The 68223-nt window shown below is 39.3% G+C and overlaps 8 protein-coding genes and 3 long non-coding RNA genes across 14 annotated transcripts; 7 read left to right on the forward strand and 4 right to left on the reverse strand.

Moving 5' to 3' along the window:
- The first annotated feature begins 9479 nt into the window (after positions 1–9479).
- Positions 9480–13900, forward strand: LOC124324007. The gene is made up of 2 exons (XM_046784359.1): positions 9480–9996; positions 10047–13900. The coding sequence occupies exons 1-2, from the start codon at positions 9480–9482 to the stop codon at positions 13898–13900; spliced, it is 4371 nt and encodes a 1456-aa protein (XP_046640315.1).
- Positions 13901–16364: 2464 nt separating this feature from the next.
- On the reverse strand, positions 16365–16923 carry LOC124338632. The gene is made up of 2 exons (XR_006917914.1): positions 16832–16923; positions 16365–16767 (listed from the first exon to the last, which is right to left on the reverse strand). It is a non-coding gene; the product is annotated as an uncharacterized LOC124338632 (long non-coding RNA).
- Positions 16924–17433: 510 nt separating this feature from the next.
- On the forward strand, positions 17434–20799 carry LOC124322982 (bifunctional 3'-phosphoadenosine 5'-phosphosulfate synthase 2-like). The gene is made up of 10 exons (XM_046784310.1): positions 17434–17698; positions 17798–17909; positions 17987–18222; positions 18280–18418; positions 18481–18599; positions 18666–18863; positions 18922–19353; positions 19428–19634; positions 19700–19976; positions 20086–20799. The coding sequence occupies exons 1-10, from the start codon at positions 17666–17668 to the stop codon at positions 20181–20183; spliced, it is 1851 nt and encodes a 616-aa protein (XP_046640266.1). The 5' UTR covers positions 17434–17665; the 3' UTR covers positions 20184–20799.
- Positions 20800–21529: 730 nt separating this feature from the next.
- On the forward strand, positions 21530–24089 carry LOC124320979 (coiled-coil domain-containing protein 6-like). The gene is made up of 8 exons (XM_046783894.1): positions 21530–21988; positions 22046–22195; positions 22265–22497; positions 22581–22756; positions 22878–23013; positions 23100–23239; positions 23311–23471; positions 23539–24089. The coding sequence occupies exons 1-8, from the start codon at positions 21749–21751 to the stop codon at positions 23719–23721; spliced, it is 1419 nt and encodes a 472-aa protein (XP_046639850.1). The 5' UTR covers positions 21530–21748; the 3' UTR covers positions 23722–24089.
- Positions 24090–25629: 1540 nt separating this feature from the next.
- Positions 25630–27387, reverse strand: LOC124320980 (ras-related protein Rab-14). Its single transcript, XM_046783895.1, has 7 exons — positions 27235–27387; positions 26970–27113; positions 26810–26897; positions 26688–26749; positions 26531–26625; positions 26225–26412; positions 25630–26133 (listed from the first exon to the last, which is right to left on the reverse strand). Exons 2-7 carry the CDS (start codon positions 27073–27075, stop codon positions 26025–26027), a joined length of 648 nt encoding a protein of 215 aa, XP_046639851.1. The 5' UTR covers positions 27076–27113; positions 27235–27387; the 3' UTR covers positions 25630–26024.
- Positions 27388–27467: 80 nt separating this feature from the next.
- LOC124320782 (zinc finger HIT domain-containing protein 2-like) lies at positions 27468–28775 on the forward strand. Its single transcript, XM_046783672.1, has 3 exons — positions 27468–27661; positions 27725–28229; positions 28300–28775. The coding sequence occupies exons 1-3, from the start codon at positions 27585–27587 to the stop codon at positions 28738–28740; spliced, it is 1023 nt and encodes a 340-aa protein (XP_046639628.1). The 5' UTR covers positions 27468–27584; the 3' UTR covers positions 28741–28775.
- Positions 28776–29445: 670 nt separating this feature from the next.
- LOC124320852 lies at positions 29446–30156 on the forward strand. The gene is made up of 2 exons (XR_006914050.1): positions 29446–29884; positions 29949–30156. It is a non-coding gene; the product is annotated as an uncharacterized LOC124320852 (long non-coding RNA).
- On the reverse strand, positions 30139–31249 carry LOC124320851 (protein archease-like). Of its 2 annotated transcripts, none has more exons than XM_046783755.1 (6): positions 31080–31249; positions 30873–30986; positions 30766–30790; positions 30652–30709; positions 30425–30571; positions 30139–30362 (listed from the first exon to the last, which is right to left on the reverse strand). In XM_046783755.1, exons 2-6 carry the CDS (start codon positions 30922–30924, stop codon positions 30183–30185), a joined length of 462 nt encoding a protein of 153 aa, XP_046639711.1. In that variant the 5' UTR covers positions 30925–30986; positions 31080–31249; the 3' UTR covers positions 30139–30182. The 2 variants fall into 2 exon arrangements, with proteins under 2 accessions (XP_046639711.1, XP_046639710.1); XM_046783754.1 differs by having other exon boundaries at positions 31055–31245.
- A 434-nt stretch (positions 31250–31683) lies between these two features.
- LOC124320849 (PRL-1 phosphatase-like) lies at positions 31684–35769 on the forward strand. Of its 2 annotated transcripts, XM_046783752.1 has the most exons (7): positions 31684–31870; positions 31940–32050; positions 33092–33247; positions 33358–34016; positions 34526–34692; positions 34796–34927; positions 34991–35769. In XM_046783752.1, the coding sequence occupies exons 4-7, from the start codon at positions 33774–33776 to the stop codon at positions 35103–35105; spliced, it is 657 nt and encodes a 218-aa protein (XP_046639708.1). In that variant the 5' UTR covers positions 31684–31870; positions 31940–32050; positions 33092–33247; positions 33358–33773; the 3' UTR covers positions 35106–35769. The 2 variants fall into 2 exon arrangements, with proteins under 2 accessions (XP_046639708.1, XP_046639709.1); XM_046783753.1 differs by lacking the exons at positions 31684–31870; positions 31940–32050 and adding an exon at positions 32918–32997 and having other exon boundaries at positions 33092–34016.
- Positions 35770–36491: 722 nt separating this feature from the next.
- LOC124320856 (protein mesh-like) lies at positions 36492–44209 on the reverse strand. 2 transcript variants are annotated; one of them, XM_046783761.1, is made up of 21 exons: positions 43906–44207; positions 42740–43005; positions 42460–42650; positions 42203–42377; positions 41977–42114; positions 41730–41898; positions 41402–41662; positions 40979–41315; positions 40616–40897; positions 40393–40525; positions 40175–40322; positions 39912–40100; positions 39686–39823; positions 39466–39602; positions 39256–39388; positions 39043–39178; positions 38859–38963; positions 38721–38770; positions 38465–38647; positions 36885–37032; positions 36492–36783 (listed from the first exon to the last, which is right to left on the reverse strand). In XM_046783761.1, exons 1-21 carry the CDS (start codon positions 44033–44035, stop codon positions 36690–36692), a joined length of 3543 nt encoding a protein of 1180 aa, XP_046639717.1. In that variant the 5' UTR covers positions 44036–44207; the 3' UTR covers positions 36492–36689. The 2 variants fall into 2 exon arrangements, with proteins under 2 accessions (XP_046639717.1, XP_046639716.1); XM_046783760.1 differs by lacking the exons at positions 36492–36783; positions 36885–37032 and adding an exon at positions 37462–38233 and having other exon boundaries at positions 43906–44209.
- A 3643-nt stretch (positions 44210–47852) lies between these two features.
- Positions 47853–52379, forward strand: LOC124329397. The gene is made up of 3 exons (XR_006916776.1): positions 47853–47899; positions 49161–49269; positions 52110–52379. It is a non-coding gene; the product is annotated as an uncharacterized LOC124329397 (long non-coding RNA).
- The last annotated feature ends 15844 nt before the right edge of the window (positions 52380–68223 follow it).

The raw sequence follows: 68223 nt of genomic DNA on the forward strand, positions 1-68223 counted from the left end.
TTCCATAAATGTGTAGCGGCAGATCGATTTCATTTTTTTTTCTTTTTTTCGAATTCTGTTCTCACTTTCCAGGGTGTCTAACGGCTGCCCCTTCTGTCTTTTTTATTTACCAACGCGCTTAATAATTTATAATCCCGCTTGTTTCCTTCCTCTGTCCGTCCACCCCGAATCATTCTTCCTCTTGAGAGAGAGAGAAGAGAAAAACTGTGTGGCTAACGCAATGGGTTACAGCAACAATAACAACAGATTTTTTTTTCTTTCTATAGCCAATTAAATGGCTTAAACCCTTTATTTTCGTTTCATTTCATTGCTCCCCCTCTTCATCTTCTGGCCGTCGTGTGTCGTGCGAAAATGCCGGCAAAGAACATACCACCCATATGTAAACAACCAAAACTAGGTAAATACTAAACTTAGTAAACTAAGTAACCTACCTACGTCGTTTAAATTAAACCTTATCTGGTGAACTGGAGACCAATTGCCGGCCTGGAAAAGTATGGGTTCATGGAAGCTTCCCAGCTAGCCACGTATTCCCCAATTCATTACCTGGTCGTGACCTGGCATTGAATTCGCTCCCGGCTATTTTGGGCACTTTATGGTATTTATTTGGTAGTAATGATATGAGGCTATTGTGGCCAATTAGCTCCCAATGGTTGCTAAATGGTACTAGATTAAAAACATTAGCCCATTGTGACCAATTGGCTCCCAAAGGTTGCTAATTTTTAAAAACAAATATACAACCATGAAACGATGAAATTTATGAAACGCTTAGTTTTTGCCATCACATTTAATCATTTTTGTTTTTCATACGGAGGGGGAACACAGAATAATTTGCATCGGTATTATCGTACGCATCATCAAGGGTGAACAAATAACGCACTTTCATTGTAATATGAGTGACCGACAATAAAGACAGAACCGTACTTATCTTCAATAATATTTTCAATCGAAATTACAGAAGCTTGGACATCCTATTTTTGGTCATTCTTAAAGAAAAGATATTGATAGCCCAATGTGATAATGTACAGTTTAATAGCAACAATACGAAACACACCTGTGATGCAAGAGTCTTGTGTGCGAAATCATACAATTTTTTACCAAGTGTGGCCGAGCAAATTCATACAATCCTGCCACATGCAGGTCTCAATCAAAAGAATTAAGAAAGGGGGGATATCTCTAGGTGAGAAAGCAATATCAAATAAGCAAAACGACAGAATCATACGAATTGTAATCTTCACTCACCAACACCAACGCTTTCAATGTGCTCAATATCATCATCCAACAACTATACAAATTGAACAAAATGTACAGTTAGCAGCAATACGAAACACAAAGCTAAACACGATTAATACCTGTGATGCAAGAGAATTGTGTTAAAGCGAAATCATACAATCTTTCACCAAGTGTGGCGAGCAAAATCTTACAATCCTGCCACATGCAGGTCTCAATCAAAAGAATCAAGAAAGGGTGGATATCTAGGTGAAAAAAAAATATCAAATTAGCAAAACGACAGAATCATACAAATTATAATCCTCACCAACGCTTTCTATGTGCTCAACATGCACTACAGATGAAGCCCACAGTGCACAGTCTTGGGAAGTCATCCAACAACTGTATAATTGAACAAAATAAATTTATCAGCACACGAATCCATAATCAAAAGGTAAACCGAATAATTACCAAGGCTTTTTCTCCTTAAAACACAAATCAATCATATATAATACTAATAACTCTGATTCCTTTCCATTGTCTCAACGAAACGACTGATTGAGACGAGAGGCGTAGATATTTTATTGGTTTCGTTCCATTCATAACTGTGTAATGATATTCTATTCCAATGAATAGAATAGCATGACTACTTCACCACATGAAGCACCGAATCTTCAAAACTATGTCATCACAATCCAGTAAAATTAAATTTAGGTAGTGTGATACTATTGATGTCATTATTGAATTCGACGCTTTGCAATTCTTCTTGTTCTTGTCTTAATCACAACAGCATTCTCGGTATTTTCATCTTCGGGTTCAATGTCTTCTGACTCTTTTTCAGTTTCTTCTTTCTTTTTCTTTGCATTCTTGTTAGACGTGCGACATGAAGACGGCGCCACAAACGAACTATCTGAATCAGAGTTGCCAGCATTCTTTTTCTTCTTGGCAGCAGTCTTTGAAGTTTTCTTCGGGTGCGATGTAGTCTGTAAACGCTTTCGTACTTTAACAATCTTTTCCAATTGTCTTTGACGGTCTTCTAATATAAGACGAGTATCAGTTAAGATACGAGTACGACCAAGTCTGTTCTTTTGTTTTTGACTACGGTGAACTTGTGTGGTTGTCTGGCTGACTGCGGGAAATGGTCTTATTTCAGCGACGCTAATTACTGGAGTAGGACATCATTTTGATCAACTTAAACTTCATGGTCCGTTTCATTATTCATTAAAGGAGCCTGTGCATCTACATGGCTATAGCGGAAATAATAGTGGCTTCAACTGGAGTAGATTCAACGTTGTCCGAAGTGTTAATGAATTCTGCAACATAAATAAAAATTACTTTAAAATGTTTTTACAAATTCATACTACTAAATAGGCCATTACCTGGTCTGTCAGTGACACTAGCTGGAGCGTAACGTGTTTCAGGAATGACACTTCTATTAGGATGTACCCCTGTATTCTCGATTCTGCAAAGACTAGCAATTTCTTTGATAGATATTCGGCTACCGGGATGTGATTGGATCCAATAATTATGAGAATGCTTTAGCCCTGCCTTGAATGGGCCGAATACGGTAACGTCTAGAGGTTGAAGTGCGTGGGAGCAGTGTGGCGGGAAAGTGAGGAGGACTATTCCGTTGTCTTTAGCAAATTTCACCACCTTGTAGTCTATATGACTTTGATGATTGTCCATTTTTTTTTCTTTTTTTTTTATAAAGGTGTATATTCGCCAAGGCGAATGTTACCTGTATATTGACAGGAATAAAATATGAGCAGGTACAACAATAAAACAACAAAGAGATAAGGAAGAACAAACAATCAAAGAGAGAAGAAGGATAAAACAGAGCTAAGATAAAATGTATGCAAATTACTATCCAAAATAAATATACTGGTTGCCAGAGCGCATTGAAGCGTAATCAGATTCACATAATTACACGAGTAGATTAGAATGGAGATAAGCATGTCGAAAAGAAGGAAGACTAATTCCGAATCCAGCAGAAAAGCATACTGGGGCTGAGTGGACTCACCCGACCGTTCTAACCAGACTGACCCACTGGGTGGTCCGATTATTCGCGAGGCTGACTTTAGAGAGCTGGTTTTTGGGTTTTTCAGGCTGGTTTAGGGCCAGACAAGCGAAACCTCGGACGTCCGTATCGGCCACGGTCCGGTTAAGGCGCCCGCTATAGCCTGTGGGCGTCACCCCGGCAGAGACCGCAGAGGCACAACGCGAACAGACACAACCAATTAGATGGATCGAGCGATGCATAAGTAAAGCCAGATCGACGGAAAAAGGCTTGTTAAGGTTAGGTAGAAGATAATGGTCAAGACTGATGTTTGAAACGTTTGGTGATCGACAAAAGGTGTGATAGAGCAAGCCACAAAGGTTTGTGTTCTGAGAACGAATGAAGCGGGACTGGCCACAGCAGCTTTAGATTGGATGCGCATGCAATAAGGTTCTCTCTGTGAGCTACATAACTGGAACAGACAAAAATGACATGGTTGGCATCTTCTTCGTCACCGGACAAGCAGGAGCAGAGTGGCGACGATTTCCTTTTAATTTTGAACAGGAATTTGTTAGGATGCTTTGACCTGAGAGAAAACTACATCAGAAAAAATAGATTGTCCATAATCAGCAGAATAGGGTTTACTTTGGTTAATCTTACAATCCCGTGAAAAAAAAAAACCGTGGAAGCGTAGAAATTGTCACCCGTCATCCAGCCTGATTCGTGAACAAGTCCTAAGCAACCATCGGCACCGTCTTTTGTCAACTGTGTGTTAGGCTTCTTTCGGGGGAAAACAAATACGGGTGGAGTGGTACCACCAGCGGCATTTACAAATGCCAACATAGTTACATTAGATCCTCTTTCAGCAGAAGTTTTCTGAGAAACCCAACAAATATAATTGAAATTTAATGAAGTTTCTCGCAAAAAATGATAGTGTTAAATTAAGGCGGTGCCGAATTGTCACAATACAGTGCAGAGTGGTTTTTTTACAAGTCAGTGCCGAATCGTCCGGACGCCGTTTTCCTCTGTCGTTCCCTTTTTTGGGCAAGATTTTGTTTAAATGATTACTCTTAATCCCCCTGTGTGATTTTGATAAGCCATACCTTATTAAAACGAGCATTTTTATCTTGAATTTATGGATTTTTATTATATTTTTATACCAAGTGGTTATGATGTTGCAGGGGGGCCTGCTGTGTTTTTCTGTCGTTCGCTTTTTGGGGAAAGATTTGGTTTAAATGATTGCTCTTATTCCCCCTGTTTGATTTTGATAAGCCATTGCTTATTAAAACGAGCATTTTTATCGTGAATTTGTATATTTTTTTTTATTTTTTTTAAGATACAAGGTTTGGATTTTTTCCCTCGACACTTTTTTTAAATTGCTGAATTCTTTTCTCATTGCAAATCTGTTTTCACACCAAAACAGATAAAATGGCGGAGCACAAGCTGATGTTGGTGGATCTGTTAATGGATGAGGAGACCGATATGGTCATTGTATCCGAGACATGGGCAGTGGACGACGATGAAATTTGTTATCCGCCACATGAAGTAAAGGGAGCTAAGCTTCAAAAGTGCTGCCACTTTCACATGCAGCAAGATTCAAAAACTTTGTGACGATATCCGTTCAGGCTCATCCGTATGTGCGGTAATATACCACTATCTTTTTTCAAGTGTTTCAAGTTTCTCTCTTCCGATGAGTTTTCGATTCGATGTAACTTATTTTGTTTTTTTATCACAGAAAATTGGGCTGTGGCCAAAAGCTACGAGGATCGGCTCGGAAAGAACCAAGATTCAGAGCTGAATACGGATGCTAGAAGACATCTTGATCAAAGAAAGAGAAAGCTAGGAACTAGAGCAGTACAGTTCGCCGCCAGCCTGCGGTATACCACTGAAGAAGCCAGCAAATAACTAACTGCAGTGCAGATCGAGCAAGACATGGTCCAACAAGCCCGATGACCCGCCTTCCCTTACTATTGAACCTTGGAGAAGATTGCTGTTACCGCATCGTCAAACAAACTAGTCCCTGAAAGTCAGGTTGATATGTTTGAAATTGGATCCGACGGTAATACTGGACATTCTACGTTTTGTGTACTCAAACAGCTAATTGATTTTTTCCCGTCCAAATTCTGGTACCAAAAGCCCTGTGCTTAATTCATCAATCATACTACGAAAAAGAGATGGGCCTTGAGGACGGCAAACAAGACAACAACAACCAGATTGGCTCCGACGAAGAGCAAATCGACGACGAAGAATCACAATCTATTTCTAAGACGTCTCGTGCACAACCATATTTTCTGTTGGAAACGAAAGACCTCCCCAACGGCCGACAACGAGATCCAGCCGAACAACCAGGATTCCGGCCCATTTACGGGAATATGATCTTCGGGGCCCCCGATAAGTGGCCCCTTGTCACCCGCCAGATTATGCTATTTCTTTGTGCCCTTTCCCCCTGGTGTCAATGTAATATTCTGGAGGGGGTCGGGCCTGTCTGTCTTAATTCATCTATCTAACAAGTCAGTCGTAATACAATCGGCGTTCACAATCTCTAACTTGTGCCATCATCTTCATTCTTTTACATCTAAATTCGGCAAGGTAAAGCTTGACACACGATTCCTTCCGAACATGGTCCTTCGAACCTTCTTTTTGAACCGGTATATTTTGTGATTCTGATTGAAACGAGAACGCCTCTCGGCAAAGCGTTCGGGTCTCTTTGGTAACAAAAGACCCACTGACTATATCAACTTAAACTGTTCTTATCTATCAAAACTTCCAAACAATTTAGTTAAGTGTATGTGTGTGTGTGCTTTTCGACAATTCGTCTAGTCGTCATCGCCATTTTTTGGGGAAACCGCGTGGCGGACTGAGGCGTCAGAAAATCTGAGCGCCTCACACACACACACACACTCGACTGTAAAAGCATCTCACTCTTTCTTTTTGATTTTTCTTAGATCGTAAAAGCAATTGAACATTTTTTTCTTTATCTCTCTCTCTCCCTGATATCAACTAAATATTAAATTCAAAAAGTAGATAATCAATTCGTCCAAACTCTTCTTGCATTAAACTTTTTTTTTCTCTCTCTCTGCTTATTCCCGCATCTCATTTTCCACAATTTAATCTTTTCTTTTCTTTCGCAACGCTCCACTCTAGTGGAGCTCCAAGTCGGGCTCCTTTATCTAGAAAAATTCGGCCCGAGCGAAAGAAAAAGAGGCATTTGGCCCGCCAACGTGGAGAAGTCGCTCCATGGACGGGCCCAATCCGAGAGCCACTCTACAAAAACACCAGAGAAGGTCGGCGTGAAGAATATCGCAACCGGCCGATCGTCCCGTGCGCCGTCCCATCTAACGACCCGGTCATCCCGGCTCCATCACCGGAACAGGAGGCAATCAACTTCCGCCGGGTCTTGGATCGAATTACCGCAGCTGACCCTCCTCCAATCCGATATTTCCCATCGCCGGCTGTTATAGCAGAGTATCACCGGCTAAAAGACACTCCTTGCCAGGACTACAGGATCACCAGGGGGCTGTTACACGGCCCCAGACAACGTCAACCAATCGTACCAGTCCAGGCAGTCCCGAAGGAAGAAAGAGCCGTAGCCGCCGAAGAAGAAGAAGTAGCCGTTGGCGGAGAAGTGAGGGGAGGACCACGAGGAGGAGGAGGAGGCTCTGCAGTTGCTCTACGAGAGCCTATCAATCGAAGAGCCGACACAAGCTCCCATCCCGCCACCACCTAAACCAACAGAGCCAACTCGGCAAGGCCGATCAAGAGAAAGGGTAGTATTGATGTACTCGCCAGAGAGCCTCAGAGAGAGCTTCAGAGAGAGCCCCAGAGAACGATCCACTTCCAGGATCGCTTGGATTCGAAGACTTGCGGAACAACAAAAAGAAAATTAATTTCCCATCATTGTTCCACTCACATCACTGTATTCTAGGAATGTCGTCTTAAACGATAAATACAGGATGTGTCTCTCTTCCATTAATTTATTCTAACATTTTCAATCAATAAAAAAAAAGCCTTTTTACATACAATCGGGAGACAAGCAACAGCTGACCTCCATAACCAAATTTTTTTTTCTTTCAGCACAAGCAACATCCAGCTTACAGAAGGTAAACGAGGGTCGAGCTGAAACTTAGCCGACCCACCGCTCGTCACGCCATCTACTGAGAGAAAGGGGAGACGAAAACTTTCACTCTCCAACAACACCGGCAGAGGCGCTGCAGTCAAACTTGAAGCAGCCATTCTCCAACAACACCGCAAGAGGCGCTGCAGTCAAACTTGTAGCAGCCACTCAAGTAAACAAACACCGCAAAAGACGCTGCAGTCAAACTTTAAGCAGACACTCAAGTAAACAAACACCGCAAGAGACGCTGCAGTCAAACTTGAAGCAGACACCTCAAGCAAAAACAACAACAAAGCAGGCTTGCCAATTCATAATTAAACAAAAACAAACTAATAATAAACTTTCTTTCTTCCAAAAACATTCAAGATGACTACTCCAACGAATGAAGCGTCTAGGAGAGCCATGAAAGGACATGTCACGCGCTGGATTAATAACATCCAGCAGTACGACAACGTGCAGATGAACCTATCAATCCACAAGTACTGGGAGCTGAGTCCAACTTACGGAACATGTACAGCAAATACAAGCGACTCTCGGAGGGGGTCGCCAGAGACATAGAGCAAGCCGGAGCGACCCAAGCACAATTCGAAGCGGAAGTCGACAGCCAAATCCAAGTTGAAGAAGATGTCGGTGACGCACTCATGATAGTAAAACGAAAAAGAGAAGAATTTTTAAGAAATCCAAGCAGCTGAAGAAAGAAAGCGGCAAGAAGAGACGCTATTGCTCATGTTCAAGACGCAACAAATAGCAGCGGATGCCGCCAGAGCCCAAGAAAAAGCCGATCAAGATGCAGCCAGGGCCCAGGAAAAGGCCGATGAAGACGCTGCCAGAACCCAAGAAAAAATCGATCAAGACGCTGCAAAAGCACAGGAGAGAGCAATCCGTCAACAAGAAAATCAAGATCAACAGGACTTATTTCGACAACTGATTGCCGCCATCCCAGCAGCAGCCGCACCAGGGGCGCCCGCGGCTCCAGCCGCAGTCACGTCAACTAAGCTACCAAAACGTCAAATCAAACCGTTCAAAGGGGACGTGCTTGAATGGACGTCCTTCTGGGAAGGTTACAACGCAGCCGTCCATGAATCGGCCATTCCGGCGGTTCAAAAATTCGGCTACCTCAAAGATTACCTGAGAGGTGAAGCACAGCTGTGTGTGGAAAACCTGGAGTTGACGGAAGCCAACTAAACCGTTGCAGTGAATCTCCTGAAGGCGATGTACGGCAAAACGGACGTCCTGATCGAGGCCCACACCCATAAATTGGACACGCTTCAACCAGTGAGAGACGTAGCTGATACCGCGGCACTCAGGTGCTTCCAACTGACTATCCAGTCACATATCAATGCGTTGGAGACACTGGGTGTTGCAAGAACGAGCCACGGATGTCTCCTTGGATCAAGAATTTTGCGCTCGATCCCACTCAAACTTCAAGCAGAGTGGGCCAAATCAGCAACAAACAAGGTAACAGACATTGATCAAGTATTGAAATTCATCGAAGAGCAAGTTGAAGCTGCAGAGCGACTAAGCAGTTTGAGAGCTACAACACCAAAGCCGGCCCAAAATTCTCAACAACCGGCTAAAACAACACCACCTACCACACCAACAGCTTCTCGGTTCGGAGTCAGCAGCAAGCCGACTCCACAATCAAAACATCCGAGCAAAACCAGTGCTGCCCTGTGTGTTCTGCAAGGAGATGCATTGGGCTACGAATTGCCCAATGGAGCTGAAAGAGAAAGAAGCAGTCATCACCAGCCAAAAAAGATGCTCTAACTGTTTTGGTCATCACGAGACCACTGATTGTTTTAATCCCCACAGATGCCAACGATGCGGAGCCAAGCACCACCCAGCCCTGTGTGCCGAGAAAGATACTAGATTCGGATCCTCAACTGTAATTCCAAGCAAACCAGCAGCTGGGAGCAGCTCAACAACAGCGTGCGCAAGCTCCTTTGGTGGGATTATTCTCAAAACTGCAACCGTTTACATTTCAGGCACAAATGGAAAACATATCCGAGCAATTCTCTTCCTCGACGATGGCAGCCATAGAACATGGATTAAAAAGCAGATTTCAAGAGAACTTCAACTAAAGATAATCCAAGTGGAGCAGATCGCGACCAGGGCCTTCCGCCAGACAGAGGCCCCTCAGCAGAAACTCACAACGTGGTCGAGATGACGGTGCGGGGCACCTGGCCAGGAGCCCCAACGGTGCGTATTGAAGCTTTGGAGGCAACCGACCAAGTAGGAAGCACCGGCCCGTACCAAACTACAGAATTTGCAAGAAAGCTGTGGGTGGAGAATGAAAATTTGGCAGACGACTGCTTCGAACGTGAAGGAGGAGACGAGGACGTCGGGATTCTTGTTGGAATGGACCGAATGTTCAACATTATGTTCAACGAGCCAGCAACTAAAAGCCCGTGCGGACTCAGAGCCTACACTTCAAAACTTGGAAAAGTCATCGGCGGTCCATCACAAGAAAAAACATCGAAACGAAGTCAAACAATTGTCAGCCAGCTCCCAATTAATTCAAATTGCTCTCTACCACAGATCACCTCACAGCCATCAAAATTTTTCAACAGCATCCAACCAGACCACTCGGAAAGCAAGGAGACAGGAAACTCCAGTCTCCTTCCACTACCAGAAAATTCAGAACAGATCTGCTTTTTCGATACGACAAAAGAAACAAAAGGTTTGAAATCGAAAAGTTGAATTTTGATCTCTCGTTATTTTGGCGTCTAGAAAATTTCGCGAATCTGAACGACTGTGTTGCTGTGGAGAAGGACGATCAATTCCGCTCCTTCTGCGAAGAAATCACGCGATTTGACGACGGCAGATATTGCACGCCAATTCCATGGACAACTGACAGATGGAGACTGGAAATCAACCACCAGATGGCAGCAGGAAGACTGCGGGGCATGCTGACCAAGTTACGCAAATCTCCAGTCGACTTGGCCAACTACACCAAAGAAATCGATCAACTAATAGCAAACGGATTTGTAGAAGAGACTGATTTCAATTACGATGGCCTCCACACTTATCTACCGCATCATCCAGTCTACCGGACAGACAACGCCACCACAAAAATCCGCCCAGTTTTCGACGGCGCCGCAAGATCCAAATATGGACCGAGCCTCAACGATGTTTTGGAGACCGGACCAAATCTCAATCCCGATCTCCTCACGGTCTTAATGAGTTTCCGGATGAACCGGATCGCCTGGATTGCGGATATTGAAAAATCATTTCTCAACATCGCGCTGCAGCCCGAAGACGCCGAAGCAGTCAGATTTTTATGGCCAAGGGAGCCGAAAAATCCCAGCTCCGATTTCATCGCATACAAATGGAAAAGAGTTTCATTTGGGCTAAGTTCAAGTCCATTCCTTTTAAGAGTCACCATTGATAAGCATTTTCTCTCAGTCAAACCTAAATTTCCAAAGACAGTCGAACAAATAGAAGAGCAACTTTACGTGGACGACTACCTTGGAGGAGCAGACAACGTCCCAACAGCCATAACTACGGTGGGAGAAACCGTCACGTCATTTTCAGAGGCCCAACTCAACATGAGGAGCTGGGCAACAAACAACAAGCAGCTCCGTGACTTTCTCACCGAAAAAGAAATGTCGAACCAGATTTTCGGAATCCTTTCACCTACAATAGATGGCCAGCAAAAGGCACTGGGTCTTAGATGGGACACGAGCTCCGATTCATTTAAATTTGACCCTACATCTATAATGGAAGTAGCCGTGGATATAGGAGCAAAAATCACCAAGAGAAAAATTCTGAGCATCTCAGCAAGGATATTCGACCCAATTGGTTTTCTAGCGCCCACAGTTTTACTTTTAAAAATTATTTATCAAAAACTTTGGGAAGGAGACATAGGTTGGGACGATGACGCCACACCCGAAGTGAAGAACACCTGGAGCAGCATCATGAAAGGTCTGAAGGATCTACATCATTTGGAGATCCCACGATGGATCGGTTATTCAAAAACTTCCATCGTTTCCGCAGAACTTCACGTGTTCGGCGATGCATCAGAAGCATCCTACGGAGCAGTAGCCTACGCACGGCTCCAACTGGAGAACGGAATTCCTTACACCATCCTCCTCGCCAGCAAAACAAGAGTGGCGCCTCTTCCAAAGAAAAAAGTAACATTACCCAGACTCGAACTACTAAGCTCTTTGTTAGCAATTCGTTTAGGAGAGAAAATTCGAACCTCCCTTCACACCGAGTCATGGAAAACGACTTACTGGACAGACTCCCTCGTCACACTTGGATGGATAAGAGGAGATTCCTATCATTGGAGACCGTTCGTGCGAAACCAAGTGGAAACCATCAGAAAATTTTCCAACGCGGATTGGTGGAGACATTGCCCCGGATTGGAGAATCTAGCCGATCTCGCTTCGCGGGGAGCGCCAGCGCATGCGCTGGTGGAATCGAAACTTTGGTGGCACGGACCAGCCTGGCTGACAGAAGTAGAAAGCGAATGGCCGAATTCTCCAGAAAACCACTCCACCGAAACTCAAGAGAAAATCGAGGAAGAGGAGACAAAGAAAACGGCGACTGTCTTCTTTGCAGCAGTCGAAACCACCGAGCCAATTGAATGGTACCTCGACAAAACCTCTACATGGAACAAACTACTTTTCAGATCAGCCTGGGTCCTCAGAGGAATCAACCGTATGAAAAAAAGAACGCGCGACCCAGTACTCGAACTAAAAGAAATCATTATAGTCGCCGGAAAAGAAATAACAATCGACAAGATAGTCACAGAAGAGCTGAACGAAGCGGAGCTAGCCATCTGCAGACAGCTCCAAATAGAACGTTACCCCAAAGCCTTTCGGACACTCCAGCTTGGACTGCAGATTCACCCAAAGGAGAAAATCTCATCGCTGCGACCGGTCTGGGACAATCGAGATCGACTCATCCGAGTCATTGGAAGAGTGGCGCTCGCCCTCAGGGATCGAGTCATTCAACCACCGATCCTTCTCCCAGCAAATCATCCGGTCGTAACTATGTTAATAACCAATAGACATGTATTTAATTCACACACAGGAGTCAAAACAACGCTGTCAGAACTAAAAGAAAAATATTGGATCATGAGAGGGCGCCAACAAGTGAGAAACGTTTGGTTCACCTGTGTGAAGTGCCAGAAGCTGACTTCACCTCCTTTCCTACAAGTAGCAGCGCCATTGCCAGCGAACCGACTCCGCGATGCCAGGGCATTCGAAATAACCGGAACCGATTTTGCTGGCCCACTGTACTACAAAAACGCGACGCCGAAAAGGAAATCCAAGTCGGCGCCATCCGTCAAACGAGTCATACCGGAACCTCCACCAGAAGAAGAGAACCCGGATGCAGCGGAGCCTCCCACCGAAGAAGCTCCCGAAGAAGACGATGGCGACCAATCGGATCCAGCGCAACAAGTTAACAAAAAGCAACCGAAAAGTTACGTGTGCATCTTTACGTGTGTCGTGACGAGAGCGATTCATCTGGAGTTAACCAAGGACATGACGGCTCGCTCCTTCCTGTTAGCTTTCCGTCGATTCTCCGCCAGAAGAGGCTCAGTGTCAGTGATGTACAGTGACAATGCCCAAACTTTCCGTTGTGTGTCTCGATATCTCAAAAACATTCGATTCGACCCGTCCGTTCACGACCTCCTCGCCATGAGAAGAACCAGCCGGATCTTCTCTGTTAGCCTCGCTCCATGGTGGAGCGGATTCTGGGAGAAGATGGTGAGAATCACGAAAGATCTATTGAAACGATCCAACGGGCGCGCATGTCTCGCGTACGACGAGCTGGAAGTGAGTTTAATCGAAACGGAAAGTGTGATCAACGCGAGACCGTTGAACTACATTGGAGAAGGAGCGGACGATCCGCTCCCGATCACTCCGAGTCAATTTCTCAACAATCGTCGTTCAACTTGTGCTACGCCGGAGCCAGCAGTCAATCTATTGGCTCCCGATTCAACAAGTGAACTACTTAAGAAAATGGATCAGAACAGGCGTGACTACGTCAGCAACTTGTGCTCGCGGTTCGTCTCCGATTACCTGATGCAGCTGGATAATTTTCACGCAAAAGGAGCTTCGGGCAGAAAAATTCGCGTCGGAGAAGTTGTCGTAATCCACGACAAGCTTTCCAAACGGCTCATGTGGGAGACGGGAGTAGTTAAGGAATTACTCCCCAGCTGCGACGGCTTAGTTCGATCCGCGATCGTTAAATTACCAAACGGTAAATTATTAACACGAGCCATTCAATGTTTATGTCCCGTAGAACTGAGAGAAGACCAACCGGAAGATGTGGAGACCGCAGACGGTGTATTGAATCCGGAGCCAGCTGAAGCAACTGCTCAACAATTTCCAAATCCACCCAATCCGGCTCCACTCCCATTGTTTCCGATCGATCCAGCTGACGTCGAAGAAGATGATCATGTGGCCAATCCGGCCGCAACTGACGTCGGCGAGGTCGAGGCCCAAGGCATGGGCTCTGGTGGGGAGTATGTTGGAAACGAAAGACGTCCCCAACGGCCGACGACGAGATCCGGCCGAACAACCAGGATTCCGGCCCATTTACGGGAATACGATCTTCGGGGCCCCCGATAGGTGGCCCCTTGTCACCCGCCTGATTATGCTATTTCTTTGTGCCCTTTCCCCCCTGGTGTCAATGTAATATTCTGGAGGGGGTCGGGCCTGTCTGTCTTAATTCATCTATCTAACAAGTCAGTCGTAATACAATCGTCGTTCACAATCTCTAACGTGTGTCATTATCTTCATTCTTTTACATCTAAATTCGGTAAGGTAAAGCTTGACATACGATTCCTTCCGAACATTTTCTTCGTTTTAATCAAGATTTCATTGTCTTAAACATTTGATACTTATATGTTCTTGTCATCACATTAGTTTGGTGTACCCGTGTCCCTGCCTTATGATAATAATAAATTTTTAAAAGTGCTTTAAACAATCTCATTTTCCATGGATGGCATTTATTTTATTTTATTCTGTAGATAATATTTAATAAAGCTATATAAAAGAAAAAATAAAAGTTTATTTTGCGGCCAACGTCCGTTTTATGGGAGTATTATTCTGGTCATGACCAGGGAGTCTTGTGGGCGGTAATATGGGATAAATAGGGCACGCCCAAGTAATTCCCACTGGTTATGACCCGGGGAAAAAAAATGTATCCAGGTAGCAACTTGGTCACAACTTGTGCTAGCTGGGTTTGGGGTATAAGAAGGTTGAAAAAAAAAGATATACAAACTTTTGTGTGTAAGTTTCATTAATTTTTCTTTTTTTTATCTCTCTTTTCTTTAACCTAAGCCAAATATTTTTGTTTTAGGTGCAACAAATATGCGCGAGGTTGACCAGAAGTCATCCGTATACTTGAACGTAATCCTAAACGTTTCCCTCGCATTGACAAAATCCTAAAGCGATTCAATTTTGCTTTATGGCAGTTTGATGCTGCTACCAAAAAATTATTTAAATAAAAAAACGAAGAGGAAAGGGAGCAGGATACGAAGACAACTGATGTTGCGGAGCGCAGAAAATGGCCGGACAATACCATCACTGGACGACATGGTGAACGAGAATTCAACTAAATCCATCGTATTGGTCAACGACGCTTCGTCAGGTAAAGATTCCCGTGTAGCTGACATTGACTACTTTCGGATGTTGTGTGTAAATTTAAAGAATCAATCTATCGCAATACCAGTTAAAACAAAGGACTATTTCGAGGATCTACTCATTTCTCTTAAACAAAGCTTAAGTTTTAACAGGATTAGTCATTGGTTAAATAGACATTTTTACTAATTGTAGTACTATGCCATTCACAGTAAACGCGTGGACCGTTTGGACATTGCAATAGACCAGGTTATCCTACTCCAATTTCAATGGCAATGTCATGGGGAAATTCGAGTCCCGTGCAACTGCAACCTCCAACATTAGTTTGAGGTTTTTCGCGGTGTACAAATGCGGACAGTCGAGATTATCATGATGACAGAGGTTATTATCAATCGCTATCATCCTGGTGACCCAGTCGTAATAGTCTTGTCTCAGCCCCCATTCCTGACTTTGTCACCGCAACATTTGGTAAGACTTTGTCTGACTTCAGCACCTTGTGTAGTTACATGTTTTCCTTTTTTTTTCCTTCATTTCTTTTTATTGGTTTGTTCGTGGAAGAACGGTTGTTCAGGGCGTAAGCGGTCTTCCACTTCGTTGTATTGTCCCATTCTCCCTCTTCTAGTCTTCTCCCCGTTCTTCCCTGCAAAAAACGTAAACAACACTTTAAAATCATTTTTTAAAAATAAATGGAAATTCAATAAAATTAATTAAATACATTAAAAAATTTCCTGTTCAATTCCCTATTTCACTATATTCACAACAGAGTTTTACCATTGTAAACTAGAGTAAAACTACAGACTAAAATCTAAGGGACCCTGCCAAACCCATAAGAACTCCACATCGTCCAAAGTGAATTTTGCCGACGTGAGGTTGCCATGGCCATGGCTGGGGTACGCGTCATTGGTTTTCTCTATAGTACCATGGTGTATTAGTATGGTGGGGGAACTTTTGTTGGAATCGGCTATCTCGAATGAAGCCAGTTTCCGGACAAGAGGCGGAGCTTAGTGAAAAGTAAAAATTCTTAACAGCCAATTGCAGGGCTGGTCACCTATCGTCGGTGCCCTCTATGAACCAAAATACATATCTTTTGTAAAATAATTCGTCTTTAAATTAATATATATATTTAACATTTTTGAGTGCAGACATCAACCGGTTGTCGCAGTGGTTAGAATAACGAGCAACGAATCTAGAGGATTAAGGTTCGATTCCTATACTCATCACTAATTTTTTTTCATATTTTTTTTCTATTAATTTTAAAATAATTATAGCTGAAAAAATAATACTTAATTACTGTTATTGACTCATTTTTTACGATTTTATAGCTTTATAAGTACATAAGCAAAGTGCAATCGGACTTAGAAAATTTTCAAACCGTTTATAGCTCATAGTTCACCCAATTGTCCACCAGGCAGCGCTGATCATAGGTGATCACTGGCTTCAGCCGAGATAGAGTTGGCTAACGTCCGAAGTTGCCATTTGTGAAAAATCGATTGGACACGAAATAGTAAAATTTCTTACATGGCGGCTTACGGAGTTTGGCCCGTTTTAGTTTTAGTTTTTAATTTTCTCATTTAAGTCGTCTTCAGTTGCTATTCTCAATTAGATAACTACATTCCTTAGTTATCAGGTAATCTTTTAAGATTTATTTCTCCTCGATAGTCATTGTAGTTGATTTATTATGAATTTTTAAGTAAAAGGCATTTGGTTTTCAAGGACAATATCCTGCCCCGAGGAAAGAGAACCCCGCGCCACCCCTTTGTCCCCTCTTAGTTTCTTCCTTCGTCTCTTCTTTCCATTCTTCCCTTGGGGCAGGAAATGGCGATATTTTTTCGTAAACACGGTAGGGACGTTTACTTAAAAATTCATAATAAATAAACTACAATGACTATCGAGGAGAAATAAATCTTAAAAGATTACCTGATAACTAAGGAATGTAGTTATCTAATTGAGAATAGCAACTGAAGACGACTTAAATGAGAAAATTAAAAACTAAAACTTAAACGAGCCAAACTCCGTAAGCCGCCATGTAAGAAATTTTACTATTTCGTGTCCAATCGATTTTTCACAAATGGCAACTTCGGACGTTAGCCAACTCTATAGCCGATTCCAACCATAAGTTCCCCCACCATACTAATACACCATGATAGTTTATAGGCATATAGCAAGCTTGACGTTGGAGCTTGGAGGAGTCCGGATAATAGATATGATAATAGACCTCCAATAGAATTTTCTATATTTTTAATTTCTCTCACTCCACTCTCAAGCCTGCCACAAGCCACAAAGGCACAAGCCCACTGGCTGGAAGTTTAAATTGTATGAACTTATTCGAAGCAATGCAAAATTACTCGGAAAAAATGTTTTTGGTCAAAATTTAGCTATTCTTACCGACTACCGGTCTTAAAAACCACTAATTTCCCAGAGAATCAGCAGATCCGTTCTTTTATTGCTTGATGATTCCGCGCGTTTGTATGACTCAAACTCAGCTTGTTGAGTTAAAAAAGTGCCAGTCAGCAGTCAGCCTGAGGCAAGAGCTGCCACTTAGTAGAGCAGACGAATTTCATACAATTGTTTTCTTCCTGTTTTTTCCACGTCATCTCAATTCCGAAGTTTTACAGTTTGACTTCTTGTGAAGCTACACTCTACAGTCCATGTTGAGCTGTTGGGCTTGAACTCTGAAAATTCGTGTAGCTGGTGTGTCAGTAACAATAAGAGTACAATTTTATTCCTCTAGACAACAAACTCCTAACAGAAATGGCCGAGAATAGCGGGAAAAAATTAAGTATTGTAAGTTGACAATCTATACTGTGAAACTATTTCCAGTTTCGTCGGTTTTTAATTATATACACCTTTTCTGTTAAGAGTTAATAAATCACTTTTTTTAAGTCTCTTCAAAAGGCAACCAATGTTACATACCATCGGCATTTGGTTGATAGAAATACACGAGGTCAAGTAATGGGCCAAGGCAGATTTCGTGGATGCACAGTGTGGTTTACAGGTATGTTATTAATATGATTTATTACTTGTATCAGTATTAATGTAAAGTAATTGATGAAATAACTATTGAAAATGCAGGATTTTCTGGTTCTGGAAAGACCACTCTCTCGTTTGCTCTGGAAGATTACTTGGTGATGAGGGGTATTCCTGCCTTCAGCTTAGATGGTGACAACATGAGATTTGGTTTGAATTCAGATCTCGGTTTTTCCGATGAAGACCGCCAAGAAAATATTAGACGGGTCGCTGAAGTAGCCAAATTATTTGCTGAATCAGGAGTGGTAACTCTCTGCTCTTTCGTGTCACCTTTTCGTGAGGTAATAGCTATAATGCTTTGAAAACCATTTGTCACCAAATTTCACAATTTCATGTAGGACAGAGATCGTGCTAGGAAAATACATGCTGATGCCGGACTCCCATTTTTTGAAATTTTTGTGGACGCTCCGCTTAATGTTTGTGAAGAACGTGATGTCAAGGGCCTTTACAAAAAAGCACGTCAAGGGACCATCAAGAGTAATTTATTGCAGTTTCATTAATTAAATCTTCTTCTTGATTTGAACCCAATTTACTTTTAGATTTCACCGGAATTGATTCACCGTATGAGCCGCCTTTAAATCCCCATGAAACTATGCAAACTAGCGAGAAATCTGTAATTGAATGTACGCAACAACTTGTTGATTTGCTTGTTAGCCAAGTAGGTTTCCAAAAATGAAATTTTTGTTCAAGTTTTATTGATTTTTACTGATAATTTTTCAAAAAGAATGTTCTGCCAAAAGCCGCCCAGGCAACAGTTGTGGAATTGTTTGTATCTGATGAACGAAGACCGGATGCCACGGCTGAATCAGCTACTCTTCCGTCAATAACTATCAGTGACATTGACCTTCAATGGGTGCAGATTCTCTCTGAAGGGTGGGCCTCGCCCCTCACTGGGTTTATGAGAGAAAGAGAATATCTGCAGGTATGAATACCAATTTCCATTAGTAATTAAAATGGTTGATATCCTGTTATGTCAACAGGTTCTTCATTTCAATTGCATCTACGACGGCGGAGTTTCGAATCAAAGTGTGCCGATTGTATTAGCTATAAGCACAGAAGATAAAGAAAAACTGGACGGCTGCCTAGCCATCACTTTACTCCACAACAACGAGCCAGTAGCCATACTCCGAGCCCCCGAATTCTTTGAGCATCGCAAAGAAGAACGATGTGCCAGGCAGTTTGGAACAACTCACCCTTCCCATCCTTACATCCAAATGATAATGGCGAGCGGTGACTGGTTGGTTGGTGGTGAACTGGAAGTGCTGAATCGTATTCGTTGGAATGACGGTTTGGATGAATATCGCCTTACGCCTACCGAATTAAAGAAAACCTTCCATGACATGGGTGCTGATGCGGTGTTTGCATTCCAATTGAGAAACCCTGTCCACAATGGGCATGCGCTTCTGATGCAGGTGAGATTTATCTAAAACACTTGGCTTTTACGGCTGTTAAACAAATTTTTATTTTCTATTTCGGTTGAAATTAGTTTACTCGACAAACCTTGCTGGAACGGGGCTACAAAAAACCGGTGTTGCTGCTTCATCCACTAGGAGGTTGGACAAAGGATGATGACGTTCCGCTAGCCGTGCGGATGGAACAACACAAAGCGATCCTTGAAGAAAGAGTTCTAGATCCGGAGCACACCATTCTAGCTATTTTCCCATCTCCGATGCTCTATGCTGGTCCTACGGAGGTATTACTTTTCATGCGTTTTTTCTTGTTGAATTATGACTACTGTATTAATGATATTATTTGTAGGTTCAATGGCATGCGCGATCGCGTTTAATGGCTGGTGCCAAGTTCTACATCGTTGGTAGAGACCCGGCTGGAATGGCCCATCCTAATCCAGTACTGAAACAAGATCTTTACGAACCCACTCATGGTGGAAAAGTTCTCTCTATGGCGCCGGGGCTTGTTGGAATGGAAATTATTCCCTTTCGAGTTGCAGCTTATGACAAACGAGCCAAATGTATGAGTTTCTTCGATCCGGAACGAAAACAGGATTTTGAATTTATTTCTGGAACGCGAATGAGAGGTGGCCCTTCATTTCATTATTATTTTAGTTTGTTATTGTAGAGCAATAGCAATGCATCATTTTGAATCGCTGAAGAAGTAATTAAGTTGTGTTTTTACCAATTTTGTAGGTCTTGCACGAGCGGGAGAATCACCACCTCCTGGTTTCATGGCTGAAAAAGCCTGGGATGTTCTTGCCCGCTATTATCGTGCTCTAAACAACAATTAAGTGGTTTTCAACCATTTTCGAGCTAACATATCGCAATTACAATGTGCAACTATTGAGCTGAACTTAAGTTAACTTTTGTCAGCGTGTTATTTTGCATTTAGTTCCCCGATTCTATTTAAACACAACTTTATTGTTGCCTTGTTAGTGCTATAGGCCTACTGCCAGTCTATTCCAGCGGATTGTGTTTTTGCTGAGCTGTGTACCCACTGCAAGCATCGTTTCTGCCCACCAAAAACCTTCTTTATTATTTCTGGAAATCAGTATAGTTTACTTTGTTAAGTTTCTCTTTGTTTACTGTTAATCGTTCTATTCTAAAGTTATTAACCGTTTTCTTTTTCTCATTTAACGCACATCACTGAATTGTAAAAAGAAGTGGTTTTTGGCACTCTTTGCTGGTGGTTATTCATTCCCTGAGTAAAACTTTTAAAGTTGGCTTAATCGTTATGCATATCTAATATTATTACATCAAATTAACCCAAATTTCTAAGATTTCGTGTTGAACGGGAAATGCGTTGCGTACGTGTTCATATTTACCTCCCAATGGTCCAATCTTGAAGTTTTTTACAGTTATCATTGTAGGCTAGTCTTGAAAGTTTCAATACATTTAATACATTTACTTCCTAGATGTTATGTGAATTCCTTCAACAAAATGATTGTCTTTGTTATTTCATTTAGAATTTTTAATGAGTGGCAAACTGGCAAATGAAAATAATTTTTTAAGGATTAAAAAAATATTACGATTATTTTATATAAAAAATTTCGAAAATTACTGTTCATCATTTTCAAGGGGTGTAAAGGGACTATCAAATTGGATTTGCCGTATTTGTTATTAAACACTATAAAATACGCTAGCGCTATTTCTACGTTTGAATTTCAACTAATTGGCACTGCGAAAGATTGTCCAGTAATGAAATTACCAAATAAGTCGTCATCATGCACTAAGTCCGAGCTGCTCAAGTCATTTTGTTAACAAATCTTAAAAAAGATACAACAGAAAGCTTACCGATTCATCTGGGTCTTGGCTATTTATAATATGGACCCCTCTTTCTTTATTGCCTAAAGAGCGTAATCAATCGAGTTTGAGTCAGATCAATAATTTGTATTTCCGCAAACCAGAGATTTCAAAAGGCAATTTTGTTTTGCACGGTGTGTAAATTGTATATGCAGTTTTCTTGATCCGGTATTTTTCTTTTTGTTGTGAAAAATAGGGAAAAAAAATTCTTTTCCCAAATTCTAAGTCTCTGATCTAAAAATAGTCATTAAAAGTCGAAATTAGAAATTTTGATTAATATTATTTGGCAAAATGTATTTCCGAGTTCTTTGGCAACTCTGTTTGATTAAGAAAAGTTGAACTCATCCTCTCATCTCTTGGCTAGACTGAACGTGAAACTAGCTGGATAGAAAGTTAAATGTCTAACCGATTGTAGATGTTTGACTGCAAACGTCTTTGTTTCTCCAGAAACTGAATCAAGGTTTTAGAGAAATTCGATTTAGTTAAGGCTGTTTCTCTGAATCTTTGAATGGAGAAATTGGTTACTGTATAACATTTTTTTACCCAACGTATAATGGAAAGCGGCCGGAACAGCGTTAATATGGCTGATAGTGCTAGTGAAAGTGATTGCAGCGTGGATGGCGGACCTCATATGATGCCTCCATCGCCAGTTTCGAGAGAACAACTCCACAAACGTATTGAAAGTTTACAACAGCAGAATAAAGTTCTCAAAGTTGAGTTGGATACGTATAAACTAAGAGTCAAACAGTTACAAGAAGAGAATCGGTCACTAAGACAAGCTTCAGTCAACATTGTATTGAAATTAATATTTTAATTATTGTTCTTTTAATTGACATGTATTTATTTTTAGCAAGCCAGAGCAGAACAAGAAGAAGAATTTATCAGTAACACACTATTGAAGAAAATACAGGCACTCAAAAAGGAAAAGGAAACTTTGGCATTGAATTATGAACAGGAAGAAGAGTGCCTTACAAATGATTTGTCACGGAAACTTAACCAGGTTCATTTAACTTTCAAATGGCATTTCCTAATGAAGTTTATTCTATAATATGAAATTCTATTTATCTAGCTGAGACAGGAGAAGGTTCAACTTGAACAAACACTTGAACAAGAACAGGAATGTTTAGTTAATAAGTTGATGCGAAAGATTGAGAAATTAGAAGCTGAAACTCATACAAAGCAAAATAATTTGGAGCAGTTAAGAAGAGAAAAAGTTGAACTTGAAAACACTCTTGAGCAGGAGCAAGAAGCACTTGTAAATAAATTGTGGAAACGAATGGATAAACTAGAAACCGAAAAAAGGTATTGAAAAACAGTATGTTAGATGGCTCCTTGTTTGACAAGTCAACACAATTTTTTTTTTTCAATTCTGGTAAATTTTCTAGGAATCTACAAATCAAGCTTGATCAACCGGTATCTGCTCCTGCTTCCCCTCGGGATGCGAACAACGGTGAAGGTGCCCCGGCAAATTCAACACCTGAGCAGCTAACTTCCCACATACAGTGGTTGCGTAATGAAGTTGCCCGTTTGAAACATCAGCTTACCTTGTCACTTCAAGAGCGTAAGCTTTTTTGTTTTTTTGTTGTTTCCTCATTTTATTTTTTTTTTTAATTTAATTTAAATTTAAGCTTGAAATGTGTTTCTGTATTTGGAATTAAAGCTTATTTTAATTCGTGTTATAGAAGAGGAAAAAATGGCTCATTATGTCCAGGAAGAAAAACATATACGAGACGAAAATCTACGTCTTCAACGTCGGCTTCAGATGGAAATGGAGCGACGTGAAGCTCTTTGTCGACATTTGTCGGAATCAGAGTCTAGGTAACCTTAGAAATCCCACTTAGCAAACAATAAATTATATCAAATTTTATTCTATTGCTTTAATAATGTATTGTTTCTTACGACAGTTTGGAAATGGAAGAAGAACGTCATTATAATGAACTAACCGGATACGGACACGTGGGTTCTTTAGGGGTTTCGGTAACACCTGTTAACCGTTCGCGTACAACTTCAAGCCCAGTTCCAACCAATCGACCCCTAAGCCCTAGTACATCAAATTAAACCATCATTTATTCAAATAGAATATCAACGATTTTTCTATATTTTTCAATCGTGCAGGTTTGTTGACCTACAACAGGGACGGTTTGGTGGGTGTGCCGACTGCACCGTCATCGATAATGAACACTGGGCGAGATCCGTTTAGTCCGCCCAGCCCAATGGGCAGATGCCCAACTTGCGCTCATGCAATCAGTGCTCCGTCGTCATCTCCACCCCATGCGGTTGGTTTGAAATTTGCTTTTCTCTTTTGGTCTTTTCGTGCGAATAACAATGCTTTTCTGATTGCAGGGTTTGTCCACTGGTATCCCACGCTCGCTTATCCGGATATCACAAGAGAGATTTGTCAAGCCAGCCGTTCCACCACAGACCGTATCTTCACAAAATCCTACTTCGCCAGCTGCTTCAGTCTCTCATCCTCGTAGTAGCTCTGGCACGTCTTCTCCTATGGATACATCATCTGGGCGCATATAATAACTCAGTACGTTTTGGATACTTCCGATCCATTTACCAGTTTACATCATCAAATTGGCACATTGTACGAAGAATTAAAACTTACTCTTCAATTCCAAAACTATCCCTTCAGTCATACACCTTTTTGGTGAAGCAGTTAAGGTTTTTCTACGTTTTTTTTCCTCGGTCTTTCTGTATTTCTGCTTATTTCCAAGTGTGGCTTTCGAGTTTCTATTCTGGAGTTATTTTGGATTTTGCAGATTTACTAAGTGCAACCTTTTGAGCATCTTGAAGTTCGGGTGTTTCAATTTCTCTCAATATTCTTGGAATTATGCTTATGCTTATTACGTCTTTTCTCGTGAATCAATACGAAAATATTGTAACGGGTCGATTAAGACTGAATTCGTGTTGATTTCATCTTTGGTTACTTTTCTCTAGCCAGCCAGCTTGTTTGATTTTTCAATTTTTCAAATGGCCATTCAAGAAAGGTTACCGAGTTCGTTCAGAACTTGATGCTCGTGCGATTTCGTAGGCTATCAAAAGAAAAGTGTTCGTACCGTTGCGTGCGATTTTCCCTCTACGGTGTGGTCGTGTGGTTTTTAAAACATTTTAGATTTTCTCGGGGTTAGTGTGCGAGAAATGTACGCAGATCAATCTATACACACAACTAAACAAGGCTTATTATTGATTTAATATTGTCATGGTATCAATAAAAGAATTGTTCGTGTGGTTTCCGACACGTTAAAATATTTATTGGCGTTCCAATTCTCGTGGCTTCCGCTAGTAATGGCCTAATGGGTAGTTAATATGGTCTTTGTTTTGAAATCGTTTTGTTAACGTCACTTTGCAAATAATACTTTTTTGTTGGATATGTCAAGCACCCTAATCATACGAATTTTCTTAGTAGATTGGCCCTGAAGATAATGTGCTTATTTTTTAACGGTTTGATCGTTTAAATTTCTTTCTTTAATAACGGATTTGAATGTTTTTACTGAATTTTTATCTAATGAGCAATTAGTTCAAAGTTCTATTATTTCGAATTTTTTTGAAAAAATTAATTCGCTTTAAACTCAACGGTATTTAAACAGATAGTTTCTTAGAGCTCATGAGATTCAAAGTAGTTACATAAACCGTGCTAGAGTTGCCGATGTAGCATTTTCACATTATCATAGTCTTACCTTATTCTTAATATTCTTGTAATTGATTTCTGTAGCTCGACAGCGGACCGGTTTCCTATTTCATAGAAAAAAAAAAAGTTTTGTAATAACGAAAGGATTTTTAAATGATTTCGTTATCCGCTAAATTAACGGGCTCAAAAAGACTAGCAGTGTACGTCAACGAACTTTCCCGTTATTTTGTCAAGTCAACGGGCATAACGGCCCATCATTAGCTTATAACCTGAGATGACGGAATTGTAAAATTCAGAAGATTCATTCATTAAAAGTTGAGTTTGGTTATGTAAGTAGCTGTACGAAAAAAAAATCAAAAGCGTAGGCTTTTGTATAACGTCACATCTGAAAAAAACTTTTCTCTTCCAAGGATGGAAAGGTTCCATTTTTTAAATTGAATCAATTTGCAGTTTGCGATGTCATGGGACGACCTTTACTTAAGTATAAATTCTTTCACATTAAGCGCTAAGGCCTGGTCGAAAATATCGGTGTAATTCATGAAATTAAAAATTGATAATATGGTACTTGTATGAAATTATGATCAAATGGTGTTCAAAATAAATAAAATAATCAATCAACCTAATCAGCTCATAGAAGATTAGAAGAGCAGATTAAATCCCTTGGGTTTTCTTTGAAAATTTCCAATGTTGAATTCTGCAATTTAAAAAGTTGAATTCAAGATCTTTAACAAACTCCACGAGAAAGACCATCGTAGTCAGATTTTCATGGATTTACCTCCAGTTCGTGTTTGAACGAAAGGTTAAAACTTAGGAGCTTGTATTCGCATGACAAAATCAATACACATCGGATCTACGAATATGCTCAAAGTATTCCTAAATTTTTCCATTGCAAGCTTCATAAAAAATTACACAGTTGTGATGAAACTAATTACTTATTTAGCTGATGAAACTTCGAATAGCCGTAGGAATGTCAAAAACGATTCTAATTTTTATTTATCTTTTCATATTAATCCCAAAAAAAAACATCCAAGTTTAGTATATTTCAATTTAGATATACACTAACACTTTTCCTTGAACCAACCATATTTATCTTATCCTTCTGTCTCTCAGGTATTGAAAGATTTGTAATACATAGGATTTAGTAACTTCTCTTGCTGATTGGGGCAACCGTATAAGCAGAAATCCTCTCGATGCTCTAGCACGCACAACCTTCTTTGGTTGGGTTCGGTGTATTTTGAGGTTGACTTCTCCCAGGTTGAAGTGGTTTATGCTGGACACCAGATTCGGCTGCATTCAAATCCAAACTATTTTTCATAGAAAATCAAACATGTAATCAGTTATGGTAAGGCAGAGCATAGAAGGCTAGCGTGCGAAAACGCCAAGAAGAACTCTAACCTGCCATCCTGAATGTTTTGGTAAATCTTTTTCGCGGTTTCAAGAAAGGCGTCTTCAACGTTATCACCAGTTTTTGCGCTAGCTTCGATAAAAAGAAGTTCATTTTCCTCAGCAAACTGTTTCGCCTCTTCGTAGGTTACATCTCGTTGGGCTTCAAGGTCAGATTTGTTGCCAATCAAAAAAATAACCTATGCATAAAAGAATTTGTTAAAAGTATGTACATAATCAAATTGGAAAATGTTATTTCAAAACCAGCTATTTACAACACAATCTATCCTTTTCTAAAGAATGTAAAATAAAACTTACTGTATTGGGATTTGTTAAATTTCTGGCATCTGATAGCCAACTGCTGAGATGATTGTATGTAGATCTTCTAGTTATATCATAGACCAACAAAGCACCTAAAATATTTATATAAATTAGGGAACCAACTTCTTTACAAGTTATGTTACTCTAATAATACCTGCTGCTCCTCTGTAGTAGGAACGTGTGACAGCACGAAAACGTTCTTGGCCTGCTGTGTCCCTACAAATTTAAAATCCATTAAATGCTTATGGCTGAAATATACTTACAAAAAAGGCTTACCAAATTTGAAGTTTGATTTTCTGGCCAGCCACTTCAATTATTCTGGTACCAAATTCAACACCAATAGTATGAGGACAATCAGCCATGACTAGCAGAAAGAGAAAACAAAAAAAGAAGCATTAGGCAATCTTATCATCAACATGAGTCAAATGTCTTATACATTTCTTTTCAGTGAACTGATGAAGTAAACAGGATTTTCCAACTCCCATGTCACCAATAATGATGTATTTGAAGATGTAAGAATAATTGTATGGACCAGCTGACATTTTTGTTTTCTTTGTGGCTTTCCCTTTCAGGTATCTTACTGTATAATCAAATTAGATGGTAAGACACTATATACGCAACGATACGAAATGTAGGACAACAGATTTTATAAGTGAAAACCAAGTCATTCACAAGACTTATAACATAAAATAATAATTTGCCTGTTTGTTTGTTTGTTTTTATGAAATACGGAAACTGGGCGTGAGCAAAAAAGCAAAGTTGACTGTAAACTGTAACTCGATCACTACTTGTGAAAACTCCCTGTTAAAGAACTGTCATTATTTCCAGTCAGTCCAGCCAGACGACACAACGGCATGTACTGTTGCCAGTTTTTGCTAAAATTTATTTACATTGATCTTAATTTTTCCAGGCAGAATTTTTAAATGTTGCAAGTCAGCATTGTATTGTGTGTCCCAAGCAGACGAGGGTAAACAAATGTTATGATCTGTCTGTGTTCCGTGAGACCGTGACCCGTGTGAGCTAGAGCTACACATTTGAAAAATACTGGAAAATGAACACAAATTCAGAAAGCTTTGAACGTGAGATGAAAACACTAATTCTTACAGATACTGTAAAGAAATGTGGATTGTAAGTGAAAATTGTAAATTTTCAACAAAAAATTCAGCAAATTTATTTCAATTTATCATTTAGGTGTAATGAACAAAAATCAAAGTACACTTGTCCAAAATGTAGTGTTCTTTACTGTTCACTGACGTGTTACAGGTCTTATGGACATGCACAATGTTCAGAGAATTTCTTCAAGGAGCTTGTCCTCAAAGAGCTAGAAAATCACAATCAATCACAATCTCTTCAGGAAATGAAAGAAAATATGGAATCTTTGTTAAGGAAAAACAGAGAGATGCATGAAAATGATCTTGATTCAGATGATTCTGAAGATGACAACCAGGAAGATTTATTGGATCGAATGGAAAATGTTGACTTGAATGACTCAGATATAGTCTGGGACCGTCTAAACGAGGAAGAAAAAACAGATTTTAAAAATAAAATATCCACTGGAGAAATTATTGAATATTTACCGAATTGGGATCCTTGGTGGATAAAAACAACAAAAAACCTGATAGAAGACCTTGACATTCCACAATCATCAGATATTCCACCTATCAAAAATGGAATTTCACTACTCTCTACAATGATGGTACTAGTTTTCTCATCTTCTAGTCTCTTTATAACTAGCATTCATTTATAGCAATTTTTATATTTTTTAGAAGAAAAAACCTAATGAAGCAGTAGTCAATGGATTGGCGAATATTCTGTATGGTTATGCATGCATTTCCCGTCTGTTCATGCAAGATTGGACAGGCAACGTAAACTCCATCATAGAAATTCTCTTGACAGTATCTGAAATTCTTTGTACCAATTTGTTTTTTAATTCAGCTCAAGAAGCTGTAGACCACGCATACTCTTCGGCTTTTAAGCTGGATGGGATATCACACGAATTAAGCTTATTAGTCAAAAATGATATTGTGCAGATTCTTAAGCAAAAAAAATTCGTTCTAGCTTCCCTGTCTGATGTTACTGAATTACTTCGTAGTGGGATCGAGACCAATTTTGTTCCTAAAAAACGGTTGCTTCTTGCTATGAAGAAGGTTGAATTCTTTTTGAGTTTTGTCAACGAGTATGGAGTTCACACATTAAGATTTCGTTGAATATTACTTTGAAATAAATTCATGTACCAATTGTACCAATTATTATATTGTATTATTTTATTGTACCAAACCAAGTATTCATTCTCGATTCGTCCTATCATCTATCTTTCAGTCTTTCACCATGCTGCCTGACCGACTTCCCGTCGGCCGTCACTCAGTATGAGCATCCTTGAAGTTGAAACACATGAGTACACGATTGAAAATAAATATTAACTGCCGAGTACTGTGCGTGTGTGGATTTCGAAATGTGATTGGGTTTTTTTATATGATAAGGGGGTTTACCCCAACTATTAATAGATTTTTTCATGAGCTTTTTTTACATTTCTAATTTTTTAAGATAGCGTTTTTTTAACCCCTTCCGCAAAAATAACCACAATATAAAATAAACCTTAGTTAACAATTTCATTTTTCTACAAATGGTTCTTCTATTTTTAACTTTCATGTAACACACACTCGATTTAAAAAATACAGGCAGTCTTTTATTTAACAATTACACAAAAATTTTTCGTGTGAATTATTTAGTATTTAAAAAAATTCAACTGATTTACTGATATGCAAAATCGTAGTTCGCGGCTTCGCGCGATCATTTTTAGCAAACTTTACCATGGCAACCCCCGAAATCTTATAATCACTCCCATTCATACACCTTAACGCCCCAAAACGGCAAAATCACCCCTCTTAAAAGCTAGTTATGACTATTTTATGAAACAATAATTATTGTTCAATAGGGAATTAATTTCTACATGTTAATGACGTTTTCCTAGACCTAGACTAGACCTCACAAAAATCAAATTTTATAGTTATAAACGCGCCCGCTTGGTGCGTTCATCCACCAAAGTCCACAACACGTCAACACCACAACCCCGAGATTTGAGAATGTTGTCTGCTTTGAACTTTGTTTTAAGTTCTGAAAACTGTGATTTTCACTATTAATTGAATTACGTATAATCTAAAAACGTTCTGAATTTGTGTTATTACAAATTATAGTGACTATAGCAGGGTAAAATATTGTAACATAAAACAATGTTTCAATGGAAGCCAACTTTTTTACAAAGGCCCAGTCCTCCAACTGCAGAGCAACAGGAAAAAGACATGATGAATTGTGTTAACAACTCAGATGTAGTCCAGGCTCTGGATATGCAAGGTAACCTTTGAAGTTCTGTTTTTGAATTTCATCATGAATTCTTAAATAACATATTTTAATGCAGATAATGTATGTTCAGTAAATGCAGGAACAAATGAATGGACCCAAAAATTAAATGACCTACTTATTTATAAGAAAAATTTAGACACCAGCATTCAAGATCTGAATACCAGATTCCCAGAACTTACAAAGATATCAAATGAATTGCAAAATATGTCTGATAATGTAAAATTAAAGGCTTACCAATCAATAAATTAAGATAAGGCAACTGATCCAGATGTATTTCACATTTTCCCACTTAAATATCAATGATAACATAGACTTGATGCAAATTTGGTTCATCATGAACTTGCATGTTAGAGTAAGTGATAGCCTTAACTTCTGTTCCCTGAGGGTGCTTCTTCAAATCAAAAGTTTCTCCATAGCCAGTTGCCACAATTTTGAAGTTGACGCGATCAAATTCTGTGATTTTCACTTTCTACACAGAAAATTTTTAATAGAATAAATCAATAGTTTAATCATGTGGAAGGTTGACTTTACCCTAGCAATAAAGAATGGCTCTGCACTAAAAAGGAAAAGGAACTCATCAAGTAGATGAAACAACAATGATTGAATATCCTCTCCTTGAGCTTCAATTTCATGCTTCTCCAAGATTTCCACTTTATCAATTTCAGTCATGTACCCAAACTAAAAATAAAATCAGTGAAAAGGAGCAAATATACAATAATGGTAGTAGGTAATATGGATATGTGGCAATCTAGTATTACCATGGCCTGAGTACATTGTTCAAAGGCTTCTTCCAAGGAATCCCCCCAAGCATGAAGCCTATTAAAAGTAAAACATTTAGCCAACAGAAAAAAAGAATAATTGAACAATCTTACTGAACATCAGCGGTATGATCCAAATCTGAGGCAAATAAAGATTACAATTCAATTTTTTTTTAAATCACTGTTCAAAATTAATCACTTTAAATCATGATTTTACTTACATTCATATTTCTCAACAGGAATCTTTTTTTCCTCTTCAGTTAGATCTGTCATTTCCAAAGGGAAGGGAGCAATCTTTTCAAATGTTTATCAAGTATAACTGCAAAAGTTGATGCCTGGATATTTTAGAAATTGAACAGAATATATTTAAGGAATCTAAATCATTTATCAAATTTCAACCAACTTCTTTAATCCTTTTACTTATATACATTAGTTTTGTAGTTAGGAAAGTGATTGTACTCTTTCATAAACACGTTTTTTTTTTTAAATTGAATGAACGTTAGCAGAAAGCAGACGTGATCAAAGTAGGTAAATAAAGCCACGGCCCACGAGTCAGTAAAAACTCGATTATAACGACATCTTCCTTCTGTCTGTGACAATAATGAAGGTTTTCTCTTATGCAACATTGACAGCCTTGTAGTGGAAATCTACTAGCACAACCATTCAAAAATGGTCATTTAAAATTTAAATTAGGTCAGTGTTTAGTTAGGTCGGTTAAGGAGTTTAAACGTTTTTAAGGGAATGTCGTGGCAATACTGATATTTGAATTCAATCCACGATAGATGCCGCTGTAATAGAAAGTTTTTTCACCGTCTTGCTAAGGTAGTTTAACCAAGAATGTACGTTTACTTTATGGTTTAACATCAGAAATACGTACAACGTAAAAAAATGATTTCGCTTTATATTTAATTTAACATGAACTTCCGCTGACCATCGCTACTTCGTTAGTTCCGGCCTTTCGGGTACAGAATCTTACTTGCTTTACCGCTAGATGTCTTCCTTTCAGTGAGTCCACTGGCACAGAGCTCGAACTTTTCCCAGTATTCTATCTTCTCGACTCGTTCGTTCACTATCGGTGAACTACGGTAGCGACAGTCACCTACTAGTATAGTTGACTAGTTGGACTTGTGAATTAACGTCAGAGATAAAGGCGAATCTATTTGGTTGTCATTTCCACATATAACCAACGGTTGGTGGTCGTCATTGATGCATATTTTAGGTATGAGTGCTACATTTAATAATCGTTAGTTAAAATGTTACAAGTTTTTCTGTTTTTCTCCTAATCAAGTCTTAACGGAGAGGACGTATTTTCGTCTTATTTCTCTTTACATCCGCCATTGACTGTTTGTATCCATTCGCCGTTGGTTTTTCTACTTCAATGTGCTCAGGCATCATTCAGGTAACAAATTTGATTGGGGATGTATTTTATTTTACCAGTTATTGATAAGTACTTTTTTTTACCAACCTAAATTATGTTCAAGTTCAAGAAGCCTTTGTAGTTCTAGTTGTTAGGTAACGTTTTGTGTGTCTTTGAAACGTATGAAATGGTGAACTCCACCCTTGCTTTAAACTTGCATTTGTCTTCAACATCAGAATAGTGTGAACTACTTGGGGAAATAGATTTTTAGAAATTTGACACTTAGACATCTTCTACTTTTATCAATGAGAATCACATATTTCACATGGTCCATATTCAACTAGGTTTCCTTTGTATTTGTGTTTCGGTCTATAACTATGCACTTTGGTTAATTCTTAAAGTGTGTAGTCTCAAAAGTAGACTACTTCATTTTTCATTACATGCAGAATAAGATTAAAGCTCCAATGTTAAACTTTTCTAGTTTGACCCAAGTAAAATATTATTTATAATTGGCTCTTGGGAAATTTGCCAAAACGTTCCAATCGTTTCCAGGCGAGCCACAGTATTGCGCGTTGGCCAGCAAGTGGCCAAAATAAGTACGCACTTCATTCTCGTGACTTTTCGCCTGCGAAAGACGAGTTATTTTTAGTTGACGTGTCTTTCAACTGAAAAATAAGCTTCACGAAAAATTTGCTTCCCCGATTCTGGGCCAGCCTTTGACTGTTTACAAAACACTTGTGTGTACGTTACGGCAATCGGCAAACAAGGAAATCCAGTTTTCTTTTTTAGTTAAACTTGAAACGGTGAATAGGTGACATTGAAGCTAATACGTGTAGAATTATTCGAGGTTAGTAGGTCAAGCTCTATACCCCAGTTTGAAGCACTGAAGGTTTCCCTTCATTTAGTTCGAAGATGCGAGCTCTAGTGGAAAGGGCGATTGAACAGACTTAGTTATTTTCCCTAGTAATTATTTTGCCGTTTTCGTAGAGGTTGGTTGTTCACTTGTTATCATATAGATTTCGTGTGATCTAATAAGAAGTTTCGTTACCAACATTTCTAAATCATTTTTGTCTCTCCATTTAGCGTTGCCAGGAGTGGCGGCACCGATACCTGGTAGCTCATTTGGGCAGCGAAGATTATTGCCAAGCTCAGCATGAAATGCAACTCGTCATGAACCGATAAATAGTTTCAACCAATTGCAATCTCCATCAGAACATTGTGTGAATCAATCAGGAGACGGTAGTGTGTGGAATTATAATTGTGAGGTTGTTGTCAGCGACAAGACTCACCGAGGAGAGAGTCTTGAGTGCATTCGAGTACACTTCTTTTTCCTTTCCCCACCACTACAGCAATCTGGCGTCACTGGGCCGATTCGAAAGATTCTTCCGGTCCGGTTTCCGGTTCCTCCGACGACGACCATCAGCAGCCTTGAGGGCTGAAGGCTGGTGCACCAAGGGGCAACCACCATAACAACCATCATAATCGTTTGGATCCTGTCGACACATCATCCACACTTGTCCGGAGGAATCTCTAGTGACAGCAGCCCTCCCACAAGTTAGCACCGCATTAGCAGTTCCCATTTTTTTTTTCTGGGCCGACTTGATTGATCGACCTAAGTGCCATCAACCAATTGTGAAACGTTGAGCAATTCTTTTTGCATATTAAAGAAAGAAAAGAAACAGATTTATCTATTTTTCTACGAAAATATTTTTGTCGAATAAGTGTCCGTGTAATATCAGCTATTCAGTGGTTTTTGTGCGACGGAATGCATCCAGAGCCCTGTTCTGTCGATTCAGTGTACCCAATCCAATCTGGCTCGCGTTCTCACTATCCCAACAAAAGGAGGGTGAATGAAATTTTGACCGACAAAGAAGGCGATTGCAAGCCAGCGATGAACACCATGAGGCAGAAGATTATCCGACCAGCTCCTTCTGAAATCTCCTACAAGGAAATGCGCTTCCTCATCACCGACCGTCCCACCGACCAGACTATAACGAATTTTATTGAAGTATGTCCGACTTACGTTTCTTTTTACACGCGACTAATGCGACTTTTAGTTATTATGAGAAAAAGGAGCTTAAAACTCCACCAAAATGATTTAATCAATCTGTATGAAGTCATCTTTTGATGTGAGTCAGTAATGGGATTTCACAATCAATAGGTGATATCGAGATATTTAAGTCGATAGGAAAAGTTTGTCAATAACTGACTTATCAATAACGACTAAGGAATGTAGGAATTCAGCATGACGCAAAGTTATGGCTTCCACCATGTTAAATTTCATCATTCTATTGCAACTCAAATTTCATCATTTGCAAGTGATGTGCTGATCAAGTAATCAGCGGATAAGGAATTATTAAAATTTATTTGCATCGTAAAAATGACGTAAAACGCAATTAGCGCTTATAATTAATTACTCTTTGTCGAAGGGGAATCTTTGCTAGTTTCGAATGTATTTTAGATTGCTAGGATAGCTGCAATTTTAATCAAGTGTTTATTTTATTGCACATTTCCAAGGAATTAAAAAAGCACAATGTCATGGATGTAGTGCGAGTATGCGAACCGACATACAAAATCGAAGAACTGCGTAAGGAAGGCATCGAGGTAACGGATTTGGTTTTCGATGACGGCACTTTTCCTCCGTCAGAAATTGTTGACCACTGGTTCGACCTTCTCCGGAGAAGGTGAGTAGAAAGAATATTTTTCATTAGCCTACTATTGTTTTGTTTTGTTTTTGCCTTTTTTTAATCCAATGGCCAATTCGGTTTTCGTTTTGTTCTCTCAAAGATTTGGTAGTGATCCATCATCGTGTGTGGCCGTCCATTGCGTGGCCGGTTTAGGAAGAGCGCCCGTTTTGGTGGCTTTAGCCCTAATCGAACTTGGGATGAAGTACGAAGATGCCGTCGAACTAATCCGAGAGTACGTCTTTTCTTAAATTACCAGCAAGACAAAATGTAATCTGAACTTGTAAAACAAAAATAGGAAACGTCGCGGTGCCATCAATTCTAAGCAACTAGCCTACCTAGAAAAGTATCGTCCCAAATCGCGTCTGAAATTTCGCAATGGACACGCAAAGAACGGTTGCTGCATACAGTGATCTGCCAATGAACATGAGTGACGTTAACGCTGGAAATCGGTTTCTATATTTTATGGCAAAGCCCAGTCAATATATCGATAATCTTACTCGACACCATGAAATAATGAATGCGGTGTATGCTATACCCCCTTGCTTCTCTCCCCTCCCTCCCCCCTTAAATTTATGAACACTTACCTTTGCTTACTGTACGACAATTAGTTAATCTTCAGAGATTCCCGGTTGTATTTGTTTCAAAATTCACGTTCGTGGATTAGCACCTTTCAGTTTTGAAAATGCACGAAAGGCTCTGCACGGGGTCTTTTGTCCTTATTTTTGGGTGTAATTCAACTTGATTTTCTCTGTTTCTTCTAATCGGGCTTTTTTTTCTCTCTTTTCGTCTACACTCCCCCCAAAACGGTTGGCTCCGGCTGGCTCTTTTTTGGTCTGACTCTTCTTGTAATGCTATCTCTTTATTCTTGCTCGACTTTTCCCCCTCCCCGATGTAATTTTTACATTAGATTTGTGGATCTCTCGTCTCCATTTTACGTTATTTTCACACACTATCATTTCTTCTTCACACAATGCTTACCATCTTGAGTGATCTAATTGTTTTGCTTAGTATCACTCTGTTTGGATGTTCCCATGAAATATAATGAGTTGGAAGGCGCACGCCAGGCCGCGAAAATTCTTTGGTCATCGGTTTCTCATCATGTCTTCGTGGAAACCTTTACTCGAAATGAGTACAGCGGCGTGTGCCGTGTGTGCTGCGCTGTCCAATGTGGGATGGCAAAATACACTCGCTTCAAGCGTCAGAAAAAAAAATCTCTCTCTCGTTACATTCATTTGAATTCGAGCAAACTCGAGTTTCCGCAATGGTTATTCAGATTTCATAGCAGAATGTTGAGTTGTTGACGAACAGAAACCACGTGAAATGTGAGCTAACACTAGTCTAGTACTTTGACATTCGTAATCTTGCATTCTGAACCAAGTCATTCAAGTACAATGTAACTTGTTTGGGTGTACTCTTAAAATTGTTCGATTATACTTGCACAAAACAGACGATTTGGCGTAATATTATACAAGTTCCAAAGCTTTTATTAGGATGGAGCATATGGACTTTATTGGCTTCGAAGCTTCATTCTAATTTCTAAGGGTTAGTAGTCTATATAATACGTCTGACTGGAATTATTTAAGATAGTCAATCGTTTGGCATGGTGTTTATGGTTTATTTACTCGCTTAGTATTTGGTTATCTCTCTTTGTCGCTGTGTCAGTAAGGCTTACACTTAAACTTTAGGTTTATAACTCGCGCTTCTTATAAACTTTTTTTTTAAACGTAACTCTAATTTGCATCCGCTTAAGCACCCGGTAGAGCATTTTTTTTCTTCTAAATAATGACAAGATTCTATTAAGATTAGTTGTTTATTTTTGGATCATGGATTTTTAGTTGAGGTTCACAATGTCAAACTATTGAAAACTGGAATTACTAGGGGATGAAGGAAAGGTATTTCCGCTTCATGAATAAGTATTGGCCTCGATGAAGTGATTAAGGGTTGTGCGAACAAATAAGTGGATAACATTTTCATACACGCTCCCCCCCTGCGACTTACGCTTGGGTCTCTATCGGCGAATTGGAAGGTGATGAACGCGGGGAAATCCTTGCCTCCTGTGTCGTGGCTTTCGGGACACTACGCGGTTTTCTAAAAAATTGTGTCAGGCAAAGATTTCCAATTTTGTAGTAGGTGTATGTGGAAGACTTTTGAAATGAACCGAACTAGGGAGAGAGAGAGAGTTTATTTACTTGTTGTCGTATCCGAAGTCATGACGACGAGCCCGCCTTTCTCGCAAACACTGGCACACATAATACAGGATGATGGCCACCGGAACGGCCACGGCCAAAATAGATCCGATGATGATGCCCGCTTGGAGAGCCTTGTACTCCGCTTCCGCTATTGACGGATTTTCAAAATGTGTCAAATTTCCGACTTATTCAGAAATTAAAATTTTAACTGAACTAGCATATTAAATATTCACTAAAATTGTCTAAAAATACTGTAATATTAGTTAGATGATCTAATTTCTAGAGACGGGTGAAGTTATGATTTACTTAACTTTCAATTTTTAATCATTTCGAGAGTCTTAACATAGTCTCAAAGTTCTAATGAAACTTAAGCGCCAAGGTTAAGCTTTGGGGTTAAATTATTTCACTGCTTTCTTAAATGATCAATGTATTTTGCCATTCGGTAAGATGAAGATGAGGAATTATTAATACATACTGAAAAGGGAGGGCTATTGCAAATAAACGACTGTCAATCAATATGCATGGGCGATCCGTATTTAAGTAATAAGTACTTTCAGGTACTTATCCATAATCTGTGTTTTTTTTCACTAGCTATCATTTTTGTTTTTTAATTGATTTTTAGAAAAATACGCATCTGTATTTCTTTGGTTTAGAAGTGTGGCATGATTAGGGGAGTGATTGCTGCAGCTGAGTTTGATTCGTGGTTTTTTACACCTCGGTATTTCGGTGGTTAATTTCGACATCGGTGTCGTCGTCTATGAAATCTATGACCGGGGCGCCTCTGATGGGCTCGTGCGTGTAATAAATGCCGTCGTAGCGCTGACGGTTCTTTGACCCGTTGCTGGCGATGCTGGCCGGAGCGTGTACTGATGCTGCCCGGTCCCGGCTTCCGTGGCTGCTGTTGGACGTGCTTTCGGTGGGGCTGGCCTTACTGCCGCTCAGATTGCTACTCACGGGACTGTGGGTGCTGGCCCGGTCAAACGTCGAAGACCCCGTCGAATCGGATTTGATTCCCTGATCGGGCGGCGAAGATCGAACCAAATCCATGTGAGTCACAGAGCCGATTCCCGAGCTGAACGGACTACTGCTCACGTCCGCTTTCTTCCAATCAGGTTCTATGTGAGCGTGGGCGCTTTTAGCGGTAGTCGGGCCGGGACCGTGGCTGGCAGACTCGTTCAGCGAATGGCGAGAGGTGGTCAACATTTTGAGAGTCTTGTTCTCCAAGCCTTTCTTGTGATTACGGCGCTGTCGTCGGCAGCAGCAGTAGGCCAGGATCATTAGCGGAACCAGCACAGCCAGCACAATACCGGCGATGATGCCGGCCTTTTCGGCCGCATACTCCTTTTCGGCTAATCACACACACAGTAGGAAAGGATCGGACTTAAGCGAGGTGGCAAACAGCAAAAATAACAGGATTCCTATTCGTTCCCTAACTATTAGCTGCTATTATGGGCTATTGGGCAATTTTTGTCAGACGAATCTTAATCTTAAATTACGGACGACTTATTAAACAAGATAATGCTGTAACCCTAGAGCTGCAGTATCCACTAGAAAGTTAACTAACAACAAAGAAAACTTACGTATGCATTGGGCGTCTCCCCATAGGGCCCAGTTCCATTCGGCCGAAGCGTAACACCAGCGACGATCCTCTCCAGTCAAAACGTAGCCGGGATCGCAGTCGAACTTGACAAAAGTACCAGGGGTGTAGGCAAAAGTGCTTTTGCGGCCGTTTTTAGGAGCCGGCAATGCACCACAGGAAATGACTACAAACCAAAACGATTATTTCTTAAAGCCTGTTAAATTCACAATAAATAAATTTAAAAGAAAAACCATTACCTATCTTCAGGTTATTAGACTTGATGTTAACGATTTCGTCCAGGTAGTATCTAACAAGGAAAATGATTGAAAGTTAGACAAATGAAATCATCACACCTCGACAGAATTGAACTGCTAAAAAGCTATAGTTAAACTTACTTGGCATAAGTGGCATACTGTCGGTTCAGTGAGACTGCGTAATCGTAATAACATTGATAGGAGGTACCGCAGGTTTGCTCGATCTGTGTTGAATTGAGGCTAGTGCTATACAATGAAATGGAGAAAAAATAAACATTAGAAAGTGCTAAAAAGAAATAACTCGGCGTTTTAATTGTTAACTTACTAGTTAACTGGTAAAAGAGGCTTGACATCATAAATGGGCTGGAATGTAGCATCGTAGAAAAAGTTAGACGAGCGACCGTTTTCGTGGTAAAATAAACTTTTGCCCTTGTACGGATCGGATTTGTCATCCACAGCCCCTGAAGACATTTTTAAAAATTAGAATTTCTTATCATCGCAAATGAAATGTAAATTTGAATTTTTTGAAATGACTTACATTTCATTCCAAATGAATTGTGAAGACTTTCCAGATTGTTGATGTCAAGTGATGGGCCGGGAGTGCCGTCTGGTAGCGTGAAATCATCGTAAAGATCGGTGGACCAATTGCCAAAAAGTCCTCTAGTTTGGTTCTGAATCATTTTCAAATTGTTATTTTTGAATCTAAATTTCACACATTAGGTTTGACATGACAAACTAGCCTACTTACCATGTAACTGAGAGGAAGGTAGACGCGGGCCGACATATGGCGGTTGTTTTCGACAACTTCAAGTCCGGCACCTGACTGGAACATGATGATCACGTGACTTTGGTTCAAGATCGACGTAGGAGTATAGACCGTAACACCTGTACAGATTATATGGAAATTCTAACCGTTAGGCACACTCTACATAACTACCGTCTGTCGTAAAACTCTATTCGCTTTATACCTTTGAAGTTCTGGACGTGTCGGCTGAACGTATCAAAGTAGACGTAACGCTGATCGACAATCACATCTAAACGATACCGCCATTGAGCGTAAGAAGGACGAATACGAACTTCTACGACCACTGAGGTGTTCTCCTGAGCTGCATACAAAAATTGAAAAGTCCACCATTAAAACTAAATCAAATTTCAAATGTATTTTTTTGTGTGTGTGTGTTTTAATCTGCTTACCGGCAACTGCTGTCAGAACTGTCGCACGCGCAGTGCCGTAAATGTTATTGGGAATGGCTTCAAAACGGGCCTGAATATCGAGCTTGTGACGGACAGTGTCAGCTCGGACTAGTACGAATTCGCCTTTCCCGTTAAAAGTGTAGGTCATGTTGTCAAACGTGTAGAAGTGAGGATCTCCAAAAACGGCAGCTGTTGGAGTGAAAATTTAAGAAATTTGTTCTGACCATATTCTTCTAACTCATTCAAATAATCTTGAAACAAACCTGCGCCAGGTGGTTGATAGCCGACGCAATCTTGCGAGGCTCGGCGTTCGAATCGGAAGATTTCACAGTCCTCACTACTTTCATCTTGCCAGAGACAGCAGGTGTAAAATGGTACAACGTCCATTTGCCAATGCGAAAGACTGGGGACCTTCATTTAAAAAATACCAAATTAATATGACAACGGTTTGGGTTGATTGTTTAAAGCTTAAAATTCGTACTTTTCCGGCTTCATTCCAAGGCATCAAACCCAAGTTGTGTGACCTGCCGGGATTTCCACCCCACTTGTTGTCGGACGTCATCATGAGCAGACCATCTTTGTCGTAACAACACTGCTGGCCGGCACCATCGCGACTTTAATTACAACGATAATTACACAGTTAAATAAAATAAAATAAATCAAACCGTAAAATTGCTAGATGTACGGGATTTTCATCATATTACCTGGAGAGCCCTGATCGGTAGCACATAATGGCGCCGTGATGGTACTCGCACTTGGCGTTGCCGTAACGATCACACTCGAAATCGGGGACGTAACGCCCTTTGTCAGAGGCGGCCTGATGCATCATGCAGGGGCAGATGGGCAATTCGTAAGTGAACGGCCGCATCTGCCGGTCGTAATCGATCCAGTTGTTGCACTTTTCGTGAGCCCATTTGTCTCCGTCGAATCGCTTCCATTGAGGACTCATGTACCAGCCAAGAGGAATCGGTCGGCTCCACAAGATTCTGCATCAACATCAAAATGTATTATTAGGTGAAAACATTTGATGGTACTATGTCGTATTGAGTTAATGCGTCAATACTTACGGACTCATTCCAACTTTGGGGTCGTATGTAGTCAAATTGATTTGAATGAAGCCGAAAGTGTACTGACGGTGACTAGGGCCATTGTCGCGATTCAAATAGTCGGAATGGTAAAGTTTGGTGTCGCCGTTGTTGACCACGCCGTCTAGCAGCATGTCGATGTACTCCAGTTTGGGGGTAACCGTGTCTTCGCGGTAACCCCAGACGGAGATGCGGACCTTGGCGCTTTCGTCGACCGTCAAGTTGGTCTTGTCCCAGCGCAGTCGAAGCTCAGACGGACTCAATTCCTGGAAGTTTTCCGTTTGAAACCAGACCATCTCCGGGGCCGTTTGAGGAGATTCTATCAAACGAAATGTATAAAATATAATTTTTTCGTTTGAATGATGAAATCGATGAAATAAGAAAAATTGAATTTGAGTTCCGTACCGACATAGAAACGTCCTTTCCAGTTGAAGTTGCCTCCGTCGATGGAGATGGTCAAATCGACATAGCCGGTGGCATAGACGCGGGGCATAATACAAACGGCTCGATTCTGATCGATGTACTTTCCAACGACATCTTGCGTATCAAAACGACAGATGATTCGTCGATCGGGGCTGAAACACGGTCCTGTCACGTTGACCATCATACCGCCCATCATGTTGCCACTTTCAGGGGCAAACACAAGAGGCTGTGACGTGTAAACAGCTGAAAAAAAAATGAATTAAGATGAATTTAGATGAATTTAGAAGCATATTATAATTAAAAAACGCACTTTCATCATCAAAGCAGTTGCCACTGATGACGCGTTCGTCGATACGAAAGACGTGACGGCCAGGTATTTGATTAGCGTAACCCTTGTACGTCAGATCACGAATTCTCATGTCTTGCGAGTAAGGCCTATATTCGTAAGCTCTGGTGCCGTTTCCTGCGTTGAAGCCAACCTGTATAAATAATGGTTATTAATTAGATAATACCGGAAAAATTGAGTCACGCAAACTGCCACGAAAGAAGGGTCTTACAAATGCTGGAACTCCTCCCTGTCCACTATTGGTATCTCCTCCAGCTTCGGCGTGCGTTGTCCAGCCGAGATGAGCGTAATTAAACATGGCATAAGTACGGACTTCATCAGTCACTATGACGATCTGGAAGGTGTTTGTCTGTAAAAGGTTTAGCATAAAAAAATTGCGAAATAAGTACAAATGAATCAAAATATTATACATTTAAATGAGAAATGAATATACGTACAGTTTCCAACGCGTTAAATCCACCCACGAAACTGACGTTTTTCCACGTTGCAATTATGGCGTGTTTTGGGAAGAAGTTTTCTGCTCCGACGATGGCTTCGCGAATGTCCCATTTGATTCTCTCTCGCATTTTGACGCCTGCTTCATCGTAACGAGCCGGCAAGTCACGCTCAAGTCTACAATTGAATTGAATTATTGAGTTACTATTTCATTTTCTGGCGTTTGTTCAAACAAATGTCATAAGTAGCCGGTTCATACCGGAAATATACACCAGTTGCCCTTTTATCTTGGTCACTCTCCTTCATTCTACCAATACGGCAGCGGCTGTAAAATGGACTGATAAACGACGGATCGTTATCGGCTGGCCAAGTTTGAACTGGGAACTGCAATGGTGGCAACGGAGACGACCCCATGGAGTCGCTGAAACCGAGGAAACCGTGTATGGAAAGCTAAACGACCAACAAAACATAATTAGTTTGACATTTTGATCACCACAACTATTCCTGCAAAGCTTTGAACCAATGAACGAATAACCTACCCATGTGTAATTAAAACCGAAACCAAAGAAAGGCAGCAAGAAGTTGAGTTGTTTCTGAACTTGAGCGCTGTTGTCGTTGATTTCGGTGACGAGATCTCCGTTTTTCCTCTCCGCATCCTTGTCGTAAAACGGATACATTTTCTCTTTGCGGATTTCATCCAATTCCTCTTTTTTCAAATCGTACGACTGTCGCGGTTGATAGGCGGGGTCATTCATCTGGAGCTGCCTCTCGACGCGGGGAGGAGCCACTCTGGAGTTGACGGGATCTTCATAATTCAAAACGGATTCATTTTATCATTGCATTTTGAACCGGTAGAGCATTAGTGATAACAGTCGGCCAGTAATTTCCAAATTGTAAATGGTAAACAAAATACGGTACAAAACATTTGATGATCGCAGGAAGTAGGACGCAATCTCTTATTACACCCGAAGAAAACGCGTAGGTTCACGCGCTTGCGTTATCTATGAGCAACAATTATCAGTTGGACGTGTGTGTATATTACGACGTGACACGGTCAGAGCTGTAAACCGTTTCCATGCCAACATTATCTGTTGATATCTCTGAGTCAATGGCGTTGTTGGTCAATGTGTCGGTTGAACTGAGGCAGTTTGAACTATGCAAATACATGACTGTATCTATCATCCAACACCTATTTCCCAAGTTTAAACACCCCTCACTTGCTTGGATGATGCAATCACTGAAACAAAAGCAACGTTCTTTTGTCGTATGAAAATTATTCGTAAAATTCTTATTACGCTTGTATAATTGAACACTTAATTCAAATTTATTACTTCGATAATTGACTGAAAGCAACTTCAAATAACCGCAAAAACAATGAACCTAACTATATTTCGACCTCAAAATATTTTAGAGATTGTCCATTTTTATCTATATCTGTTACTAGGTTTGGGTGTGGTCAAACGTGTTTCGTAATTTCTGTAGCTTGAGATTGAATAAGTTTTGACTAAAGAAATTGAGTTGAAACCAGCAGTAAAGCAAAATATCACCAATTAAAAATTCTATGCAATTTAGCCATAAAAATGTAATTGAATTTTTCCAATGTAAGAAAATATTTTTGCGTTCTTCAATTGCCCATTTCATTTTTTGGGCGTGAAATGTCCAAAAAAATAAATAAATAGAAAAACATATATGAACGTCGATTTACCGTAATGATTAATTGCGTCGTTGATGTCGAAATCGTCATCTTGAAGAAGTTCCGTTGTGCCTCCTGCCTCTATCGTCGTGAAGAATACGACAATGAACACCAAAGCCCCGAAAAGCTTTAGATGTTTCATGGTGTTTTTCAAAATGATTTAAAAAAATTTCACCACACTCCTTTTCTCTTCAGTGTTTTTAGTCTTTAGCGGGCCAAATAACTACTTAAAATTACACTCAATTCCAGTGTTAAATATATAAAAACGGATCCACCTCTTTACTCAAGAAAGGTTGATTTACCTATGCCGTTGGCGTCCTTGCTGTGCGCGTTTTAAAATGACCGTTAACTTGTCTTATCAATTATCACTGATGTGCTTATCAGTATCTTCCGCTTTCACTCTTCTATAATAGCTTTCTACTCCCATCTTCCTTTAAAACAGCTCGAAATGCTGCAGATCCAAAAGCAGGCTATGGATGGGGTGTTGCTTTCTATTCTCATATAAAGGAATAAATGAACAATTATTTGAACATAAATCAAACATGGATTAAATAAATTTACACAGCAGCGACTGAATACTTAACTTAAAATACTACAAAAGGGCCAGGACTTTAATGCACCGTTTATTTTTAAGTATTTTCTGAAATTTCAGTAGGCACAAATTTCATTTTATTAATCAAGCGTTTGAAATATGAACAGGAATTTTAAAAAATCACTATTTTAACTGCGATCAAACACATCTAACACAGATAAAACGCAAATTAATCGATTAAGAATTGATGAAATATAGCCTATGGACGTAAATGACAAGCTAGGTATAAAATATGAAATAGCAATTGTTGAATAAATTTTTAACAACATTACAAACAATTATAAAAAAAAGGTGAATCCAACAGGAATGCGGAAATCAAATCGGATCTCCATCTCTGATGTTCTGGAGCCCTATTTACTATGCTTAATCAGTGCATAATTTGCGTCATCATTTCCCCTTTCCCCGCAACGATTGTAAACGAAACAAAATCATCGTGTATTTGCCGATACGAATTGCAGACCAGACTTTCGTCGACCTACACTGGATGCTCCTTGTGCATTTAAATTGGCCTTCCGGATAGTTAGCCGTATAGTCACCGGAGTGCTTCCAGTTTGCCTCCAGCACTGTTTGTATTCCACTCGTCCGACCATTAGACCCAATTATTGTTTTCCTTCACTGATATGATTTAGCCACGCATATGGCGTTTCGGCAGGCTGAATTCCACCGGCGAGCAGGTGCGGTAGGACTACTTGCCGACCTTTCATCCGATCCGTCTCCGCTAGTTATTGTGGTCACTCGTCCAGCAGTTGCAGTGGATGCAGCGGCCGTTGCCACATTGCAAGTGTCCATGATGTTTGATTTATTAGGTTCAAATATTTTTTAATTCCTTTATACGTATACTGATAGAAAGCAAAACCATGCAGCACCCCATACATAGCAGGCCCTAGGCTGTTTCATTTTACACTTTTTTTTGAATTTTGCGGGGGACGCTTAGTATATCTTGCGTGTTCCTTAAAAAATAAGTTCTGTAAAAAAAATTAAAAAAAAAAATTAATTTTAGCACCCGCGCCGACGAAAAAACTGAAAAAAACCCGAAAAAATTTGACTTTTTTTGCAAAAACTCAAGTTTTTTTTAATTTTTTCAATCCAACGCTTAATACATTAATTATTACTTGGTACTTAATAGTTATACCAAGTTTCGTTAAAAAATAACGTTATTTAAGACCTGCGCCAGTCCAAAACCTAACTGGCATATACCCACAATTAGACGTATACATGTCAATGTAAAAAAAGAGAGTGTGTTAATTGGCGTCTGTAAGTGATCAAAAATGTATTATTCATTGATTTTTCATATTCACTTACCCTGCTAAAAGTCTAGTCAACAGGGTAAGCGTTTGCGTGGACGGGAATGGGTCAAAATGACCTCACAGACGGGCATAGAAGGCGGCCTTAACGGCGACAAGTTGCCATAATGGGTAACAGCATAGCCGGGGTAGCAGCTTTGGAACAGTTGCTAGATTTATACGATGGCTTTAACCAATCAGGCAATGCTGATTTCTCAATGAATAATACATTTTTGATCACTTACAGACGCCAATTAACACACTCTCTTTTTTTACATTGACATGTATACGTCTAATTGTGGGTATATGCCAGTTAGGTTTTGGACTGGCGCAGGTCTTAAATAACGTTATTTTTTAACGAAACTTGGTATAACTATTAAGTACCAAGTAATAATTAATGTATTAAGCGTTGGATTGAAAAAATTTAAAAAAACTTGAGTTTTTGCAAAAAAAGTCAAATTTTTTCGGGTTTTTTTCAGTTTTTTCGTCAGCGCGGGTGCTAAAATTAATTTTTTTTTTAAATTTTTTTTACAGAACTTATTTTTTAAGGAACACGCAAGATATACTAAGCGTCCCCCGCAAAATTCAAAAAAAAGTGTAAAATGAAACAGCCTAAGCAGGCCCTGCAATAGTAATGCACAGTGTATAAATTGGGGATTACGTCGTTATTTATTCGGCATTGGGGCGCGTTCGTATACAGTACCTACCAACGAAATTGGTACACTGTACCAATTTCGGCCGCTTTTAACTCGGTGTCTTATGGCGCTACGAGTCTTTATTTTTTATTTAGCAACCTAGATGCTGTAATCTAAAGATTTTTGGAGGGGGGTTCGAAACAAAACTGGGAACAAGAAAAAAAATACGCCACACCTTTATGTACATTTCCCTACCCCCTGGAACTGGCGTCATGTGTACCATGTTATTAGTTATGAGGTTATCGTTCGTGGTACACTCACTTCCAAAAATAACTGGGCCAGGGAAAGCGCAAAACAACGCACCAATGTTGGCTTTAACCAAACTTCTCTTTTCTTACATTGAGAAAAATGTAACCCTTCTCTCTCGATTACAAACAACAAAGGCTGTACACCACTGTGGCCAACTTAGGTGCGTTGTTTTGCGCTTTCCCTGGCCCAGTTATTTTTGGAAGTGAGTGTACATCCGTTTCTGAATCCTGTCTGGAATATTGGTAGTAGGGGAGACCGGGGCTATGTGGGACATTTTTTTTCTTTTGGCTGCCATTTTAATAAAACTAAGAATTATGAAAGAATAAAAGTATAGGGGTGATTCCCTGGCATTTATTAACATCAGGTTATTTTTTTAAATTTTTTTCGTTGAATCATTCAATAGTTATATGATGAAATGCCAACATGAAAAAATGCCGAAAAACAAAAAATTTAGGGTTAAACGGAACAGAGCCGGGGGAAAAATGGAACATCAATTTTCTCTGCAACGGCTTAATTATATTTATTAAATAATGCACTGCTGAAAAGGAAATTCATTTCCCTTTCAGAAGTGCTGTCTTTTTATTTATTTTGTAAAGTAGAAGTGGAGATACTATCAAAAAAGTCTTTTTGATATTTTTTCCTTTGTTGTTGTTGCCAGGGGGCGTTTTTCTGGAAATAACGTTGATCTGGCAATACCTGTTTTACCCCGTTTTCCATGTCCCGTTTAACCCGAACCCAAACAACATAAAATAAACTAAAATATATCATACTTAGGAACTCATTTTTTATAAAATATTAATATTATCTTAAACTAGGAAAAAACCCTATCAAACAGCTATCTGGGTTCTATAAAAATATAAAAAAAAATATTACGAAAATGAAAAACAAAACGTCGGAAATTTTTTTTCCGATTCCCATTTTTTGGTTTTTCCCATACAACTCGACAAAAAATCAGAAATTCAGGAAAACAACTGAATATTATAAATAAAACATCATTTAACATACGCTGTATGTATTTCGTAATTTTAAGACAAATTTTACATATACAAATTGCCCTGTACATTTTAGCCCCGTGTCCCACATAGCCCCGGTCTCCCCTAGTTGATGTACCATTTTAGTCTATTGTTGATTATTCTTTCCATCAGTTTGCCCAGGCAAGACGAGGGATATTGGTCTGTAGGACTCTGGTAGGTTTGCTGGTTTGTTTGGTTTGAGTATGGGGACTACAGCGGCGTTTTTCCAGTCCGGGGGTAGATATACAGTGTTGAGTGAGATGTTCAGCAGTTTTAGTAGGGTGGTGCGATTGTTTTGATTCAGGTTTTTAAGCATTTCGTTGTGTATCCTGTCTATACCCATGGCTTTGTTTCGTAGTCCTGTGAGGTTGGTCTCCAGTTCCGTGATTGATATTGGGGTGTTGAGTGGATGGCTTTCTTTATTTTACATTGCGTCTTGTATTTTTTGTTCGTACAGTTTGGAGCGGTCGTCTTTTCTGTCCTCTCGTTCAGTTGGGCAAAATTGCTCAAGCAGGATTTTTGATTTTTCTGATGGGTCCGTTGTCTGGTCTCCATTTGGTTTCGTTATTGGTGCGGTTGTTCGGGGGGGGGGGGGGGGTTGATGGTTTGTTTGCCATTTGTTCGTCAAATCTCCAAAAAGCTGTAGTGTTTTTGTCCATTGATGCGATGTGGTTGCTCCACGCCTGGTTTTTTGCTGCCATAATTGTTCTTTTTTTGATTGCTTCTAATTTTTTAAGGTTGTTTTTCTCTGACGGGAGGAGGGTGGAGCGCCATAACTTGTAGGCCTTTCTTGCTTCTTTTTTCGTTTTCTTGCAGAGGGGTGTCTACCATGGTTTTCGGGTTCTTTGTTTATTCTTTTTGGTTTGAAGTGTTTGTTCGAGGCTTCAATGATTGCGTTGTAGAGTGATTGGTATGCTTCATTGGAGGTTTCTGCTGCTGTTAGGATTCCGGGTGTGGTTTTGCTCTCGATGTCCTCGTTCCATTCTTCCCATCGGTTCCGGTTGAATTTCCAGTGTACGTTGGGTGTTTTGATTGGGGAGGAGCCGATGCTAAGACTGGTGATGACAGGGAGGTCGTCACTTTCCCAGTATAGTCCTACGTTGATGTTGGTTAAATTTGCTAGGTCTGGGGAACTGAAGGTTAGGTCTACGGTGTAGCTCTCTTTTCCGTTTGGGTTTGGGCGTGTCCCGAGGTTTTTCGGGGTGCATAGGGTAATTCTTTCGTCGTCTAGAAGTATTTCTGCTATCTGCTTCCCGCAGCGGTTTTGTTCGTGGTCATCTTCCCATATTGCAGAGTGGGCGTTCAGATCACCTCCGATCACGTAGCTGTTGGTTGGTGTTGAGAATGTCTGTGATGTCTTGTTTGGTGTTCGCGTTCCCGTCTGGGCAGTATACCGATATGATGTCGATTGATTTGTTGTTTTTTAATTTTATAGTTGTTCCTACTGCTTCTACGTTTGGTGTCTGGGGGAGTATCATCGGAGCTCCTTGGATGGATTTCTTCACTAGGATCGCTACTCCTCCGCCGTGGGTATTTCGGTTTAGGTAAAAGGTGTTAAATAAATTAAAATAATAAAAGGGGGTCAATTTTCTCTTGGATGTCCTGGACGGTGATTTCCAGGGTTTCGAGTCTAGCGGTAGTTTGAGGGTGGTGTACTGAGATGGCTTCAATTTGTGATCTCAGTTTCGCGACTTCCTTCTTTAGGTCATCCATTTCTTGATCGGGGTTGGCGGTAGAGTGCATTCTGGGTAGTTGGGGTGGTCTCGCCGGTTCAGGGTTGCTTAGTAGTTTGCTCGCTTCTGCAATTGAGATTCTGTTTTCGTATGCGAATTTTATTATTTGTTGTCTATTGTTGTACTTTGGGCAATCGAGGGTTCCAGCTGCATGTCCTGGTTTGACGCATGTAGGGCATTTTGGTGGAGTTTTGCAGGGGTCTGATGGTGGGTGGGTTTGTGAGCATTGTTTGCAGATGGGGGGGGGGGTGTGCAGGTTTCTTCTGGGTGTCCAAACGTCCAGTATTTACGGCACAGTGCTGGTCTTGGGATGAATTGTTTGACGGGGAAGATTTCGTGGGCCATGATGACTTCTCTGGGGAGTTGCGGGGTTGTAAAGAAGAGCGTGACTGTTTTCAGTGGGGTTCTGCTGCCATCTAGTGCTGGGGCCGTAAAACGTTGTACCTTCGGGACTCCTTAGTCAGCCAGTAGCCATAGGATGTCTTCTTCTGAATCTTGGGTGGGGACATTCCGGATCACTCCTCTGAGCGAGGCTTCAGACATGGCGAGATTGCATTTGATTTCAAATTGTTTCAGTACCTTAAGCTCCAGAAGTTTTCTTTTTTGTGATGATGAAGTTGGGTATACGTTAAGGTATCCTTGATGTGTCCACTTTGTGCCCGCTTTGACTTGACCGATGGTGTCTGTTAGGGCGTTCATGAAGGCCAGTTTTTCGGTGATGCCTAGTAGTAGGAAGGATTTTTGCTTGCTGATGAGGTGGATGACGGTCGTTGCACCGCTGCATGGCTGGTCGAAGAGGTCTGAGTATCGGGGAATTCCAGGTCGTGGGCTGTGGTTGTCTTTGTTGGTTTTGCGTTTCACGGATGTTTCTTCAAATCCATTTGTGTAGTAACGTCGATGGTACTTGATGTTTATGATTCACGCACTGGGTTGATTAGATTCATGATGCAGTGTTTAGCGTGGTAGGTTTGGGGGTTGGGATGGGTAGTATGAGATAGGGGGTATGGCACGGACCTGAGGCGAATTGTTTTGCGCACTATTTGGCACGACTTGTTACTATGAGATCTCAAAAGCAACTCCGTGCTTTAATTTGTTATTTTGTTAACGTTTAAGGGTATAAGAAAATTAAAAGACAAAAACGGCAAAATTTTCCGTCTCTGAACAAGAAGTTTCTATGCCTGCCACTAGAGAGACTCTTCATTCGGGGAAAATTTTGCAGTTTTTTTTTCTTTTTTTTTTACACCCCTAAACTTAAACAAAAAAACAAATTGAATTACTGGTGTCTGTTTTAGATGACTGTCAAAAATCAAGAGAGAACGAGCAACCCCTGGTCCTCATCTGTCCGTTATGGCCGGCCCACACTTGGTTTCCGTTGCTCTTGGAAATGTCAGTGGATCTCAATCGCATATTTCGATCCCACCCTCTTCCTCTTCATTCCAGCAAGTTGGTGCCGCATCAGCTTCTGAAATCAGGCAAATTCTTTCTATCCGCCTGGATATTGTCTGGCACCGCTACGAAGAGCGAGGCTTTTCACTGCAAGTTGTCGAGTTGTTATTGACCAGCTCCCGTTCCGCTACAACAACTGCCTACCAGTCCACCTTGAACAATTGGATACGTTGGAACATGGAACGGGGTCACGATCCCTTGCAAAACTTTGACTGTTATTTTACAGTATCTCAATGACCAATTTCGGTCCGATTTGGCTTCCCAAACCATTAATTCTTTGCGTTCGATGTTGTCCATGACATTAAATCCTATTGATGGTCACCGAATTGGTGAACATCCTCTGATGGTACGGCTCTTAAAAGGCTGTTTTAATTCCAAACCCCCACGTCCACGCTATCAAACAATGTTGGATCCCGATTTAGTTCTTACTTATTTTTCCACTCTGCCGGATAATGAAGATTTGACCTTCAAAGTCCACTCTAATAAACTTGCCACTTTGATTGCTTTGTCCTGCCTCCTTCGTGTGTCGAAGATGGCAGCTATTTCTCTTGCGTCCGTTAATTTTTCCACTTCGGCCGCAACATTCTCTATTTCTCGTCCACGGAAAACTCAGAATTTGTGCCCATTACTCTCGTTCACTTTGCCTCGTCTCGGTGGCTATTCTTGTCCGGTGTTATATTTACCTACCTTTATAGAACGTTCTGTCTCCTTGTAGCAACCGGATTCTGATGATTTGTTCATTTCTTTAAACTGTCCGCACGCACCTGTTGGTTCGTCCACAATTGGTCGGTGGATAAATCAGCACTTGTTTGGTTTCTGCTGGAGTAGATCCCGCTTTTGGTGCACATTCCACTAGGGGTTCAGCTGCTTCTAAAGCTGTTTGCACTGGGGTTCCGATCGAAAAAATCCTAAAGGCCGCTAGTTGGTCAGCAGAATCAACTTTTAATCGTTTTTACCATCGTTCGTTGCCATCGAACGATGGAGCTCAGTCTGTCCTCACCCGATCAAGCCCACATCTTTAAATTCACCGTTAAGGCAGAGCGGAATATGATTATAATGAGGGATTATTCGAGGGTCGCGTAGTGACCTGATAAATAATCGAGATTATATAATATATGTAGCGAGACCTTAACGGTCTCGTCTATCCCTCCCATGCCTCCCCTTTTTTCCTTCATGTATATTCTTATTTTTTATATTTTTTTCAGGAAGAGCTTTCAGAAGTTTTGAGCGGCTCATCGAGATCTCCCCACTTTTTTCGTCATTCAATCTCCAGCCATTTTTTCCTGAACGGAAAATAATTAAGATTCCCCTAACTTTAATTTCATATTTTGTGTTCTTGGATCGTGTTCGTTTTTTTTATGTGCTTTGCTTAAAGGATCTGAAGAAAAGGGAGAGGGGCCTTGCCGCCCTCTAATGGGGGCGACATTGCCAGTTTTTTCTTTCTTTTGAGGAGCTAAATAAATAAGAGTCAACACCGTTAAGGTCTCGCTACATATATTATATAATCTCTATTATTCATCAGGTCGCTACGCGACCCTCGAATAATCCCTGATTTAAACCTCCCAAATGGTTCTCCCATCCCGAAGGCCTCTCAGATAGCGATATGAATTACTATGAAGGGAACGGGAAGTGAATAATTTTAAACATACACTTACCTCACAAAGTTTGAAAAATAGGGCCTTTAGTGATTTATTTGCACGTTTATCTACGAAAAATATAATGCACATTACATTTTCTTATCCTTTCAATTTTTTTTCTAAACACGCGGCTCATGACTTTAGCATGGGGAAATAGGAAAACTCCCCAATTTTCAACTGTTTTAGAGCCTGAAAAATTCGAGGGACAGTCTTCAGGACATGGGGGTGGCGAAGGGGGAGTAAATCCTTTGTTGGAGAATCCTTCCCTTTTTCCCCCATACCCTGAGGCCATGCCGTGGGTAGGGACAGGCCATGCGACCTATTTTTGGGTGATTCAATAGTTCAAAACGATGAATGCTATAGAACCCAAACACTTTCGAAAATTATAAATCAGAAAGATGAAAACTACTTCTTTATCTTTCTGATAAAAAAATAAACCTCGTACGAGCAATTTAAGTATAAAAAATATCCCGCGCGAGACACCGTTGGGCCTATCTCGCGCGAGGGTAAAACACCATTTTTTGACTGGAGTGATCCAATACCTGGCGTGGGTACTGTAGCTGTCTGGTTATTTCACCATAAAACATAAATCGTTGAGGTCAATTTTACAACGCATTTAAGGACTCTTATCCATTTCTTAAGGTTTAGTTAGTAGCATCTGTACTGTAGCTACAGACATAAGTCCTACTAGCTGACTTTGATGAAACAGTGAAATTTAATATACGGAGTTCAGTTATTCAACGCTAGCTGTAGATTAAAATTGGGTCAAAACAACCAAATTAATTCATAGAATTTTAAGCAATTTTTTTTAATTGTAGAAGAAAAGGGATAACCAAAACAAGCTTCTGGAATATTATTAAAAAAAGAAACTTCAAACTAATCTTATCAACCTATTATTACAACTTTTTTTTCAAAAGTAACAGATCATATACTGATAAGGCTGCAGTGAAATCATCAGCACGATAATACACTGCGCAACGTATACGTCAGTGACGTTTACAGTTAAGTATGTTTGTTCCTTTTGTTGGAAATATTTCAAGTAACACGTACGTAATAGGTAGCCTACGTCAATGAAAATAGATTTTTTTTCAGCGTAAATAAAAAAAATACGCGAAAAGTCTCTTTGCTGCTACTTCATGTACTGTATGTTTTAAGAAAACCTGAAACTGCTTACAAAGAAGGAAATCAAAAAGTCGAATTTGAGCGTTAGATGGCTTGAACTAGTGAAAAAAAACATGGTCTGGAGCTTCCCGGTCTTTTCACTCTTTTCTTCATTATTAGTATAAATTCTAAAGGTAATAATTTATTATCTAAATAATATTAGCTAAAGGTAATAATTTATTAACTTTAGAATTTATAAAGATATCGAAGATTTTTTAAATTTTCCGTTGATTATATTTTCGTTTGAAAGCTGACCTCGTCTTGCCTAGCAAAAATATTATCACTTTACCTCTTTCTTATAAAATGACAATCACGCCAGCGGCTGGCGCGCTAAATTTTTTTCCCTAACACTACAAGCAAACCCCATTTTAATTTTTCCTAGCGACAACTGAGCTCCGCCCTACAGTGATATAGTCGTTTTTGATTACCAAACCTATTCTGCAAAATTTTTTATTAATTTTCGAGCAAAACAATGTAAAAAGTTTTTTGTTCTTTAACCTTAGACCTATTATTACCACTACTATTATACCGCAAAAATTTGCTTTAAAGGTTGTCTCGTTGTCATATTAATTAAGCCTTTGACAATCTTGAGAACTACCCCCACCCACTGTTTGGTTACATAATTTAGTTCCAACGCGAAACGATAGGCGGCATTTCCTTTTGAAAAGGGTGGTCGGATATTTATGGTAGATACTGTACTTTTATTTTTTCTTAATTCTTCGTTTAAAAAAAATTACAGCGTGAAAAAAGTGTCCTACATAGCCTCGGTATATCCTACTGGGTACAGAGTGATAATCTACAACAAATAAAATTTATAAACTAAAATCCAAGGAGAAACAATGGCAATCCTAAAGAGTCAGTCCATGTGGATTAAAATAATCCTTCGTGTGGTCACTTTTTTACACTTAGTTACGTAATTAAGATTTACTAATGAAACACTATAAAATCTGAAATTAAGCCGAATTTGGTGTAATAGTTATTATTACGGCTAAATCAAAACAGTTTTTATTTCAATTTGCAGTCGAAAATTTTTAAAATTAAAATTAGTTTTATGATTTTTGCAAGACATATTTTTTTAGTTTTCAAATAAAGTAGGTACCCAAAGTTTGGAAACGCGCGAGAGAAGCTTATGTAAAAAGCCGATTTTCGCCGCGTTCCCAAAAATCGGGTTTTTTACGGAGGGCATTGACATTTTTTAAAGTAGCCATAATGCTTGGCTACTTCCTCAATTTTTTCAGATTTTTAAAACTAAGGGTAAGACAGCTACAAATGGATGTACAAGCTTGTCAAGCTGTCTGCTTGACTACAAAGGTGACAGCTGGATCTGCGCTGGAACTCAGCCGGACGCGAACGGCACCCCCACGGTGTGGCGGACGGCATAATCAGCCACCTCTACACTCACCACAATGAATTCAACGAATGAATTCAACCCAAAGAATATATCAAATTCAACCGAATGAATAGATCCCCAGCTTATAAAATTTGTCCTATCGTGATTGGATTCTCATGGTCTTACCTCCATATTTCTGTTAAAAAATCGTAATTATTTTTTAGTTAATGTAAACATTTGCATTCTGAGATCCATACTGCTTTGTTAATTCGTCGGCAATTTCGGTTTTCTCATCGTAATCGGATTTTTTGCCTCCCGGGTTTTCTCTCTTCGTTCAATCCAGTTGGATTCCGAAAAGTTGTCTCTTTCCGGGACTGTCATCTGCAGCGATTTGGGTTCCATTTTTGCCAGCTCTTCAAAAAAAAAGAAGCAAAGTTTTCACTCTCTTTTTTCCAATCGAGACCAAGCCGTTTGGCATTGCCCGATTCCACTGAATTGTAGATGACGTAGTTGTTGAAGCTCTTGTTACAAGGCAATCCATTGGCATCCAGTTTGCAGGGAATTTTAAGTTAATGTTCTTTAAAGTTAATGTTAGGAAATATCCTAACATTAAACTAATAGAACTAACATTAGCGAGTGTAGTAGCTATCGTTGATTTTTGGGACCTAAAGTGTAGTAGCTGTTGTTGTCGCTAATGAACGATAGGTGTAGTGAGTGTTTTGACTAATATAAGACAATTTTTTGGGTGCGTTAGCGAGTATAGTAACAAGCTAATAGGTCGTAGCACTAGCGACTGTATTGGCTATTGTATTATTGTATTAATGAAGCGAGTTTACTCGCTAATTGACAGACTGATAATAATCATATTACTGGCTACCCAAACACTGATACTTATATCACCTAACTAGCTGTTTAGCGAAATAGAAAAACCCTATCCATAATGATGACGATTTAAAGGTTTATTTCTTAATATATTTTCATATGCTTTAAAGCAATATATTTATTTACATCGAAAATCAGGAACGATACTCAATTGCAGAACAAAAATTAACCGTTCGTAGTTTTTGTCAGTGGCGATGATTTAAAGGACTTCATTTTTTAACTTTGTCAAAAAATGTGTAAAAGCAGTTTATTTAGAATTTTGTTATTGCTTCCTGAGCATTTCTTAGCAATTTAACCTCATGATGAGCAACAATACAACTCAATATTTGAAGTTCCTAATTTCTATTAAAATTCAGATTCGAATCTTGTTAATACCTCGTAAATTTTATTACAGGTGACAAGAAAAACAGGATGCCTGAGGGAGACAATATTCATCCAATCACAAAAGCTTATATTGCTTTTCAAGAACATTAAACATCCGTCAATAAAGCATATCATTCAAAATGTACACCATTTAGCAAATTTTTTGACTGTATCAGAGAAAACGTTGTAGTTACGAGTTAAGTCTGTATTTATTTCTATTTTTAAAATGACTTGTTAATGCTAGAGTAAGAAAGTAGACTTATAAAAATGTCTGTCATCGTTTGAATTTACTATTAAGTGTGATGCGTCATCCACGTTCGCTCTAAGTTGAAATGTTACAAAAAAGGAGAAATCAGATGTTGACATGCATCTTTCATCGTCGTAACATTTTACCATTTTTTGACACTTTAAAGCAAATTATTATTTCTGATATTATTTGAACACGTGATGAAAGCGTGTTTTTTTCCGTAGCCTATATTCTTTAGTTCAGTTTGATCACATCGCATAGATTTCGAATCTAAATATTAGATCTACCTTGTTATCTTTATTGTAATGAATCGCGATCGCAACGAATCAAGCGGATAGGCCGTGTGGCTTTTTCCACTCAATCGTCAACTAAAAGATCCTTTGTTGAAAGTAATTAGTTTGTATTGTTCTTACATGAAAGTTGATCAGCCAACATGGTACTTAGGCTCTTCAAGCCGACATACAAATAATAATCAATACATTTAATGAAGAAAAATATATAGAATATAGTAAGTTTCCAATAGCTACATAGACTAGGAATAGCATCCCAGAGTATACTGACTGGGGCCTCATCTCGTCTACATAACCAGAGTCAACTTGAACTACAGAATGAGCCAGAAAGACTGAGCTAAAGAATGAGACTCTGCGTTGGGTTTTATACCGAAAACAAGTAAAGGGAAAGTGAGAAATAATAGGTCAAGAAAAAGGGAAATTGGTAGGTCACAACAGGTCACAAAAGAGAAAGGCACTTGGATCAACTTTGACCCAGATCAAAAATAGAAAGGCGCATCTCAGAATCCTTACAGTACGTAGTGCAGAAAGGCTTTCGACGAAATGGGGAAGACGTTCCGGGAGTATTGGTGGATTTGGTCTTATCTTTTATTTTAGTACCGTAATAGAACTCAGCCAAATGGCACAGAGAGATTAGTAAATAAATACTTAATTCCTCCATTTTTATATCGTTCAGTAGTAGCAGCATCAAATACTATCGGAATCGCTACGTTTCAAAAGGTTCAAGTGTTGCCGCTTTATTTCAAAAAATGTTCGGATTCATTTGATTCGAGACAAAGAGGGTATCATACAAGTGTAGCAGCGCAGCACAGCAATTAACCTGAAACTTTAAGTATAGCAGCACTTTCATTTAAAAATTTCTACAAGGATGAAAGCAGAGATACGACAGTTATCGTAACATTTTTTATAAAGCCTTTGAAAGGTAATGGGGCAATATTATTTGGAATATTAATAAAAATATCACAAATTAATTTATTATTTTTACTCTATAATATTAAGGTACAAAAAATGACGAATGTTACTTTCGTATCGATTAAAAGAGCTATGTATAGAATCTGATGAAAACAGGTTCCTTTGTTTCAACAGGACTTGGAAGAAGCTCAAAATTTTTTTTAACGAATTCCAGATTCAGGAATCTAACAAATCCAGTATTTTTTATTTTTTTATTTAATAATGCAATTTTTGGTACATTTAATTGAGATGTATTTTTTTAAAGATTTCCATTAAATGTATTTAATGGAGACAACGGATTTTTACTGTGAGAGAGTTCAAGATGGCCTAGAGTCTGCCCTCATATATATTTATATTATCACGGGCAGGCGGCCTTCTACATGTATTCTCAAATTCCACTTGGTGCTACCGGCTTCCCATCCATAAGCAATTCCATACATAGCAAGGATTCTAGTTTTACTGACCAGCAGGAGGATTAGTTGACTTTTGGGACGTATCATTTTGTCCATGTTTACTTTGTGTCCCACAGTCATGTCGACGATTGGGACGTTCACGTGAGAAATGCCCAGGATCTCCACAATCAAAGCATGCATTCTCCTTAAGACAACTGCACGCTATGTGCCCGGAATTCCCGCAATTATTACATATCGGCCGCCCGTAAATTGTCCTTTTATTTGGACGATCTCGATTTCGCCGCTGGAAATTTTGTCCCCTCCATGATGTCCTCATTTGAGAACGAAATCCCGATTCTCCGATGCTTCCCATCGCACGCGTCGCTTGCTCCAATTTGCGGACGACTGGTTCCAAACTCTCGTTCAGCTATCAGCGAGGCCTGGCAATGAGCTAGAAGATGTCGGAATAGCTCGGCGGTGGTAAACTGAACCATTTGGGGAAACATTTTGGTATCAGAAACGGATCCATATTCTGGAATATGAATTGTATTTTCCGCTCTTCTGGCATCCCCGAATCTACTCTAGAGCACATATAAATCATGTCGTAGCAGTACGACATAACCGGCTCGTCAGGTCCCCTTTTTTCTCGACCGCAACCTAGATTCAAGCACCATGGCATAATATTTATGTCGAAACGCCCCCTGTAACGCTCTAATCATCTAGTCGTACGTGCCAGGACGAGATTGCAAGCGATAGCCATTTAAAAGCCACCCCTTGTAAAATAAACTCGATATGCCGTAGTTGTTGAATGCACTCACATTTTTTTAGGGTTATCGAAGATGCTTCGAACTCGATGCGAAAGGAAAAGTGCATTGAATTCTGAGGGGTATTGCCTCGAAACAGGAAGACCCTTCTTCGAAGAACTATCAACTTGTTGCGATTTATCGACCTGGCAAACCTTTCTTCTTGTCTTCACGTCGTCTGCACCGTAAAACTGTCTATCACTGTTCTTCATTGAAAACTCTCGTGTCTTATGGATCCTTTTGTTCTCGCTTGATATATTTGTCGAGTCTCATATCAAGCAACAATAAAGAAAAAAGTTAATCAGCGAAACTAGTCTACCAGGTGTTTACTTTCTACACAACTAACATTTGATGCTAGTATTCGTTGACCCCTTCGATGCATTGGTCGAAGATGGGTCTTCATATTTCGGATTTTTGAAATCCCCTTCCGATAAGCGGGGTTCTTTCATGCAGCGATATTCAAAAAATTGAAATAGATTATCTGATGGTTTTGTTCGATCTGTATTGTCACGTCCAATTAGCGGGCAACTAGCCGAATAATAAGCAATAAGAGTAAGAAAAAGTTATATACCGCAGTAAGAAACAGATGAGATAAAGAATGTTGGCCAACATAAAGAAAAAGAAAACCAGAAATAGAAAAGTAACAATATAAACAGATAAATCAATACATTGCTTAAATAATCGCATCCAACTTTGACATGAACGCATCGGTAGACGGGGTAATTGCGTCTTTGATGCAAAAAATTTATAAAATGGCGCAATATAACTTGGCTATTTAATATTAAAAACATAAAAAGGGGCAAATAAAACTTTGAATGCATTAGCTGACTTCTCACCGCATGGAATGAACAACTGGTGGACAATAATAATAAAAAAAAGTTGGCTGGTGCGAGATGCTACTTTGAAGGCATAGAATAAAAGGCTGCCTCAGATGGTCATCACGTTCATTTCGGGCAAAGTCTTCTACATTAAAGTTTTCCTAAGCAAATGAATAAGAGACGATTATAACCAGGACAATCAACAACATTAGTTATTAATCCAAGATTACATTTCGGATTATGACAAATCGCTCCAACAACATCGTTTGACTCTCTCTTCTTATTCTACGTATCGCAGGAAACAGCAACAAACATTGCATTAGAGACGTCAAGCAATCTATAGAAATAATATTGATTTTTATGAATATGCTCGTAATCAGTTAATTATACCATCAAAGCATTTGACTGGAACTGTTATTTTTTCAATGATTTCCAACTCTAAGATTTTACTACTGAGTTTGAACAAAAAGTTGTCTTCAATTGCTCCACTGGAGGGATATTTAGTAAGAAATTCGTTGATTATCTAAATATAAAAAGAAGTTACGTTAATTCACATAATTAAATGTTATTCGCTTACCGGATATCCGTGTTCAAAGTCAGTGAAATTGGAAACTTTTCCAAAACAAGAGTGGAAGATTTAAGATCAGTTTCTATCATTGTCTGACGGCACTTAAAGGTTTCACTCATGTACTGAAGTATCTGAGTTCGGTTTTGTGGGATTGATGGGTGCGATTGCAGCCAACGAATCTAAAGTAAGAGATGTGATTAAAAAACCACCATACGAAAAAAAGCTTCAATACAACCTTGAACATCGTTGATTCATCTTCTCCTTTTTCTGGCTTTTTTGTTGAACAGCGCTTTCTTTTAGATGGTGATTGAGATCTCCGAAGTGTCTTTAGACTAGTATCTATAAACCCTCCTGTTTTTCTGTTGTAGAAATGACAGTAATTTGACACGCCAGGGGAACGCCAGGGACAATCAGGGGCCCCAATGATTAAATTCAGAAACTCTTTGAAACTGATACGTCCACTCCATCACATCTTCATGTAGCAACCCACGGAAAATGGGAGGATCCAGCTCTCTTAAATTTACCACGTGAATTAATGGAGGTACGACGGCGCCCTGGAATTGAAAGTTTTGGGGAACATTCAAATGGTCATTATAGTCTGGCCCGTGACCCGGTGGCTCAACTTCCCCATGATACTCTTGGTCCTGAAAGGCCTCGTCTTCCCGCTGCATTTTTCAAATCAAAATAGATGTCTAAGAAAACGAATAGCACAGAATCAAAAATCAAATTGTTCACAAAGAAAAAGTGCTGCTGTATCCCGCATCTCCACCAATTGTCACGGGCAATCAGTTCAGCACACTTCTTGTTGGAACGCAATCAATAAAAGTCACACAGGTCTTAGGAAGAGAGCAATTTTTTGTTTTATCTTAAAAGAGCTGAATATATTGTGTCTACACTCTTAGGTTAGTCTCTTCATATAATTTCTAGTACCATTGTAATTACCCTTCGGTAATTACGATCCGTCCGGTAATTTAGAATTAGTATAAAAATAGCACTAGCACTCCTCACAGAACCAATTGAATAGACATTTCTTTCTACACTATTGGAGTGAAGATAATCTTGGAATAGGGCAGCCGGTATGTTATTTTTTTTAGCCTACAGATGACAGAAATAAACTATATGGTTTGAGCTACTACGCCAAGATAAAAATCTACGTATAATAAATTTCATTGAATTTTAAAAAAAATTTGATGTTAATTTCTAGTACAACGACGTTAAGACTGAAGTTATGGTTGCCAAGTTCTACAATGATTTGACACTATTGGAAGTCAAATAAATGCTGCTAAATATAATATAACCACAGTTGTAGTACGTTGCATAAGACTGCACCAAATCCAAGTAATCTTTTTGTTCCATTTCGCTATTCTTAAATTAAGACCTTTCCCGAGAATCTTTTAAGTTCTCCCTAATCTTTTTTTTTGTCTACGTTCTCTTTAAAACTTTTGAGCATACAATCTTTGAAACTTGTCAGGATATGCATTCTCTCTTCCTCGTCGATGTTGCCGTCATTAAGGAGAGCATTCTTTACAGAAACGTAAATTGAAAGCATCATAAAAATCCGCAGAAAATTGCTAGCAGTGGAGGCATCCTGCCCACCTCCACAGGATCTAAAAATACCAAAAAATCGCTGAAAATATAAAGTGAAATTAAGGCATCATAAAATGTGTAACCAAAATGTTTAGATGTTAGATTATACCTCAAGACCGTCTTGGTTGAATTTCCCACTAAAGGCGAAAGCATATTTGAATGTCTTTAGTAAAAATTCAGTCAGCTCAATTTCACTGGTTATTGTTATTCGCATGGCCATTAAACTGGTATCGGAAAGGAAAAGGCGCCCATTCGATTTAGACTCCAAGAAATGCTCTTTTGTTTTATTTATCGCCTGAAGGAGTCCTATCAAAATTTACTTTCGCTTGTCCCAATTGTAAGTGGTTATTCTATCTTGATATTCTCTTCCCTTTAAAACATCAAACGCATGGTTAAGCGTTCGACACATTAATTGAGTAGTTTCTGTTTGTTTGAAAGGTTCCCTTGTGTCAGGATTTTTCAAGCGATAAAATTCAAAAGCTTTTGCAACGGAATGCAAGAAGATCTGAAAATATGTAAGGGTAAATAATGAGTCACTGACCAAAACGTTTCTTTTTTCATTATAATACTATGAACCTGGGCCATCAACCTAACATTCATTTTAGCGAAGCTATTTGGACTTATGTGATCTTCTGTTAGACGAAAAGCAATACTCATACCGTCTCGCACGGGTTTGTCATAATTATAAAGAAGAATAACATCAGAATGGTTAACTTGTTTCCCTTTAAACTGTAAACAATCGATCACAAAATATATTAAATGTAATTTTTGCTTTAAACAAACTAGTAGCTAACTGTATCTTTTTATCGATAAAGTATGGTTGTGGGGCTGGTAATGAAGATTCAGTGGTTGGTAATGACGATGTAGGCGCTAGATCTTTGGTGCTTACCGTGCCTTTTTCTTTTACTGGTTTCTTCCGTCGAGGTTTCATCAACCTTCTTCATGAGAAGATGTGATTTCTTACACTATTGAACAAGTGAGAAACATCTTGGAGAAACCATATCCTTTCGCCTCGTTCCATTGCCGTTTGATGCTTCATTGAACAAGAAATCTTCCCATTCTTTTCACGCTTTCCACTGATTCCGCAAACTGCCCATGCTCTTTTGTTCGTTTGAATTCCATCACAAGTGACCAACGTTACTCGAGTAAGCACTGCTTCTAGGACCACAATTGCTGTTACAAGCCGTCGGGAAATTACGTTACCATGTTCCGCTGCTTTAGTGGTGGAAACAGCGTTAGGCTGGATCCATGACGATCTGTATGGGCGTCTGCTAGCTGATCGGTAAACTCCGTATTGTTATCTTCAATTTCTTCCTTTCCGTAGTCGATGAATCCCTCAAAAGGCATTTTTTGGGCGTCATATTTCACATCTATGTCAAGGACATCTCATCCCAAAAAAAAGATCCTCGCCGGAAATCCAAATGTAAATCCTGTAACTGACGTTTGATTGAGTGTAAAGCCTCCTCATTGAAACCAAAATTAAACGGCATAGAGCTAAGAAGTTCACGGATAGTATTGGGGAAGGGGAGGGGTAGCAGATTATTTGCGCGTAAATGTTTGTAGGTTCGAGGACTCTACTTTTTTCCAATAACCATTCTGCATCGTATCGCATACCTTTCCCAGGGCCTTTTCTATCCATACAGTTTATTTGTCTATGATCATCTTCACTATAAGCCGTTTCTTAATAAGAGTAAAAAATTTATATAATTATTGATGAGCCACTACTTATGCATGAAATGGAAATTTAATTGTGTCTTCTATTTCATTCATGATTTCAAAAGGAACACTGACAATTTCATTAATAAAAAAATGAGCATTTCTTTAATCATGGTCTATGAGTTTGAGCTGTACATATCATCAATAATTGATTGTTTTTGAAAATTATGAATAGCATATATGAGTCATTGAATCATGGTAAACGAACACGGGATAGACCAAGTTTGGAAAGGGAAAAGAGAAAAAATTTGATGTCAATGAATAATGGAATACAGATCTATCAAATGTTGATAAACCATTTGGAAAAATTGGTGTGAAAAATAAATAATACTGTCTATAATCTACTACTATCTGTCTATAATCAAAACAAACTTATTTACTAAACAGTAAACCCTATACCAATCCCCATACTATCACATCATACATCGGTGAGTCCTAAAAACAATACATTTAGATTGAGGCTATCAAGAACCTTTCTAAATTTCTCTACGCTTTCTTTAACTTTATTTGCTTGCTCGGCAAATTCAGTGTGGACTTGTAATAACTCAGCCGGTTGAAGATCGATAATTCCTTGCTTCACAATTAATTCTGATGCCATCTGCCGATTTTCCAACATCAAAATGTCCTCCTGGGCCTCCATAGCAGCAATTTCCTTTTTCCATGTTCTATAAATTTGACATATTATTTTAAAAATGCATTTAAAAGTAAAGGACCAATCAATATTTACATTCAGTATTTCCTCTTTACGACCAAGTTTCTGTTTCGCCAATTGATAATCACTTCTCACACAAAACATAAAACTAACAATTTTTTCATAAAAAACCAATTTTTATTTTCAAGAATAAGCAGAAAAAACGTTTATAGGCCATGGTGAAAGCGTAGGGTTTCTACAGCAACAAAACAGAAGACTCCAAGTACAATTATCAATAAAAAAAGGACATGATAGAGAAAAAAAAGGAAATGGTAATATGAAATCGCATGACCGACGCACTAATAAGGAACTGATGACGATGTTTAGGTACGTGAAACGAAAAACTATTTTTTTTATGAAATTTAATTGCCATATTTCAACAGGAGAAAAATATACTGAATTAACAATCACCTGGGAGCCCGAGGTAATAGCATCTTGCATTACTCTTCATTGGACATACATATACATCCACCGGAGTAAACTTATGCTTCTCCCTAGTGTTTACACGTTAAGGAGCTATGTAGTCAAATCTACTGGAGATGTCGGGATTACTCCAGTTAAAAAAAAAAAAAAACTGAAATCGTTGGCTATCAACCTAAGCAAACAGGAAAAAGAAGTCAGCAAAGAAGTCAGTATAGAAGTTGATGAAATGTATCTACATAAAAAAATTAAGTTTATCAGGCAATGGGACGGAATTTCCGGGCAAGTAAAAAATGGTGGTGTTCTAGTAATTCAAGATGTTAAAACCTATTCTAGCCAACCGTCTGTTAGCCTTTCACATGGCTGGACTTTCAACAGATTTCGAATGTCTTGTTGCTAATTTTGGTATGGCAACTAACAGCTAAGAGTCTTCTAACCGAATTTGTACTTGAAGGTGTTGAAAAATACGCATTCAATGTTTCGAGGATTGTTGGCGACAAGACCTCCACCAACGTTAAGATGTTTCGGATGTGGAGTCCTGATGGCAAGCTCGTCCCGATCATTCAAAATTCTTTCGATGAGAACCGATTGTTATTTTCAGCTTTGGCTACACATATATTTATATTGGAAAACATCTGCAATTAAAAGGCAGATTGAGTATTTGACATATGTGATCAACCCGTTTCTTTTAAATTAGTAAGAAGGGTCCAAGAAATTCAAAAAATTCCCCTTCTTCCGTCCATATTGCAATCTTACTGACAAACACAAAAACCCAAACCCAAAAACAAACACAACTTGGAAAGAATGAAATTTAGACTTGCTTATGATGTATTCAGTGAAGAACTCAGTGCACATTCGAACTGTTCAAGAAATTTAGTGCGGAGGATTTTACAAATGAAGCAAATGTAAATGCTACGATCACATTCATGAAGCACCAAAACATGTTTTTTTTTTTAATTTACGATGTGAGAAACACGAAGAAACATATCCGCAGTTGATTAGCTATTTTAAAATAATTTACAAGAGGTGATGATCCACGGCTGAAATATATTGAAGAAACTTTGCCCCATTCCATAAAAAAATAGAAGGAAATACAACGAAAACTAAAAATATCCTTGGTTTTTTTAGAAAAGAGACATATGATGCGCTGATTTTTACAAGCGAAAAAACTGCAGTATGTGTCCGCTATATGCTACTGAAATGTAACTTCAAATTCGTTTTGACCAACAAATTTCCCACTGACAACATTGAAAGAATGTTTGGCGCTATTTGATCAATCGGAAGGGCAACTTCGCTCTACCATTTTCGCAATCAACAAAATTCGACGCACGAGCATTTGTCACAGTTTAGTTCATAGCAACGTCCCATATAAAAATTGAGAAAAATTCGACACACTAAAGATCATCACCTGGTAGATTAAGAAATTTAGAGGTGGTTCTGAAACAGACAAAAATAATGCTGTAAAGGACAAAATTAATCTGTGACGAAAACGACGAAATCCGAGTGCCGGAAAGATTGCCGAAATGGGAGGCACCGTCATGTCTTTCCCCTTAAGCATCACGAATCAAACCAGATATGGATATCGGGAATTAACGAAGCGAAAAAACTGCATTGCAATAACCTTTGGCTCACAGTTAATTTTTGGACAAGTGACTTGAAAAACTTTCAAAATGCCGTGTATGCAGTGGGGAAATAAAATAATCGTAACGTTGCTAAGAATCACTTTTCATGGAAGTCAAATACAAGAACATGTCCTGGTGTATATGAAATCGTTGCAGTGGAGATCGTAAATCACTTTCAATCCTCTTATCTCATTATAAAATCAATGAAAAGAAACAATACGATTTACTGGTATCGATTATCCATTCGTGGGATTGAATTAAATCCTGTACTTTTCGGTTTTCGATAGGAGAAAACCTGTCTTGCTAGAAAAGTGCCAAAAACACTTAACAAAGGACTCACACAATACAAAAATAAAAAAAATATACATTTTTTCTAAATTTGCGTTGCAAAATGTAACATTGTGTTGTATCATTACTCGGTGTCATGATTCATGATGATACATCCGAACAAAAATACCTTGTTAGAGGAGAATGGAGCTAACACGCGTTGACAAATTTTGGCTTGGTAGGATAAATCGCCAGGCCATAAGCTATTTCTCCATCCATAGTCGGATTTTGGAAATACCAATTTCGTGAAACTAGAAACGTGGTAAGACAACAAGGATCAGGCATACCAAGAATAACCACACTGTTTCAAGATGAGTTTTCTTAAAAAAAATCAACAATAAACAAAAAAATAATCAAAAACACCAAAGCGAAGGAAATTATCAGTAAAGGGAAATTATTTGTGTCATAAATTAAATGATCTGTAGCGTTGCTACCGCTGGAGTCAATGTCACTCATCAAAAAGTGGTTTGAAAATGAAATCCTCTAATCGATTGGATTACCAAGAAGAACTGCGCGGATTTTTTTTCTTTCTCCTCAACACACCAAATATTGTTTATAATTCGATGCCATTTGATGCATAGTTATCATAATGCCCAGTGGTGGCGATCTATAATATTTACTGATTAAAAGAAGATTGGATTTTTTTGTAAATTCTGTCTGTTGGAGTAGTGGTTACACCGTCAAGTCCTCAAAGAAGCAGTCTCGAATTCAAATAATCTTATTTTTCCTTACCGTCCCAACTGCAGGAAGATTTTTTACTGTTGATCTGTTTTTCGGCTTATATGTCTGGTCCACTAATTCATATTCAAGGTCGATTTACCGGACAACAAAATCTCCCCCATGGGCAGCAAAAATGGTTCTTTCCAGTTTCAAAATGTTTAATACAATTTGACAAATACCCTATCCATACTTCCATTGTGGAAAAAACCTGGTCAACAATCAAAATTCAAAGGGAGAACATCGAATTTATAAGGAAAAATCCCGTTTTCTCTTGGCGCGCCAGCATGTTCCGCTATTTGATTAGCGTGGCACTTATTTTTTGTTATTGTCGTCTGAATACTGATACAGACAGCTGTCTGCACACTGTTACTGTTTCGTCGACAAATCTTTTGAATTACTTGGGCACTAATCTTTTACTAAAATGCAAGAAAATCGAATTCAACTAAAGTCTTAAACGAACAGGCAGGTATTGAGAAAGTTTTGTCATTCAAGACAAACAAAATAAGAAAGAAATTTCGCGAACCATTGAAATTATCGAATAAAGCGTCTACTGTGAGAGACAGGAAAAATTCGTTAATGAAGCTGGTAAATACTATATTCAATATTAAGAAGATTGCATCTTTGCTTGATTTTAGGAATATAGATGTTCTTTTTTATTTGATTCTAGTTAAAAGCACTGGAAGAATCCAGTGGAGTAAGTGAAATGCTGTTTCTACACTCACCGAACTGGAAAAAATCTAGTGTCAGAATTAAAGTGCATGGTCCTATTGGTAGGAAGTTGAAGAAGACCCCAA

This window comes from Daphnia pulicaria, chromosome 1 (assembly GCF_021234035.1).
Source record: "Daphnia pulicaria isolate SC F1-1A chromosome 1, SC_F0-13Bv2, whole genome shotgun sequence".
Lineage (NCBI taxonomy): Eukaryota > Metazoa > Arthropoda > Branchiopoda > Diplostraca > Daphniidae > Daphnia > Daphnia pulicaria.

Excerpts from the sequence above, each read along its gene's own strand:
- LOC124324007 (XM_046784359.1), top strand. The coding sequence starts at position 9,480 with ATGACGGTGCGGGGCACCTGGCCAGGAGCCCCAACGGTGCGTATTGAA. Across the intron at positions 9,997-10,046 it reads TACGACAAAAGAAACAAAAG|AAAATTTCGCGAATCTGAAC; the intron begins GTTTGAAATCGA and ends TTTGGCGTCTAG.
- LOC124322982 (XM_046784310.1), top strand. The coding sequence starts at position 17,666 with ATGGCCGAGAATAGCGGGAAAAAATTAAGTATT. Across the intron at positions 17,910-17,986 it reads ATGCACAGTGTGGTTTACAG|GATTTTCTGGTTCTGGAAAG; the intron begins GTATGTTATTAA and ends TTGAAAATGCAG. Across the intron at positions 18,223-18,279 it reads TCGTGTCACCTTTTCGTGAG|GACAGAGATCGTGCTAGGAA; the intron begins GTAATAGCTATA and ends AATTTCATGTAG.
- LOC124320979 (XM_046783894.1), top strand. The coding sequence starts at position 21,749 with ATGGAAAGCGGCCGGAACAGCGTTAATATGGCTGATAGTGCTAGTGAA. Across the intron at positions 21,989-22,045 it reads GACAAGCTTCAGTCAACATT|CAAGCCAGAGCAGAACAAGA; the intron begins GTATTGAAATTA and ends ATTTATTTTTAG. Across the intron at positions 23,472-23,538 it reads CGTCATCTCCACCCCATGCG|GGTTTGTCCACTGGTATCCC; the intron begins GTTGGTTTGAAA and ends TTCTGATTGCAG.
- LOC124320980 (XM_046783895.1), bottom strand. The coding sequence starts at position 27,075 with ATGTCAGCTGGTCCATACAATTATTCTTACATCTTCAAATACATCATT. Across the intron at positions 26,898-26,969 it reads TCAGTTCACTGAAAAGAAAT|TCATGGCTGATTGTCCTCAT; the intron begins GTATAAGACATT and ends TCTTTCTGCTAG. Across the intron at positions 26,134-26,224 it reads CAAAACATTCAGGATGGCAG|TTTGGATTTGAATGCAGCCG; the intron begins GTTAGAGTTCTT and ends TATGAAAAATAG.
- LOC124320782 (XM_046783672.1), top strand. The coding sequence starts at position 27,585 with ATGAACACAAATTCAGAAAGCTTTGAACGTGAGATGAAAACACTAATT. Across the intron at positions 27,662-27,724 it reads ACTGTAAAGAAATGTGGATT|GTGTAATGAACAAAAATCAA; the intron begins GTAAGTGAAAAT and ends TTTATCATTTAG. Across the intron at positions 28,230-28,299 it reads CACTACTCTCTACAATGATG|AAGAAAAAACCTAATGAAGC; the intron begins GTACTAGTTTTC and ends TATATTTTTTAG.
- LOC124320851 (XM_046783755.1), bottom strand. The coding sequence starts at position 30,924 with ATGACAGATCTAACTGAAGAGGAAAAAAAGATTCCTGTTGAGAAATAT. Across the intron at positions 30,791-30,872 it reads TCCTGTTGAGAAATATGAAT|ATTTGGATCATACCGCTGAT; the intron begins GTAAGTAAAATC and ends TATTTGCCTCAG. Across the intron at positions 30,363-30,424 it reads AGCCATTCTTTATTGCTAGG|AAAGTGAAAATCACAGAATT; the intron begins GTAAAGTCAACC and ends TTTTCTGTGTAG.
- LOC124320849 (XM_046783752.1), top strand. The coding sequence starts at position 33,774 with ATGCATCCAGAGCCCTGTTCTGTCGATTCAGTGTACCCAATCCAATCT. Across the intron at positions 34,017-34,525 it reads CTATAACGAATTTTATTGAA|GAATTAAAAAAGCACAATGT; the intron begins GTATGTCCGACT and ends CACATTTCCAAG. Across the intron at positions 34,693-34,795 it reads TTCGACCTTCTCCGGAGAAG|ATTTGGTAGTGATCCATCAT; the intron begins GTGAGTAGAAAG and ends GTTCTCTCAAAG.
- LOC124320856 (XM_046783760.1), bottom strand. The coding sequence starts at position 44,035 with ATGAAACATCTAAAGCTTTTCGGGGCTTTGGTGTTCATTGTCGTATTC. Across the intron at positions 43,006-43,905 it reads CGACGCAATTAATCATTACG|ATCCCGTCAACTCCAGAGTG; the intron begins GTAAATCGACGT and ends TGAATTATGAAG. Across the intron at positions 39,824-39,911 it reads AGTTCTGACAGCAGTTGCCG|CTCAGGAGAACACCTCAGTG; the intron begins GTAAGCAGATTA and ends TTTTGTATGCAG.